Raw genomic sequence first — 64,550 nt, forward strand, 5'->3', positions numbered from 1 at the left:
GTGATCGCGGGCGCCTTACATTGTCTGCTATATATTTGCTTCTTATTTATTAAATACAGGCAATTAGTTGATAAAACATTGATCAAAATTAAGAAACTATTTATACAAAACAAAACTAAATGAAGTGGTCAAAATCATGTCTTACCCACTTCATGTCTCCATACATCTCATGATGTATCATACCTTTCTCACTTTCATAATCAAAATTGATTAAATAAATAAATAACATTAGCCTATAATATTTAAACATAAATATGAAACTAAACATGTTTTCTTTAATGGCTACAACACATATACAGTACAAAGTGAACACATATCGGTACAAATGAGTCTGCACAGTACCGATCTCGGGACCTGAGTCTGCACAGTACCGATCTCAGGACCTGATCTGCGCAGTACCGATCTCAGGACCTGATCTGCGCAGTACCGATCTCGGGACCTGAGTCTGCACAGTACCGATCTCAGGACCTGATCTGCGCAGTACCGATCTCAGGACCTGATCTGCGCAGTACCGATCTCAGGACCTGATCTGCGCAGTGCCGATCTCGGGACCTGAGTCTGCACAGTACCGATCTCAGGACCTGATCTGCGCAGTACCGATCTCAGGACCTGATCTGCGCAGTACCGATCTCGGGACCTGATCTGCGCAGTACCGATCTCAGGACCTGAGTCTGCACAGTACCGATCTCAGGACCTGATCTGCGCAGTACCGATCTCGGGACCTGAGTCTGCACAGTACCGATCTCAGGACCTGATCTGCGCAGTACCGATCTCAGGACCTGATCTGCGCAGTACCGATCTCGGGACCTGAGTCTGCACAGTACCGATCTCGGGACCTGAGTCTGCACAGTACCGATCTCGGGACCTGATCTGCGCAGTACCGATCTCGGGACCTGAGTCTGCACAGTACCGATCTCGGGACCTGAGTCTGCACAGTACCGATCTCGGGACCTGAGTCTGCACAGTACCGATCTCGGGACCTGATCTGCGCAGTACCGATCTCGGGACCTGAGTCTGCACAGTACCGATCTCGGGACTTGAGTCTGCACAGTACCGATCTCGGGACCTGAGTCTGCACAGTACCGATCTCAGGACCTGATCTGCGCAGTACCGATCTCGGGACCTGAGTCTGCACAGTACCGATCTCAGGACCTGATCTGCGCAGTACCGATCTCGGGACCTGAGTCTGCACAGTACCGATCTCAGGACCTGATCTGCGCAGTACCGATCTCAGGACCTGATCTGCGCAGTACCGATCTCGGGACCTGAGTCTGCACAGTACCGATCTCGGGACCTGAGTCTGCACAGTACCGATCTCGGGACCTGAGTCTGCACAGTACCGATCTCGGGACCTGAGTCTGCACAGTACCGATCTCGGGACTTGAGTCTGCACAGTACCGATCTCGGGACCTGAGTCTGCACAGTACCGGTCTCAGGACCTGATCTGCGCAGTACCGATCTCAGGACCTGATCTGCGCAGTACCGATCTCGGGACCTGAGTCTGCACAGTACCGATCTCGGGACCTGAGTCTGCACAGTACCGATCTCGGGACCTGAGTCTGCACAGTACCGTTCTCGGGACCTGAGTCTGCGCAGTACCGATCTCGGGACCTGAGTCTGCGCAGTACCGATCTCGGGACCTGAGTCTGCGCAGTACCGATCTCGGGACCTGAGTCTGCGCAGTACCGATCTCGGGACCTGAGTCTGCGCAGTACCGATCTCAGGACCTGATCTGCACAGTACCGATCTCGGGACCTGAGTCTGCGCAGTACCAATCTCGGGACCTGAGTCTGCGCAGTACCGATCTCGGGACCTGAGTCTGCGCAGTACCGATCTCGGGACCTGATCTGCGCAGTACCGATCTCGGGACCTGATCTGCGCAGTACCGATCTCGGGACCTGATCTGCGCAGTAACGATCTCGGGACCTGATCTGCGCAGTACCGATCTCGGGACCTGATCTGTGCAGTACCGATCTCGGGACCTGATCTGCGCAGTACCGATCTCGGGACCTGATCTGCGCAATACCGATCTCAGGACCTGATCTGCGCAGTACCGATCTCGGGACCTGAATCTGCTCAGTACCGATCTCAGGACCTGATCTGCACAGTACCGATCTCGGGACCTGAGTCTGCGCAGTACCGATCTCGGGACCTGAGTCTGCGCAGTACCGATCTCGGGACCTGAGTCTGCGCAGTACCGATCTCGGGACCTGATCTGCGCAGTACCGATCTCGGGACCTGATCTGCGCAGTACCGATCTCGGGACCTGATCTGCGCAGTAACGATCTCGGGACCTGATCTGCGCAGTAACGATCTCGGGACCTGATCTGCGCAGTACCGATCTCGGGACCTGATCTGTGCAGTACCGATCTCGGGACCTGATCTGCGCAGTACCGATCTCGGGACCTGATCTGCGCAATACCGATCTCAGGACCTGATCTGCGCAGTACCGATCTCGGGACCTGAGTCTGCACAGTACCGATCTCGGGACCTGAGTCTGCACAGTACCGATCTCGGGACCTGAGTCTGCACAGTACCGATCTCGGGACCTGATCTGCGCAGTACCGATCTCAGGACCTGATCTGCGCAGTACCGATCTCAGGACCTGATCTGCGCAGTACCGATCTCGGGACCTGAGTCTGCACAGTACCGATCTCGGGAACTGATCTGCGCAGTACCGATCTCGGGACCTGATCTGCGCAGTACCGATCTCGGGACCTGAGTCTGCACAGTACCGATCTCGGGACCTGATCTGCGCAGTACCGATCTCAGGACCTGATCTGCGCAGTACCGATCTCGGGACCTGATCTGCGCAGTACCGATCTCAGGACCTGAGTCTGCGCAGTACCGATCTCGGACCTGATCTGCGCAGTACCGATCTCGGGACCTGATCTGCGCAGTACCGATCTCGGGACCTGATCTGCGCAGTACCGATCTCGGGACCTGATCTGCGCAGTACCGATCTCAGGACCTGAGTCTGCGCAGTACCGATCTCAGGACCTGAGTCTGCACAGTACCGATCTCGGGAACCTGATCTGCGCAGTACCGATCTCAGGACCTGAGTCTGCGCAGTACCGATCTCAGGATTTCTCCCTAAACCTTACTATCTAGCGTCCTCAAATCGGCACTTAATAAATAAATCTGCCGTCTTCAAATCGACACCCATAACGTCTTCCAATCGACACTTAATAACCTTTATACTCTAGCTCTCTGCGTCTTCCGTCGACAACTGGCCGAGTCTCTTACCCTAACTTCTTTGCTGCGCAGCATAAATAACAAAAGAGACAGACTTCAGTAAATGTCCCTCAGGTGGTTTATTCAAACGGCCGGGAGATCTCGAGCAATACTCGACTCAACAGAAAAATACAACAGGCTTTATAGGATAAAGCACGACACATCAAAATAGAATCATCATGATTAACATGTCACGCTCTATCAATATGATTGGTTAAATTGTTTAAAGCAAGCCTCCCCCTTTCATTACCCTATGTTATTGACATCAGCAAAATGTCAAAAAACATTTTAAGGGGTTAATATTTCAGTCAATCATTTCACAATTCAGTCAAAGACCAGAATATTGAGTTAATTTTCAAAGCTCCACTTGACCAAGGTTACATTGAGTAAAAAGTTTGTTAGAAGGTCATTTCGAAAGTTCGTCTGGTGGCTACATTCCAAATAAAAGGAAGTAAGAATTATCTGGAATGGAAAGTTAGTCACCATCAGACATGAAAATGGGAAGTGTGATAAAAGTTTATCATAAGTTTGAAATTTAAAGTAAGATTTATATGGTTAGTAACATAATTAATCTTATCCATATTAAATCCAACACAAAAGCCGCAAAATCAACACCCCACCCTCACTCGTGCAGAATCAATCGCAAGCACACGCTCCTGCACTCTTTTTAATTATATCTAATTAATTATAGAAATTTAGATATTACATTTAAAGCTCAAATCACATCAGTCCTCTGAAGATCCCGAAAAAAAGTCTGTTGGTGCTTCAGTGTCTACATCTCTCAGAGAACCTGTCAATCACAGCTGTCAATCATGACGTCACACCACCGCATCACACATAACTAACTAAAAACAAACTTATTTTTTAAAACAAACACTTGAACTTACATCAGGGTGGTAAAAACTACAGTAAATGACAGAAATCATCTTTGGAAAAAAGATATTTGAAGTGTAATTTAATTGTTTAGTTGGTCTCACGTGCCGTTAAATAACATGGGGAGGCGGGGTTTATGACCTATACTAGGACCAGTCACTGGGGGGTGATCGAGACGCTTTGGCTTCACTTTTCAGGGCTTGAGTGGCACGCTTGGTCTGCATTCACAGGTGGACATCACACAACCACTTGATGTGGACAGGTGTAAACACACCATGTCCTGATTGGCTTATGATCCAATCTGCTTGATTGGATCACGGTGATCGCCTGTTAATGCCAAGTGTAAACGCAGCAAACCTCTGCAATGATCCAGATGCTGCAGTGTGTCTTTAACCAGTCAAAGAGACACACGCCACACATCTCTCCTCATAAACCTGCACTGGTTGCCAATCGGCATCAAATTCAATGCGCTGATGTTTACAGAACAACCACTGGCTCTGCTCCTCTACACCTGAACTCACTCCTTCAGACCGATGTGTCTCCAGAAGCTTGAGTTCTGCTAGTGATCGGTGTCTTGTGGTGCCATCATCCCAAAGAGGCACACAATCACTTTCACAAACCTTTATCTGGACTGTTCCTGCCGGTGAAATGACCCGCCGAACCCAACCTGAGCTGATGAGTGTTTAGCCATTTTCAAGAAACAGCTGAAGACGCATATTTTCATCAACACTTGATCCATTAATACTTACTACTCTATTATTTATTAAAACAAGCTTGCTACTGTAACGGTTATGTCCTGTTATAGTTTCATTTTTCATTCTGTTTGATCTGTTCCTGTTTGCCTGATTTCCTATTAGTTTCCTCGTTTGTTAATTAGTCCCTATTCTGTTTCATCCTGATTCCTCATGTTTATAAGCCCTGTGTTTCCTCAGTTCTTAGTCTGATGGTTTATATTAAGTGTTGCTATTCGGATTTCTCCTACGCAGGGCTTGGCATTAACACCTGCCAAATGTGTGTGTATTTCAGCAGTGTGTAACGCAGTCACTCCTACTAGCCACTTTGGCGGGTTGAATTTTATATATTATAATATACATATATAATATAAAATAATATAATATAATATACATTTTGCAATTCTGAAATAAATCTGAAATAAATAAAAACGAAAAGTATAGATTTTTTGGTACTGAAATATCTGCGCCTCTCCTCAATCACTCATTTAATTCGCTCTGGATAAATATTGTTGGTGTTTCAGGGCTTGAAATTCGGTGTGGGATTGCACATTTTGTGCATAATTTTACTCATTCCCACAGATTTTGTGTTCACACCCAGGGCCCTATATTAACGCTCTGAAACGCAAGTATCAAACACGAAACGCAAGTAACTTTGTGGGCAGATCCCTATTGTTGCTATTATACCGGCGGGATAAACGACTCTTGCGCCTGACGCAAATCTAAAATGTGTTGGTCTGAAGCTCTTCATTATTCATAGGTGTGGTTTGGGCGTAACGTGAAATAAACCAACCAGAGCGTCCTCTCACATTCCCTTTAAGAGCCGGCGCGCTTGTTCCACGGCGGATCGCTATTATAACGGCGGGTTTGCCGGCGCGCGCCAGGAGCGGTTCACAGCCGAGGAGACGACGTTCTCATCAAGGCCGTAAAACACAGAGAAGTGACATTGTATGAGGATGATGGAGAAACACACACAGATTAGCTTCGGTTAAACAGGCGTATAATAATTTGGGTAAATGTGTAATCTAGATTTATGCCTATTTTTTCACATCTTCGCGGACACAACAATAATTTCCCTCGTGTGTTCATATTTTTCCTTCTAATAATGTATGATTTGCAAAAATGAAAACTGCTGCGTCTGTGTAGATTAGAGAATCAAAGTGTGTGTGTGTTGTTCACACGCTACATTATGGCCAAGCATTCGCGCTTAAATAGCATATGACTAACACGCAACGCGCCACTGACTTTAGACTGGGTTTTTCCTGGTCAGTGGCAGAATTGTTTTTTGAAACTGTAAAATAGCACCAGGGAACGTTTGCGCCGGAACACACTCCTCTTTTCACTGAACCCCCGAGCGAAAGTTCATTCCCTAATTTACCGATGTGCGTCTGTGGAGGGAAAAGTCCTCTGTGCGCGGGTGCAAAATAGAAATGATACATGCGTCGGTGTTCAAAGTCAATTGCGCTGGATGCAAGATAGGGCCCCAATGTGTGGCACACATAAAACCGCCTTGAGTTCTTTTTTACAGCTTATTGCACACAAACTGTTAAATACACACAAAATAATTCAGTTATGAAAAACACAGTCAGTTATGTTTTAAGTGAATGTAAACAGTTGAGACAAAACGCATGTGTAATAGTATAACGGATCCATGCGTCAGGTCTTAAAGTAACAGCAGCCTAATATTCCTGCTGCCAAATTATGAAATATAAAAAAAAAGGAAAATTTGGAAAACCACTCGCCACAGTGATTGGTGAGCAAAAAAGTTAATGTCAAGCCCTCTCACTACGTGTTCACATTATTAAAAGACTCTTTATTTGTCTTTATTTTGTGCGTGTTAGTCTACACGTTACAGCTTGTATTATTTCCCCCATTAGAGAATCACTTTGGATAATAGCATCTGCATTGTGTAAGAATTTCTCCCATCTAGCGGTGAAATTGTATTTTGCAAACGAATAGTGCTCTCTAGTGCAACTATGGTAGCCGTTATGTACCAAGAATCTATGACAACATCTTCCAATAGCACTTCATCGAGTTTAACTATCCATGCTCTACTGTTATTCTGCATATATAATGAATTACACAACCAAGCAATGACAAAATAGTGAATGAAAATAGTCCCCTGCTCGGTAACTTCCAACGTGTCCGGCACTAAGTGTGTAATATCATGGCGCTGCTGGTACGGCGGCACAGTTCCTTGATTATTACGCAGTAATGAGAGGATAGTTCCTAGTCATATTGGCCTAGAAAATCACAACTTTTCATTTTCCGTCGGTCTTAGTACATGATGTAACTACAGAAGAGTCAAGTTTTAAATAAAATATCTAAACTCTTTGGTCATTTTTTTGAGAGATATGCTAACCGTCTAATCAGATTCAATGATCTATGCTAAGCTATGCTAAAAGTGCTACCGCCAGACCCGGAGATCGGCTGACTGGATTCAAAAATGGTCAAACTCCACTGTGGGAGTTGGAAAATGAGCCTATTTCCAAAAAAAGTGTTCTTTTAAGTCAAACTACATGACATTAGAGACTTAGTAATTTTGAAAATGATCAAAAATTTATGTTTGTTGAAAACCTAGGCCAGTCCTGCAGAGAGTCTGTTGAATCAATCACAGTAAAGATATTTCTGCAGTTTAAAATAAGTCTCCAGCTCTAAATATCTTGAGCAAATTTGCACAAAATATTCTAGTCTATGTGTGCAAGTCTTCCTACAGTAAATATAAACTATATTTTAAATGCATTCAATTATATTTTTAAATGATTATTTCAAATAAAAGGGAGATTGGGGCTAGTTATCACGTTGCTGTATGTATTTGGTATTTTTTCACATTAAATAAGAAGGTTTGAAAATCCTGTCATTAATTACTCAGCCTGATGTCGTCCCAAACCCGTAAGACTTTCCTTCATCTTCAGAACACAAATGAAGATGTTTTTGATGAAATCTGAGAGATTTCTGTCCCTCCGCATTGACAGATACGCAACTACCTGTACTACTTTGATGCTTCAAAAAGTTCATAAAGAGATCGTAAAACTAATCCATATGAATTGAGCGGTTTACTCTAAATTTTCTGAAGAGACTCGATCACTTTATAAGATGAACAGATTGAATTTAGGCTTTTATTCAGATCTTGCTCAGCAAACAATACACAGAAGCTCAACCGAACCTGCTTGACGTGCGAGAACATTTGGACTAAACCACTCAATGGATTAGTTTTACGATCTCTTTATGAACTTTTTGATTTAAAACTAGATTTAACTCCAAGCTAGTCCATGCCAGCTTGAGTGCATATACTGCCATTAAAACAAAACATGAGCATCCCAAATAGGAAACTCTCACTTTAATTAAAAAAATATATATAATTTTTTTTTTTTATAAAAATGTTACACATTAATTAAAGATGAACAATACTTCTACATCAATTTATTAATCTTATAATATCAACATACATTAACTTATACACTTTTAAGATCAAACGTTGTAATACTATTTCTTAATGCACTGTGAACCGACATGGACATTTTTATAAACTAACATTAACAAAGGTTATTAGTTTGTGCACAAATATATCACTCATTGTTAGTTTTTTAATAAATAAGAGCTTATTGTAAAGTGTGACCAATAGATACTCATGGGTCTAAAATAAAAAACAGACAGGAAAAGGAGCAAATTCATGTTTTGGTTTCATTTTGTATTAAATACTACAGCATATGAGACGTGTGAGGTTGGATTAGCAAGCTTCTAAATATGAGAATTCACAGAAATACGTTTTTCTATGTTTTTTTGTGAAAATTAGAATTTGCATGACAAATTTCATGAATTGCATTTGTTTCTGTCCACCCTCCGACTGGCCGCTAGAGGCGCTGCGGGCGAGGAGTGAAGAAGGGAAAAAAGGAAACAGCACACAACACATAAAAGTCCTTTCATTCGAGCTTTGCTATTTTTCAAGGTTTTTGCTACAAAAACGTGCAACTGATATAATCCTTATTTTCTGTAAATCAAGACTTTAATATTTCACTCACTTCATGTGTGTGCATCTCTGTAGAGCATTATGACAAAAACATGGCAAAAAATGATCTAGTAAAAATTCAGGCAAAAAAAAAAAAAAAAAAAAAACCTGAAACAAGTAACTTGTGGGTCTAACAGAAGAGTTTTTTTTCATTCAGGCAGAAGAAAAATAAGTTTGGTCATGAATGTAAAAAAACAAAAAAACAAAACAAAACACTTTGCATGTACAAATTTACAACTGCATTGAAACCCACAGGTCAATTATTTTTCTTTTCTAACCCAAATGCCGGGCCAGCTGACGTGATATCAGCTTCATAAAGGCATTGTGTGAAATTAACAGGGGGGCAGTGTTCCGAAAGATATTGAAGCCGACCTGGGCGCCGCCATTGGCTAGCGGACCCCCACCTGCTGTTAGCATCCCATTGACTCCCATTCATTTTGGCGTCACTTTGACAGTGAATAACTTTACATCTGAGGCGTTTAAAGACACCGTTTGTCCATTGTTTATTTCTAAAGAAACACGAAAATGTATAAAAGGCTCCATTACCTTGTATCTTACGTTATGGCCCCGTAGAAGCAGTTTTTGTAAAAACAGGCTAACGATTGCGTCATACCCGCGCGACTCTGTCGCACAAGTCGAAAAATTACCGTATGGACAGGCAGAGAAGCTCGCAAGCAATCGGGAGGACGTGGAGGCATAAAGTCAAGGGAGAAGCCCATAGAGAGTGATAAAGTTGCTCCCGTTGCTAGCTCATGGACAGCAAATACCCACGCTCTCCGTCTCTGCGAGATTCGGAAGGGAATGATTCAGATTTCTCTCGGCACAGCTACTAGAAGACCTACAGGTTGCTCACGTCACATCTACGTCGTCAAGCTCAGTTTGAGTCTGCGCAGTTCGCCTTGCGATCAGGAAGTAAGTGCTTCTAATTGACTTCACTGCTCTCCGTTGAAACCTATGGGGTCGCTGTGTCCAGTTTATATACTGTCTATGGAAATTAAGGCATTTGCAAACTGAGAACCTGCCCTAGCATGATGGCGGATGAGTGTGTCCGTGGGGCAGACCGCAACATTTCTATAGCATCGAGACATCAGGAAGAGAAGCAGCAAAATCACTGAAAACTAAATTCTGGAGCTCTGTTTCTAGAGGAGAGAGAGAGGGGGAGAGAGAGAAAGAGAGAGAGAGGGAAAAAAATGCCCCGGAAAGACCCGCTCGTTTCGTCATTTTGAGACCCGAAGGGGAGGATTTCTTCATTCCCAGAAAATTTCTCCGCATGACCCGCATCATTTTGGGAGGAAACAAAGTGGCGCGCGCGTCTTTCCTCATTCACAAATGATACAATGTAACGGGCGCTTTGATCGCAATCATCCGGAGCTCGTGTTTGTGCGCGCGGTAAGATCGAATCCCGATTCTCTCTCAGATGTGATCTGAATGTGTCGTGCACTGCATGGATCTGGTGATGATTTTTTTTTTTTTTCTCTTTTTGCGGATCTGCTTTCGAAATAAAGTTTTGCAGCGAGTTAGTGTTGCAGTGAATTGTTGCATGTGTCCTGCAGTGTGTGTGCTCGGATCGAGCCGAGGCTTTTGCAGCAGATTTGTGGAGTTGAAATCAGACGGGGTAGGGTAGAATCTGAAAACACAAAAAGCACACGCAGCAGCCATGTTTGCTGAATTTTCCTGTGAATTTTTCGAGCCCCACTCTTCTCGGGCGATGCGAAGGAAAGCGTGTCTCGAGCGGCTCGCTCGCGCACTAAACAACTTCACGCGCTGAACTTTGATGCAAGTGAAAGTGAAGGAAGTGTGATTACTGAAAGACAGCTTTATTTTCGATGAAATCAGAGTGTGTAAATGTCGTTTTCGTTTTTGCAGCGAAATTAGCGCCCTCTGTCGGGAGATATTTCGAGAAATTAAGAAATTGCAATTAATTTTGCTTGCAGGCATATTTATTTGTTTCTACATATTCGACACTTCTCATTATCTTTGTGAGTTTAGACTGATTCGTTTGTTGTTGTTTCAGACAAACTTCTTCATGCTGTTTAATATTCATTATTTTTGTTTTCAATATGCACTATTTATTTTTGTAAAGCATTACATTTTCTGAACGTGTTAAGGAAACAAAACGTATTTAAACGACAAGCCACTCTTTCCAGCTGGCGTTTTTCCTTTCACACACATATTGATTTTTCTGTTTTCTTTTTGCACAGCCCAACTGCAAATATTGTAGTGATCAGTGAGAGCTGACAGAGGGTGCAGAATGGACGGGATTTTGTTCATGTGTCATGAACAGAAAGCAGTGAAATGTAATGTTCACACGTGTTGGTGTCGGAATGATGTTTGCTAGTTACACGAGGGAAGTGAAAATCTGTTTAACTTCCTTTTTAAATGCACTGAAAAACTGTGTTTCAAGCAGCACTGCATGTAACAGTTAAAAGACATTTTTCAAATATATTCAAGTATATTGTGAAAATTGAAGGAGAAAAAAAAAGTCATCATTTTCTTCTTCTTTCTGTTATTAAAATAGTCATTTTTGTTCGCTGTTTGCATTAAATAGCAATTTCCTGTTCTGGGCAGCAGTCTTTTATTTTCTGTAATTTTCTGTCAGCGGCTGAAATTTGATGACAGGTCCTGTTTTTAATCTCTTCTGTCTGGAGGAAGAAAAAAAAAAATCAAAACAAAGATGTCAATGTATATTTTCAATACTTGTGTCTGAAAACAAAATGTATAAATGCGCCACTGATAATAATTTAACAGTCGCTGTAATCATTGACAGTTTGACATACAACCTTTTTATATGTGGAAATATAGTTTTATCAGTTTCCTTTACTTGTGCTGAATACACATGAGAAATGCAGTATGCTTTATGACCTGCTGTTTTCATCATCTCATTTTAGAAAAAGGGGCCCAGCATGTAAGAGGCTTTAAAGGGACAGTTAAAAAATGAAAAATTCTGTCATTTACTCATCCTCATGCATTCCTGTATGGCTGACTGACTTCTGTGCGACACACGAAACATGTTCTGTGCAATGCAGGGGTGCAAAACCGCTTTGGACCCCATTGACATTCATTGTACGGACAAATAAATTACAAAATGAAGTTAGTCATGCAGGTTTGATACGACATGAGGTTGAGTAAATTAATTAATTTGTTATTTTTAGGTGAACTATTCCTTTGATGCAAATTATGCAAAAAAAAATTGTCATTCATTTTTAGTGGGCTCAAAGTCTGAGAGCACTCGTGAAATGTTTCTCTTTTGCATTTTTATAGTTTCATGCAACATTAAATCCAAATTCAGGCAAGTTCATTACAAATGTTATTATCGGCATAACAATTTTAGAGAGTTTCAATTGCAATATGTAGATGAATTTGTGAATTTCTATTTGTTGTTTCACCCTTTTTTAAAATGGCATTATGAACTGCTAGTTTTTGCAAAATGCATGTTGCGTATCATTTGAGAATGATTTTGAGCAACTTCCGTGATTCAGTGGAAACATGCTGACCTTTTGTACAAAGAATCATGATTTTTGTGCATGAATCATCAGGTTTTCATGGCTTGTGTCACAAATGTGACCTGGAATTTTTTCTTATGACATTTTAAGAATCCTAAAACTTTACGACTGAAATAAAATCCCAGGTTTCAACGTGTTCTTAGAACTTTGGAACCACATAAATTCCATTTGTTTTTTTCTCCTCTGCTTTCTTAGGAAAACAACATCGCTACGTCGATGTCAAAGCGTGATTTTTAATGCTGCGGTCTAAGATTAGCTGTAAATGGTGTGGTCGGGAGTATATTCAGATCTATATTGGTGAATCGGGCCGGTTTAGGTCAGGATTTTCTGCTCTAACACCAAACCCACACACTGCCCTCCAACTGGTACTAATCTAAGAATAGAATTTTCATGGAAATTTTCAGAAGCCTGCCTTCCCCCTTTTGTGTAATAAATTTAGGGATTTTCCATGCAAGGCGTCTGGCCTCTGTAATTTTCCACTGCATTTCAATGTCAGTAACTTGGAGCAAGTGGCTAAAATGTAACCCATTGACCCTTTTGTTTTCAGATCTTCCTCTTGTTTGGCTGACTTCGGGAGAGAGGGAAATAAAGAGAGCGGTTGACTCCTCGAGCTCTGCACCACAAGGTAACTCTCCTTTACTCAGGACGTTTTCATCAACGCTTCACACCACGTGAGGTCTTTGTTTTACTTCAGTACTTTATGATGACTTCAGCTTTGAAGCGGCAAGAAGGACCACCGTAGAAGTGTCGTCGAGTAGTGTGTTCCTCTCGTGTGGAGTGTTCTGAAGCCCTGCAATATCTTTGTTTGAAAAACAGACCCAAATTAAAGTCATATTTCCTTTCCTGCTGTTTTCAAATATCATTCCCCGATTGAACTGCTGCAATATTTTTGTTCTCAATCTCAGTGCAAGTGGAAGGTTATCAGTGAGTAATTTTTTTTATCATAACTTTTTTCACAAAGCTATTGTTTGGTTTCAAAGGACTTGAAATATGGGAAACGTTTTTTTTTTTTTTTTGGTTCGGTTCAATTGATTAAAAAACGCATAAAAATGCAATTCATTAACATAATGAATTTAATGCTGCTCTTTGATGTTTTTTTATTTTATTTCTGAATTCAAATTAATTTTAATAGGCCCCTCCACACCCCAGAAAATAAAAGATGTATGTTCTCATATCATAATGAAGAAAAGCCTCATTAAAGGAAAGAAAATCTTTTAGTTTTGCATAATCACCGAAGATGCTGTAGCATTTGTAGTTGTTTTTCTTTTATCCCGAATGGGAGTCTATGGCATCCCCATGATCTGTGAATAGGAAAATGATGCACACTTATAGAGGTGGTCCTAAATAGTAATCTGACCAACAGTCGCTGGGATGAACTCTATAGCTCCACCACCAGTTAAATAAATTCTTATTGATATAACTTTTTAATGCTTTGTCCTAGTAACAATATGTTTAGTTCATCTGATTATGTCTTCCATGCTGAGAACAATTAATACCTTACATCTAGACTCCGCCCCTTTACATTAGTCGCCGTTTAGTAAAATGTTGTCAGATTCTTACCCAAATTGACTCAAAATGTTAATATTCATTTTTGTTCAAAAGTTATGATGATGTGAAGCTAACTGTGTCAACCCAAATTAGATTATATGGTATATCTTGGCAAAACTTTAATCTATTGAAATGAAATTTGGTATGCTTCATCGACAGCTTGATCTGAGGGTATGTTCCAAATTTGGGAACAGTGCCACCTACAGGCCATGAGATTTGGAAATTTTTGCTCATAACTTCTGAAATGTTGACCAGAAAATCTTGTCTATGGGTTAAATCTTGATCTTGGTGTCTACCAGTGATGCGCGGGTTGATCCAAAATGAGCGGGTGCCTGTGGTTACCCGCGGTTACGAGTCATCCAAAAATATTTTAAATGATATTCGGGTCGCGATCGGTCGGGTCGTTTGAAATAAAGATGCCAATTAAACCTTTGTAATTTATAGTAATAGTACTAGACACAATTTTCTATGAAATGCATATAGGCCTACACTTTATTGTCTGAATAACTGCGCGAGGATGACGCACAAGCTCAGTCTGCAGGCAGAGATGAAAGTGGGAAATCCTTATTCACCTTTTGAATGTTGAGCGCGTTATTAACTTTAGAAAATAAAAGCTGACGCGGGACAAAATGCCCGATTTCCCAACACGTTGAACTGAGCAATGCCATTTTACCGTTTTAATAGGCTACTTTTAAACGCATATAGCTCAGTAATGTCAGTTTTATGTATTTGCTGAGAGGGGGCGGAGGGGGATTTTTGTTAGGAAAGTCCGGGGAGAGACGCACACGTCGATTAGACTGGATAAACACATGCAGCATCTTAATTGTTAAGAAAATGGAACGAAATAAATGAATAAATCAAGCCTTTATTACATAACACTAGGCGATATCATACAGCATTCAGAAAAATGCTGCGCCCGCACCCCTAGTTCCTCCGTCTATGTCCCAATGACGCTACGATGAGCATTTATTAGCTACTTTAAAAAAACGCGGGTCAGGAAGCGGGTCGGGTACGATATTTTCTTTCTTTTTTTTTTTGCGGTCCGAGTTGCGGGCGGGTTAGTTGAAAACGTCGGTCGGGTGCGGGTCGTTTATACATTGACCCACGCATCACTGGTGTCTACTGGTTAAATCTTGATCTTGGTGTCTATGGGTTTCTCGGGTCGTGCAGAATCCACCAATACAAATTTAGCTTGGACCATTATGAGATTTGATACATTTTTGCTTACACGTGTGTTACCAAAGTCCCTTTCAAGGAAAGTCTGTTCACTTGGCGGCATATTTCAGAATGTTGTAAATGTATATTGAGGACCACTGTAGATATGAACCACACAATTATAATATGATGATTTGATGACTATTTAAAATTTACTTCAGGTTGTAAAATATGGTGACTTTAATAATTTATGTATAACGGTTAAAAATACATTTTTACCTTGAAAAATATATTTTAAAATGTCTTTGAAAATAATGATTTAGAAGTGTTCAACATGACACTGAGTGAATGACGACAGTATTTATTTTTGGTGAACTATTCCTTGAAATTCTTCATAAAACGAAGCAACTAAGCTGTACATTAACGCAGATGCTGTGTTTTCCTTTAAATCCCTTAGAAACTCTATTAATGTCCTGCTTTTCCCCAAAAGCAATGAATACAAAATGACTCTTTGATATTGCGGCTCTGTAGGATAATGCTAAGCCCAACTGCCTTTATGTAAATTTGGGCCTTAGTTTTTATTCTGGTAATTATTAACGTTACATCACTCTGGGAACGTAGATTTCATGATGTGCTGCATTGACTCCATACTGTTTGTTGCTCATAGCAAACTCTTCCACTCGCGCTGCTAAACCGCCACAGTTCAGAGGACGCTGAGACGAAATAAGTACAAAATTATGGATTTGTGAAGGAATTTTTTTTTTTTTTTTTTTTTTTGGGTCTGTATTGATTTGGAAATTCAATGGCAAACATCAGTTTTATTTCTGTATAAATTAATATAATTTATTTTGCTGAAATATGTAATGTAATGTCTTTTTTATTTTATTATTTGTTTTCCAATATACAGTTTTTATTAACTAAAACCATAAAAAACATTGTAAAAAAATACTTTATTACATAATAAAATGTGTGTGTGTGTAAATATGTATGTATATGTGTGTGTATATATATATATATATATATATATATATATAATTTACTAATTTATTTATTAAGTTCATTAATGTTTTTTATGGTTTTAGTAAAAAAAAAAATATATATATATATATATATATACATACACTTATTATTGTTATTATTATTTTTTTATTAAAACAACATTGCTTTACAGAAACCAAAAAAGATGCTTTTAAAAAAAACAAAAGAATATGTCTGTCATTAATCTGGAATTATGGTATTATGTTTTTTTAATATTCGTTGAGCTGCAGAAGGTAACTTTGCTCCAGTGACTCCTCACACACACTAAGTGTCTGAACACGCGTAAAGCTAAGCTATCTCACACAGTCTGCCACCTCCTGCTTAAAGCCCGAGCCTGAAAGATCACTTTCACGATGTTGATTCTCAGAAACGGTCCAAGCCCTTCTGCAACGTGGGAAATTCCTCAATGCCCAACCTTGCCTCGGGACAGAGTGTCACCTAATATATATTAATGCCTTTAATTATTCTTCATTTATGTTGGTAGAAACCTTTCTTCGGTGAAACATAACACGCATACTATCAAAGTCCTTGGAGTCTAAAACCACCCTTTTATTAGATAGACCAAAAACAAACAATCAAAAAACATGTAGCCGTTTTCCAGTAAAATGATATTTTGTGTTACACAGAAGAAATGCAGACAGGTTTGGAGACACATGTGTCTGAGAATATGACAGGGATTTCAGTTTTGAGTTAACAATCCCTTTAAGCCATGGTGATTATTTGACAGATTTATTTTAATATTTAACATTTTATTTTTAACTGCCATCCCCTGTTTTGAACATCTGAATTTGGTAATTCATGAATGCATTGGATTACGGTCGGTCTCTATTTAAAGACACTCAGCAGATTATTGCTGTAAAGCATAGCATATAAGTGTAAAGCAAATGTACTGAACTAAACATTTATTTTATACAAAATGTATGTTTTACAAAATAATTTGGACTCAAATTTCCAGACAATTAAAGCCACGTTGTGTTAAAAAATTTGAAGTTGATATCACGAAAAAATGAGCTCACTAAAAGGTTTTAAAGAAACGTTGTCATGGTAACACAATGGCCAATTTCAGAAACGGATTAATTTAAGCGTTTAATCTTTCGAATAATACATAATTTAGGATGAGATTCCAAATGACTTGCAATCAGTAATCTATATAAAATTCCAATATTTCTTTGCATTTTTGTTGTTTTTCATTTTGTCTTTATTTATTTATAACTTTAATATTTCTTATTATTAAAAGGTTATTTTATATTTTTTATAGTTTAAAGGCCATTGATGTTCAAGTCATTAAAACTTATCATTAACAAGTTATATTGTGTATAATATGTATATTTTCTCATTATTTGGTGTGTCCTGGTTTTTGCTTTGAATGGCAGCTGTCAATCAAACTGACATGGACTCCATGCGATTGTTCACGACTGATGATCCATGTTATCCCAGCATGATTTGTGAAATTTCCAAAGAGCATCTTATGTGCTTGAGTGGAAGCAAGACGATCTGACCTTTTGCACAAACATGGTCAGTGTCGCAAATGTGCTTGTGTTTGGTTAGGAGACGTACTCTAGAATCTGAAAGGAATAGTTCACCCAAAAACTAAAATTCACTCATTCTTATGTTCTGTGGAATACAAAAGAATATTTTTTTTCAGCTGTTTTTTTCCTCCCATTCAATGAAAATCAATAGGTTGCAGGACTTTCAAGCTCTAAAAATACATAATTTATATAATATTTCACTGAATATTTTGCAGTGTGTTGCATTTTTAGCTTGAAAGTGAACATAAGCATTGGTGATTGGATCGGCGTCGGTCATAGTCTCAAATATATTGGTGATCAGCATTACTTTATACACGTTGTCAGCTACTGTTGTTGAGAGGTGGTTGAATATGATTGAACTTTTCTAACTTTAGTTAGTGTGTAATGTTGCGGTTTGATCATAAACAACATCTGCAAAGTTACAACGCTCAAAGTTCAAAGCAAAGAGAGATATTTTATTGTAAAGAAATAGTTAAGGACTACAACAAACGGCTGGTAGGAACTACACGACATTCCTCCCGGGTTAGTGACATCACCAACCCTAAAATTTGCATAAACCCCGCCCCCTGAACACGATTTATAGATTATCAAGACACAATATGCTAATCAGTGACTAGAAGATAACTACACAAAAGCTTCATAAATTCATCAACTAACCATTCAGAAATGTCCTGTTGCTTCTACATGTTGTCACTTCTTTACATTTTTGGTATCACTTTATTTGACAGTCCATATGTACTTATTCTATTACAATAACTGGGTAATAACTACTAACCCTGAACCTAACCTTGACCCATGTAGTTACCTTATATTAACCAGTACTCTAGGTAAGTACACATACTGTAAAATAAAGTGCGACCACATTTGTCATGTAGTAATTATTCTGTGTACATGTTATGTGATGGTGGACTGTGAGTTGCCGTGGGCTTCTTGATGGCCTCCTTTGGTGTGGGTCTTTTTGCTCGGATACTTTGGAGGGTTGCCAGTTCTGGGCAGATTTATAATAATTGTGCTACATTTCATCACCTTCTTATTAATAGTGGCGCTTGCTAAATCCCATGCACTTACGCTGCAAACACCCTCGAATTTTGGATTAAATTTAGCATGAAGCGCCACTTGCATGTTTTTTTTTTATTTAGTCTTAGTCGTAGTGCAGTCAAATGTACTTTTTATCATATTTAGTCAAGCTTATACTGCTGTGTTTTGTTGCATGAAGCCGGTTTCAGTTGCTATACTGTTATTTCATGTTTATCACCACTTGTGCCACACGGTTCCGGAGCTGGTTTATTCTGGGTTCGAGATCGCTAACCAAAACTGTGCCAATCAGTTGTGAGCAAAGTGACCGATATCTGATGTGCATCTTTTGTAGTGCGACCTTATGTTTTTAAAATGATTTGTTAGTCTTTCTGAGTGGAACTTCTAAAATGCAGTGGCTTGTTAGGGAAAAGGTGGACGGCGAGCATTGTGAGCCGCTGACCCACATCTAAACCAGGTTGGGTTTGCATGGGTTTTGTCAACGGCATTTAAAGGAACACTCCATCGTTTTTTTTTAAATATGGCTTATTCACCGTCTTTCCTACATTTAGATAGGTGGGCAAATGCATTTTTGTCTCAGTGCATGCATTGTTTTAGTTTGGCAGGGTCACCGCTAGCTTAGCTTAGCATAATGAATGGAATCCTTTGTTGCCAGCTAGCATGTTCTGAGTAAAAGTGATCCGAAAAAACAAAAAACTCCTAATTACTTCTCGTGGTCTGCGTATTCACAACGAGTACGAATAGCGATTATTTGAAAACATTCAAATCATTTGGAATTACTATTGGGAATTCCACTGTTTTATAAATTATTTTAATAAAAATGTTACCTGTTTTCATAATGTAGTAGAGTGTTAATATAGGCTTGATGGCCTATATTGGGGCGGCAGTGGTTCAGTGGTTCATGTAGGTTGTCTACAAACCGGAAGGTTGGTGGTTCAATCCCCGGTTCCACCTGACCAAGTGTCGAGGTGTCCATGAGCAAGACACCTAACCCCCGCTGCTCCCGACGAGCTGGATGGTGCCTTGCATGGCTGACACCGCCGTCGGTGTATGAATGAGTGAATGAATGGGTGAATGTGAGGCAATATGTAAAGCGCTTTGGTGGCCATTGGGTCTGTGAAAGAATTCTCCGTTTCTAAACTAAAACGCAGTAGTGTGGATGAGGCCTGAGAAGCTTTGATGGCAGATTTAGCCGCAAACAAACCGTGCAATCGTCTCGTGACAGAACACAGACTGGCTGAAAGACACTTTTATTTAACCAGAATATATCGATGGAGATCGCTGAACTCCAGCATACATGTTTGTCAGTGTTTTCAGATCATCAGTATAGAGAGAGTGTGTGTGCGCAGGGTTGCCAGATTGCAAATACAAAGTAAAACACCGGTCAGAAAATATATCCATTTAGGAGAAAATCTCTGATTGTGGGGTTTAAACTCTTGACATGATGAAAGCCCGTAGAGGCTTGTACAAACAGTAATATTTGGTCTCCTCTAGTGTCTAGTTTTAACTACATTTTATTCTCGTCTTTTTTACGATATTGCATTGATATAGTCAGTTATTCTTTAATGACATTGGTGTCTCGTATTAGTTATGGGGAAAAGCTTGTATAAAATTGTGTCATTGTTTTCGTTAAATAAAGATATTTTGCTGATGGCTCTTATTCTTAGAAGAAATGGTTTCTTTTTTAGGTGCTTCATATATATAAACTTTTATGGGTTTCCTTTGGGATCAGTTTCTTGATTTAGTTTTATTAATTTAGTTTTTGTTTTATGATTTAAACCATTCATAAATGCACTTTATCACTAGAAATTTTTTAAATAAGCATTAAACATGAAAGTATTATGCAACAATATTGTTATTTCCAATCGCGTAAAACGATAACATGTTGATGACGCAAAAGAATAGATCATGTAACCCTTATTTGTAGTGTATGGCAGTGTCTCAGGCTTCATCGGGTAAAATAATAACTGTGCAGGTTATAAAAATAACACCCAACCGCAAACGTGCTCTTGTTCCTCTGATCTCTGAGAAAGAATCGAACGATTAAATCTCTGGGGGAAATAATGAAACATCCAACAAAACGAAAAGGTGGAGAATGTAATTATGAATACAGTAATTTAAAAATGAATTATTTATATATTAGGCTATAAGGATAAACAACCCTAATATGAATTAATACATGTACAAGTAATACAAATGACAATGAATATTATTAAAGTAAATACAGAACACACAAAATTGTAGGAATGTAATGATTTTATATAAATGTGTTTATAAATGTATACACATACACACATGCATACATGCACACACACATGCATGCATACATTTTATATACATATACATATACATATAGGTATATATATATATATATATATATATATATATATGTATATATATATATGTGTGTGCATATTCCTCCATCCCAGACCAGGTTCAGTCTTTTCATCTCCTGCTTGTTTTGCAATTTTGATTTCCATCAAAAATTTAATCAGGGCTCAGCACTGGCCCGTGTGCTGCCCTGAATTTCTAATTTTAGTCTATTCTTTCAGGATTTATTTTTTGTATAATTCAAGAGCGCTTTTCAATATCTCCCAGTTATTAAATTTTAATTCGGAGATCATTAGCATATAAATTGAAAAGGCTTTTTTTTTTTTTTTTATAGGTGCCCACTCTTTCAGATGAAATTTAAGAGGCAATATTTCTTTTTTCACCACTTCCATTTAAATGCAAAACAGTAAAAAGAAAAAAAAAAACAAATAAACAAAAAAGGAAATTATTCCTTTTTTTCACATTATTCATTTTTATGAAAGTGGTGCAGGCATGCCAGGGTTTTTCATGACGGGGACGTGTCAGTGTATTCTGGTTCAAGGAAACTAGGGCTGTCAGCCTAATCTCCTCCAGTCATCTCCTGAAATAGCCTGAGAGTAATAAATTCTCATTAGGTGACAGTGTTGAAATTCTCGTACCACAGTTTGGAGTTGGTTTTCAAAATGAATCGGTTAAAAAGCACACCTGTGCGCACTAATAATGCCCCCTGGCTCTTTCTGTGAAGGACATGTAATTAAGAGGTGCTATCCGCACATTTTTATTTTTTGAAGAAAAGTAAATTTAAAAATTATTACTTTGTGTTTGATTTGTATTTGTTTTACATTTTAGTCATGACAATAATGTTTCAGTCAAGGCATGTTCATTTGGTGTTTTATCTATTTATTTACCTTTTATTGTATATTTTTATTTTTATTTCTATTAATAAAAGGTCTGTAGCACGCTACTGAGAATCCAGCTTTGGCTGGAACTACTTTTCTAAAAGCTAGTGACCAGCTACTGACTGGTTTGTTTTTAGAAACCAACTTGTATGATCCAAAACACAGCTACTAGCATGATTTGTTTTCCAGTGTTGTTATTATCATAAATGTTGTAATTAGTGGTGATATATGTATATACAGTGCTTAGCATAAGTGAACACACCCATGCTAAAGTTGACTAAAAAGAGGAATAAAAAATCATCTTTTGGAAATGGATCTTAATGACTTAATAAAAAAATGAGGAAAACTCCAACCTTTAAGGACATCAATTTTCTTTTGTGAATGAAAAATGTATCGTAAATAAATAAATGTTCTTCCTTAAAATCGACATGAAATCAAAATTGACCCCATTTACTTTGTTAGCGCATATGTGGTTAACAATTAATCCGTGCAAGTTAATACACAGAAAAAAATAGTTTGCCGTTGTAATCTTTAATCAAAATCGGAAAAGTTACTTCCGGTCTGGAATGGCGTTCCTTCTCTGATGACGTGAGTTTGACGGCTTGGGTTGAAAACGCTTCACCGCTCCCTCAGACCGCTAGTCTGCTATGAGCGAGAGATGGAGAGGAGGAGCGCTAAAGTAACCCTGACCTTCTTTTAATATTCCCTTTCACTTGGAAATACGTCACAACACTGGAGAAAAGTCTTTAGCAACTTCCGGTTCATGTGGACTTTAAAAAATAGTGTGCATAAGTCAGGACACCCTATGTTAAATTCGGCAGCAGATTTTTATTTTTTTAAAGGCCAGTTATTTCATGGATCCAGGATACTATGATCCTGATAAAGTTCCCTTGGCCTCTGGAATTAAAATAGCCACACATCCTCACACACCCTTCACCACACCTAGATTGGCATGGTTTATTTCAGTTCGCCTAATAGCTGGTTTGATTTTCAATGAGATGATCTTATGGAAAGTACCCAATGTCAATCTCTCCTTAAAGTTTTCCTCATTGTTTCAACTTTAGCATGGGTGTGTTCACTTACGCTGAGCACTGTATATATAGGGTTTATTTTTTTTAAATTTTTTTGGCATCAGCTAATACCTTTTCTGTTTGGCCAATAAGTGTTGTAAGAGGGACTTTTATTTTGACAGTGGTGAGAACACAGCTCCTAAATGCAGGCATACCGGAACAACCATTTATTTTAATAAATATTATGTAAAATATATATTTAATTGCCGCAATTGTTATGCTTGTGTTATTTATAGTCTTTAAATTAAACTGTGTAATATCATTTATTGAATGTGTTGGCCGTCGGTCATCAGAAACTATATCAACGTTATTATTAGTGGTGATATTAGTATTATATTATGATATTAGTATTATAGTATTAATATATAGTGATTATATATATTATACACTTATTTCCTTCAGCATTGGCCAATAAGTTGTTCTGTTTGGCCGATACGTGTCGGAAGCAGGACTTTAATTTTGACAGCGCAGATAACATGGTGCCTAAATGCAGTGTCATTCATAAATCCTCTCCCGTGGCCTCATGGGATAGTAAAGTGTCGATTGAAAGCTCACTACAGAGTCTCGGTGGAAGTAGGTCATCCGGGGACACTTACTGTTTTATAAATACTATGCATTCAGACATACTGCTTTTTTTAAGGGTTTCTTGCATACTATGTAGTATTGCATACTTGCATACTATTGTTCTCATTTGTAAGTTGCTTTTGACAAAAATGTCTGCTAAATGTAAAATGTAATGTAAATGTAGTAGGGAAGTATTCGATTTTAGACACAGCCAATGGTTGTAGACCTGAAAAAGAAAGCTGGTTGTAAAATAATTAATATTCTAATATCCGTTATATACCCCCCCCCCCCCCCCCCCCCACACACACACACACACAATCACAAGCAATTTTATCTGATGAACCAAAAATATTGATTTATGCATTACTCAATTTCATGTTTTGTGATATTTAGAATTGTATTTTTTGTTTTATTTATTTTTTTGAGAAGGATCTTCCTCTTTCCTCCTCAAAGAAAACATCTCTGGTAGATATAGATGGAGCTGTAGATTCTGTAGATTGCAGACACATGTATCAAGTTGATTTTATTTCTCTGCAGAGAGTTTTGGGTAATAATGCATATACGGTTGTAGTTCTCTCAAACATAAATCTCTGCTATTCTGAACGGTTATGAATGTCTCCCACACAGAAGGAAATATTGTATGCTTCAAAACAGTTCCTCTGCATTACAGAATTCAATGTTAAATTCGATTATGCTACTGTATAGAGTTTCTGAATTTGTTTTGATTGCTTCTCCTAATCTTGTTCTTATTGTATTTTAATACTTTACAAGACATGGATTGCCCCAAATTCACATTTGGGCACTTAAAGAGGACCTATAATGCTTTTTAACATGTTCTTCTTTCTTTAGTGTGTAATGTTGCCGTTTGAGCATGAGAAAGCTCTGCAAAGTTCCAGTTCTTCTCTATATCAGTGTCAGTGTTTCTGAACTCCTGAAACGCCTCCATTGTAGTCTTGAGTTTCTTCCGGGAACACGTCGCAATATTCCTCATTTAAATAATTAATACGCAGAAAAAAGGGGCGGGGCCTGGTTGAGTTAGTTAGTATTGTGTTGAAACTGGGGATTATGGTAAGGGGCGGGACATTTTCCAAACTCACTTGAAGCGCTCGACCAATCACAACACACTGCTCCAGCCGACCAATCAGAGCACAGTGTGCTTTTCAGTAGGAGGGGCTTCATAGAGACCGGGACTAAACAGAGCATTACTGACAGACTGGGAAGAGAGGAGCCGCAACAATTGAGAATGAGTAAAAAAGTAAAAAAAGGTATTAGGTTCCCTTTTAAATGCCGCCTCCTGTGTTTGTTTTTTACAGTTTCCTTTGGTCTTGCTGAGCAGTCGAGGAGTCATGAGTTGTCAGGAGGTTCCTAACCCCAGCCAGGAGCCGAAGGACACCGCTGTGGTCCCGACTGAGGCAGGAGCCACGCAAGCGGTCCCGACAACCTCCCCGAAGCTCCCCTCGGTCACCGTAAAGACCGAGGTGGCGTCCACCGCCGAGTCTGTGGCCAGTAACGGCAAAGCGAGTGACGGGAACATACCGGCTGAGATCTGTGTGGTTTTGGGGAGCTCTCGCAACTCGCAAACACAAGGTATGAAATAGTTTTTAGTCATGAGACATTCTACAAATGGGTGCCATGTGTATCCCTCACATACACACACTACTCAAAAGTCTGGAATTAAGTTGTAATAATATTTTACAATACAAACCTGTATTTTTATTAGTACATGCAGCCTTGGTGAGCAGAAGAGACTTCTTTCAAAAACCTTAAAAACAAATCTTAATTATTTCAAACTTTTGACCAGTAGTGTAGTTGTAAATATGACTTTATCAGTGAAAAGGTTATGCAAACTTGAGGTCTCCATCTTTTTTATTACTTTATATTCTGTTTTATGTTTGTCAGGAAAGATGTCATGATTGATGATTGACAGATTTTTGTGTGTGGTGAAAACCCTGTGCTAAAATCAAGCTTTTAAAGTTTTTTTATATGTCTATGTGTTGTTTTTAATATGCTTTAAGACAAACTGTCCTTCGGATGAGACGTTAAACCGGTTCCTGACTCTCTTTGGTCATTAAAAATCCCATGCCACTTCTCATAAAGAGTAGGGGTGTAACCCTGGTGTCCAAATTCCCTACATTGGCCTTTACATTCCCCAGCCATTAAATTGGCTCTATCTCTCTCTCCTCTCCACCTATATCTGGTGTGTGGTGAGCGCGCTGGCGCCGTTGTGCTGTGGCTGTGGATGCTGCAAACTGGTGGTGTTTGAGGAGAGACCCCGACATGATTGTAAAGTGCTTTGGGTGTACAGTAGTACATGTGAAAGCGCTATATAAATGCCTAATTCATTCATTCAAACCATGTGTAAATTCATAAGGCAACACCATTGCTGAGTATTTTCTCCTTAACTGCAGTCATCAAAATAATGTCAATTTTTTTTCAAGTTATACGAGATTACTCAAATTTAATATAATTTAAGTCGAAATGACTTGTACAACCACATTGATTATACCTGCAAATTAGGTCTGTAAACGATTAATCGCGATTAATCGCATCCAAAATAAAAGCTTGTGTTTACATAATATATGTGTGTGTATTGTGTATAATTATTTTGTATATATAGATATACACACATGCATGTATACATTTAAGAATTTTTTTTAATTTATATATCAAATAGTTCTATTTATACATATAAATTATAAATTTAGTGGATCTCTGAGTGAGTGAGTGAGTGAGTGAGTGCATATTCGCATTTTCGAATGGGCTCATTTGTGAGGGCTCATTTGCATATTCATAGAACCCCGTATACTAAATGACGCAAGGGTGTCGAGTTACGTTCAAGCATAAATACATTTTTTCAAGGAAAAAATCCTTTAAATATGTAATTTTTGTGATCAAAGATGAGTTTTAAGGGATAAAATGATTGACTACAGGGGATCTTTACAAGTGTCATGAAGCACTACATTTTCTGAGATATTAACATGTTTTCAGTGGCGTCAAAATAAGGCACTTATCAGGAACAGGAAGACTTATCGGCTGATGTGATCATTAATAAATGCCAAATATCGACCATGGCAAGAAATATCGGTTGACCACTAGTTACCGTGATTTTATATAGTGAGCAAATCAGAACTGAGAAGTGGATATTTGAATGAATAAATATCTGAATGAAATCTGTTTATTTCTCTCTCCAAGGAACACCTTGTAGTTTGTGTTAAAGTGTAAGCCGTGTGACCGGCCTGAAGGTGTAATTACACCTTGATAACCCTCGAAACACGTGTCTGATATTCTGTTCTCTCTCTTACAGGCTCTTACATCTGTGGAGTATGTGGCAAGAAGTACAAATACTACAACTGCTTTCAGACGCATGTCCGAGCTCACACAGGTGCCGTCCTACTCTTGACCTTCTGAGTTTGATTTAGGATAGTTGGAATCATGAACAGATTCATTCTCAAAACTGCAAATGAAGTTTTCAATAAACAGACAACACGTCTTTCTATCATATTGATGGTTTCTCACAACAGCAAACATCTGACTCACAAACAAATGACTCTTTTGAGCCGGTTAATGCATATATAGAGTATTTTTCTTCCACACACACATATTGTTTTGCTTCGGAAGACATTGATTCATCCACTGGGGTCGTAAGGATCACCGTCACAATCACTTTGTGTGTGTGTTTTTTTTAAAGCGTTAACTTAAAATTCAGTGACATTGCAGGTGAAACTGGAAAAATTATTATACGGTGCAAAATTTTATTTATTTCAGTAATTCAACTTAAAAGCTGAAACTAATATATTAAATAGACTCATTACATGCAAAGTGAGATATTTAAAGCCTTTATTTGTAATCATTTAGATGATTATGGCTTACAGCTTATGAAAGCCTTTTCACAATATTCTAATTTAGAATTTGGGGTTTTCATAAGCTGTAAGCCATAATATCAAAATTATAACAAATAAAGTCTTGAAATATCTCACTTTGCATGTAATGAGTCTATATAATATATTAGTTTCACCTTTTAAGTCGAATTACTGAAATAAATGAACTTTTGCACCAGTTTTTCGAGTTTCACCGGATATGGGCTCAAGATGCATTATTTTCCTAAAAATATCAGTTTTTGTTTATCTGAAGAAAGAAAGTCATATCTTTTACTAACCCTCATGTCATCCCTAATGTATGAGAGATTTTGGGTGAAATATTAACAGAAGCATGAATTTCTTTCAAGAACATCAGAATGTCTTTTCAAAATAAACCTTTGAATGGAAGTGTAGTTAGAATGAAATGCAAATGGATCATTAATGAACTGAAGTCTGAATCTCTACCAGAATCATAAAATTCCTTATTACATAACCAGTTTATATGTCTGTATTTCGTGTGGTTTTATTTAGAGGCCGAGGGTACGGCTTCAGGAGAAGGAGCATCTCTGGGAATCAATAGTGAGTTGCACATTTTCTTATTCGTGGGACAGATTTTCGGGGTAATTGTCCTGGACATTTCTAAATAAAGTGGATAAAGAGAGAGTTCTTGTCACACAATGATATCTAAAGTTTCTATTCATAGAAGTCTTTGTTTTCTTTTCTAATCCAGGTTCTTTCCGTTATACATGTGACGTATGTGGGAAGAAATACAAGTACTATAGTTGTTTCCAGGAGCACCGAGACCTCCATGCTGTGGATGGTGAGCCGTGTATTCCCTCTTTTCATTTCTAATATGTGACCCTGAAACCAGTCTGGAGCCGCACGGGTATATCTGTGGCGATAGCCAACAATACATTGTATGGGTCAAAATTATAGATTTTTATTTTATGCCAAAAATCATTAGGATATTAAGTAAAGATCTTTTGTAAATTTCTTACCTTAAATATGTCAAAATCTTATTTTTATGAGTGAATGCAGCACAATCGTGAACATAAATGCACAACTTTAAAGGAGATTTTCTCAATGTTTTGATTTTTTTTGCACCCTCAGATTCCAGATTTTCAATAGTTGTATCTCGGCCAAATATTGTCTTATCCTAACAAACCATACATCAATGGAAAGCTTATTTATTCTGCTTTCAGAGTATGTATAAATATACATTTAAAATACCCATGTGACTGGTTTTGTGGGCCAAGGTCACATATACACTAGTTCTTGGTTTACTGTACTATGTCAGAAAGCACATGGTTGCTGTCACAGCTGTTTGAAATGTCTCAGTTTCCAGTTGGTACTTTACAAAATAAGTAATTGTAATCATATTTGTGGAATCACAAATCCCATGTTATTTGTTGGTTTAACTATTATATAAGATATACCCCAAAAATATAGACAAAATATTACCTTGTTGCTGCTTTGCCCCCGCCCCTTTAAAAAAAAAAAGTAGTATTATAATATTACCAGGATCAATCCAATGCTTTTCTTTAACTTATGGACAATATACACTTGTAACTAGGAACCAATATTTGGTTAGATATTGAGTGGTACTGTATTTAGACATGACACACAATTTGAGGTTTGCTAAATTCTAAATTTATATTGCATTTTAAAAATGGCAAACCTCATATACAATTCAGAACAAATAAAACGACAGATTAATCTCCTACATACTACTGTACATTTTAGTTGATGGTCAACATTTTCTGAAGGTTGAGTACTGATCATTGCCTATTTTGTACTATATGTGTGGAAAATGTCTCAATTTAAAGGGGAAAATATGAAGAAAGCTAATTAACAGTAACAAACTTTGTTGAACTTGATTCTACAAAACATTTTCCCCCCTAAAAGCTGATGGTAAATATGTATAAACATCTTGACATTAATTGCTGATCATAAATTCTCTGTCTTTTATTATTTTCTTTCACTAATGAAGCGAGGGCTGTAACTCCAGTGGCAATAAAACCGCTGACATTTTCATGAAAGATGAATTGTGACCCATGCTGGCAAAATGAGTGGGAATGCACACGGGATAATGCCGAGCTACAGGCAAAACAAGTGAAATATGTCAATTTTGGTCGGATTTGAGGATTTCACAAAGATGAGTTCATTAAGCCCTCGTCTAGCGATCCCAATGCTCCAAATGGCAATTAAACATCTAAAATGATCTTTATTTGCACGTTTTCTGAGGGGAGTACCTTTCCTTTGTTTTAATAATCCATGAAAAAAATTTTTCTCTGCTCACTTCTCGACAGCTGTGCACAAGTTTGGTATCGGTGTAATTCCAGTTTTGTTCTCAGTGAATTCTCGATGGCATGAGTCTGAACCAGTGAAATTTGACTTTCAAACCCAAGCTGATGTAAACAAAACCAGCCGGTGCTGGTGGTGCATTGTCAAATCGGTGAACCGGATTTCAACAAGTGAAACATTATTCTGGATCAACATCTTTGTTGATCTTGGAACAACATTCCAATCAACCAATCAGATTTGAGGGATAAGTTTGCAGTTTATGTCAAGTGTAGGCTTACAATCAGGGTTTGGTGCTTCTACATCAGTGTTATTCATTCAACTATCATTTCCCTCTGGTTTTAGGGATAACTTATGTGTAGGGTTAGTGATAGGGTTAGGACTAAATTTATGGGCAGGAATGTTGTTCCAGGATCAATAATATATATTGCACTTGGCAAAATCACGTGACCTTGTGATATCTTGAAAGCGTCCATCCTCGTAAATTAATGCGATTAATCGCGCAGCCCTATTTCAATGTAATCTCACTTAAATCGAGATGGCTTATCACGATTGTGAAATCGCAAAGGTTGCGATTTATCTTTTATGCACAGCTTGTCATTGGCTAACGGCTCTGTAAACGTTTGAGTTTGAGTCTCTTATAACGTGCATTTGAAAAAGCAACACGCGTCAAACACCTTTCCAAACATAAGAAGCATTTATGAACCTCTTGTCCAACAAAAGACAACATTTAATAACATGCATTTACTCCAAACTCACTTCATAACGACAGATGAGCATAATTTGTGAGATGATGTGGCTTCTTAATAAGGCAGGCGTGTGTTTATTAGTCATGTTTAATCAATCAAAGCATTTCAATCTTCTGTTTATTCAGCTACAGCGATAGGGATTTCCTGGAACGATGCACGTTATTGTAGTTCTGCAGCGGGGCGTATTTATCGTGTCTGCGTGAGAGCGCCCTCTGGTGTTCAGATGGAGCAGTGTTTACTACCGGGCAGCCGCACTGCACTGAAAAGCTACGCATAAAATAATCGCAGCCTTTGCCAAATCGCGTGCGGTTTCATTTCGATTAATCGTGCAGCCCTACTCTGAAAACACAAAGTTTAAAATTTTCAAGCTTTTAATTCAATATTTCATCGATTTATGTCTGTTTTGTAATGGATATGGTAGTGAGAGCGCTCAGTCGGTCTGCAAATCTTGTCGGAGAAATTGACAACTTATTAATGACTACTTCAGTGAAAATGTGCCTCCACCAAACCAAGATGATTGTGGACATTAATGTTGCATATCTTGAACAATGGTTGTGCATGGACACAATATGAAACTGTCATGAGTGTATTAAAAATTATTATTATTAATCTGGCCACACATCCATGCTGGAAAAATCATGAAAATTATTTCAGATTTTAGTCTTTTATTTTTATATTTTTATAAACTTGTTAAAATGAGATGGGCAATTTGTTATTTATTGATATTTTGTTGCATAATTGTTCTACACGGGTAGCCCTTAACCAGTGACACGCTTCTCAATCTGACTGCTTGGATAACAATGTTAAATATTATTCACATAATTATTTTCATTTTGGTGTTATTACCAGTGATTTTAAGGTATGTTTGCTAGGTGATTTTTGTTTTGGTACCTTCAGAAAACTTTTAACTAGATTTTTCTCAAAATTGACTTTGCCGACTCTATCGATTTCAAACAGCTCATTCATTTTTTTGTCGGATTCCAACAAATATACATAATTTTGAAGTTTTTTTAAATGGAGAATAACTAGAAGTCATTTGTGAAAATTGCTCATTTGCCAGCACGGGTCACAATTTTCTAAGATGGTGTTTGAGATACAGTACTATTGATGCATTAAAGTGTCTCATCTTCCTCTGCTCTTGTTCTCTGTAAACACAGTTTCACTCTTTGTGATGTCCAAATAATAGTTTTTAACATTGGTAACACATATGGTGTGAAATTATTGATAAGAACCTCATTGGGTGAAGCAGTATTTCATGTCATCCTTAGAGATCTTAAAAACACGTGCTTTTTAAGGTGAAAAGGCTTATCTACACTAATTTTTCATCCTCTTTTTGCTGTGTCGTTCAGATCCATATGACCATGTGATACCTGTAGAAGACCTAAAAGAGGAGGCTGAATCATACCAGAAAATGGGACCAAGTAAGAGTGCTGAAAATCTGTGTGACTCATGGTTCCCTTACATGTCGGCCATTTTGATGCCGCGTCAGTAGCTGATATGAACCATATATGATATGATATGATATGATATCAACCCAGGAGTGATGACTTCGGGTGACCAAATACACTGCAAAAATCAGAAAAGTTGAGAAAACATGATGCAGCTTCAAAGTTTGCTCAGCTTATGGAAATATTGCTGTTTCAATTTATACACTGTAACAAATTATTGTTGGTTTAACTTGGTTACCCTGGTTGCCTTAATTTTGAGTTCATTGAAATGATAAACCTTTTAATTGCAGTTTGTTTGATGTTTTTTTTTTACAGTGTAGAATCATGCAAATTATTTTTCATATACCGTTTAAGCCCCAGTGTCCATATAACCAATGGGCCATCTGCATGACAACCACTCCACCGCGGTCAAAACACCTTTTTGGACATATCAATGTTGCTGTTTTTTTTATGTGGGTATTAGTACACGAGTGACATATGAAAGTTAAATTATTAGTTAGTAGCCAAATGTTACATCATGACCATGGAAACATCAGGATTCTGAGAGAAACTGCTTCTGGAACAAGAACAAATGTGGGCGGGGCTTGATTTTTGTCCATCAGGAATTGATTGAATGAATGGTTGTGGTTTGCTATTGGTGGATCTCATGTGAGTGACAGGTTGCCCCGCCCTCTTCATCAGAGAAAATAAGAGATGCTGCAAGATGGAGGGGAAGTTATTCTGATTCAAGATTACGAGGCACATGAACAAAACAATGATGTGCACGGATAAATCATTTATAATAAATTATATAATGCAATATTCCATAAAAATAAGAATTGCCTATTATGATTTCATGGGGACTTTAATGGATATGATGCTGCGTTGAAGTGACTGATATGTCTGGTTTATGAATTTAACCCCAGTTCCCCTGAAAGAAGTAATGATTTGCTGCAGAATTATTCGAGTAGCTCCTTCATCTGAGAATCTGATGAAAATGACACTGATCCCTGTTACAGGTGAAACTTGAAAAATTGAATATCGTGCAAAAGTTCATTTATTTCAGTAATTCAACTTAAAAGATGAAACTAATATATTATTTAGACTCATTACATTAGTGAGATATTTCAAGCCTTGATTTGTTATAATTTTGATGATTATGGCTTACAGTTTATGAAAACCCCCAAACTCAATTAGAATATTGTGAAAAGGTTTTCATAAGCTGTAAGCCAAAATCATCAAAATTATAACAAATAAAGGCTTGAAATATCTCACTAATGTAGAGTCTATATAATATATTAGTTTCACCTTTTAAGGTGAATTACTGAAATAAATGAACTTTTGCACGATATTAAATTTTTTCGAGTTTCACCTGTATATGCACATATGGGCGGAGCTTGATCATATGGGCGGAGCTTAAGTACAATCATTAAATTGCTGTGGTTCTATTCAGGTTGACAGAAGTCATCACTCCTGGGCGGAGTTTCCACCGCATCAGTTCCTATATTCAGAGAACCGGGATATACTTAAAACCCAGACTTTATAATTGTGATTTATGAGATTGATTTGCTTCTGAAGTGATAAAATAAGCTGCAATCAAGAAAATGAATGTAGGATTATGGTTGTGAAATTGCAGCTTAAAGCAGTGGCTCTCAACCTATTTGACTCCAAGGCCCCACATCGTCCACAACAATATCTGAAGGCCCGACACGGCTACTTTCTGTAAATTAAATTAAGTGCTGAATGCTTCTCAAGATTCACACTCTTTTTAATCAATGAATTTACATGACTTTTCTAGTCGGATGCGATTATAAATAAGGATTTTTAAAAAAATATGTTGTACTCACAATTTCTATACTCTATAAAATATTTTAGAGATTGGCGTAAATACAAAACTGTATATTCAATATAAAAATGCCCATGAAGTTTTAAGATTTTATTAATTGCGTGTCTTTTCCATGTCTACTAGAAATCACACTCTTCTAATTAGATGAGTAAAGTTTGATAACAAACTTTGATGTTGGCTTGACAAAGCCAGGTCTGAAAGTTTAAAATAACTTTGAACAGTTTGAGGGTTTTAATCAGAGAAAGTAAAAAAAATAAAAAAAAATAGCACTTTGCTAGCACATTGTTTACATGATTTAGCACATTGCTAGCATATTTTAACTGATTGAAACCATGATTTAGCACATTGCTAGCATGAATTATCGTGTTGTTAGCATTATTTAGCACATTACTAGCATTATTTAGCACATTGTTGGCATGATTTAGCACATTGCTAGCATGTTTTAACATATTGATAGTATGATTTAGCACATTGCTAGCATGTTTTAACATATTTATAGCATGATTTAGCACATTCCTAACATGATATATCATGTTATTAACATGATTTAGCACATTGCTAGCATTATTTAGCACATTGTTGGCATGAATTAGGATGTTTCTAACATGAATTAGCATGTTTCTAACATGAATTAGTATGTTTCTAACATGAATTAACATGTTTTTAACATGAATTAGTATGTTTCTAACATGAATTAACATGTTTTTAACATCAATTAGCATGTTGCGAGCATGTCGTTGATAATAATAAGATGCTGTATAAATTTAGGCTCAGAAGAAGCTTAAATAGTAGATCAGTATGTTGGCTTTGTCAAACCAACATAATCAGGCTACCGTTTTCCAAGACAACTGGTTCTTCAAATAAACTGGTTTTAGCTCATTTTAATGCTTGTTTTTGAGCTTTGTTTTTAAGGATTTGTTGAGGTCCGCCTGGTTGAGAACCACTGGCTTAAAGGACTAGTGCACCAAAAAATAATAATATTTCTGTCATTATATTCTCACCCTCATGTCATTGCAAAGCTGAATACGGTTCTATTTGTTATTTGAATACGATTTTGTTTTTTCTCCAATGGGTTCCAATGTAGATTTGCACCCTATTGACTTTCATAGTATGGACAAACACAGTTGAAACATTCTTCTTCAGAAAGTAAGTCATACATGTATGGATTGACATGAGGGTGAGTAAATGATGACAGATTATCATGGTTTAAGTGGAAAGTTTGTGGTAGAGCGTCTGTGGCTAATCGCTACATGTTGACTAACTACTGTATTTTGTGTCCTGAAGAAACCGGAAGTTACACGTGTGAGTATTGTGGGAAACAGTACAAATACTTCAACCCCTATCAGGAGCACGTGGCTCTTCACGCTCCGATGAGTAAGTCCTCTCTTCACTTCAGTGCTTTGTGGGTTTTATCTGCGAGTGGATGAAATAAAGCTGTGTAGACTTAGACACTCCACACACTAAATTATATATAGCTCTCTAATCATTATATATGGAGATTGTGGAAGCTTGTGCACGAAAATACTAGGAAATGTAATTACCAAGATCATAATTGACCTATGGCTAAGCCACGCCCCCAAACGCGATGAGCCAATCACAGTGCGCATAGCTAACCCAATACAATCGGACATTGGGCCTTTCTCAATCTGTGTTCTTGTCTGTACTTGTGTTCTTGTGAAACGTCATCTTTTGTTGCCCAAGTACTGTCCCTATACACAAGTTTGCATTTTGGCAAGAACGGTTAAAAATTCCGGAAGTGTTCTTGACACGTCCATTTTACCGAGGTTGCATCGGTTGGTAACTTGTGTGAACTTGACGGCAGAAATATCCCAGCATTCATTTCGGATTTCGAAGAAAGAAGAGGCAGGTCAATACATAAAGTCGTTCTTCTACAATTTCGTACGCTATTTCATCACTAAATTCACTTCTGAGAACATTTGATGCGAGAAATCAACTGTGTAGATTTCAAATATTGCCATTGTTACGAAAATTTATGCCGAATCGAAAATGTGCTCAAACGTAGGGCTGGGCGATAAAACGATAACGATAATTTTTCTCACTAAAACGATATTAAGAGTTTGAGAAATGTTCGATAATATTTTTGCGCCAAAAGCGGAACGAAACTCATTTGAACCGCGCGCCACACTGACCGTTTATCCGCTCGGCTCAAAGTCCAAACGGCAGCGCGAGTTCACTAGAGCAGACGCATTTACTCTGATCGGTCTCAGTCACGAGATCCAGTGAGAAGCGCTTGAATTCAGCGAACAACACAAATGTCTCAGTGATTTAAACCAGTTTAAAGGCAGATGAAACGGCGCTGACGAACAGGAGAAACACTGTGCGTAACGATACAGTCAGACGCTTTTCCGTCTACAAATTCCCATAATTTACCACGGATTTCCTGTAACGTTAGCCTTAACTGCACCATGAAATGTGGGATATACATATTGTAATATATTATTAATGTAGACAATGTATTAAAGGACTAATGGAATATAATTACAGTATTTAATAATGTATTATTTAGGCTACTGTTTTCATAAATACCATAGAAACCATAAAGTAACATGTTGCCGTGATAGTGAGGTGCTGTAGGCTATGCCTGGTTTTATCTGTGGACTGTGGTTATCATTATCTAAATGCATGATATACTGGATGACCAATGGTTAATTTTAATAAAACCCAAACAGTCAGAATATTACATTTTACCGAATAAAAATAAGGTGGTTACTTTTTTTTTTTTAACAGATGTTACTGTTTTTGTTAATGAACATAAATGTAACATAGTAAATCTGCATCCTAACTCTAATACTAATACTACTGTCAAATATGCGTTTCGAGACAAAACATGTAATATTAATATTGCAGCCTGCACTGCAAACTGTGCTGAAGATACGTGCCATCAAAGTCAGGCAACACACAAACCTGTTTCAAGACTTTCAACAATATCCCTCATTAGCACATGCAGAAACTAAGAAATTACTTTTCCAATAAATATATTTATTTTGTTAAGGAAAAATGACGACATGTTTGAATGTTCACTCAGATTTTGAATGTTCCCCTGTTTGGTAAGTGTTTGTCATGATATGTTCTGACAATATTGAGTAGTTTAAAAACACAATTAACGCTCTGCTTTCTACAACTTTCACTTGGGAGCAAAAATCTGTCTTTAAACTTGAAAGAAATAAAGATTTGACATTTATTGTGATAATTATCGACTGATATAAAACAAATTATCGTGATGATAATTTTTTTTGCCATATCGCCCAGCCCTACGTGCTACGTCCATTTTACCGAGGTTGCATCGGTTGGTAACTTGTGTGAACTTGACGGCAGAAATATCCAAGCATTCATTTCGGATTTCGAGGAAGCAGAGGCAGGTCAATACATAAAGTCGTTCTTCTACAATTTCGTACGCTATTTCATCACTAAATTCACTTCTGAGAACATTTGATGCGAGAAATCAACTGTGTAGATTTCAAATATTGGCATTTTTACGAAAATTTATGCCGAATCGAAAATGTGCTCAAACGTTTTGGGAAGTGAGGATCTCCATAAGCGCCTGCGGGTGTTAGGTTAGCTAGCGAGCCAACCGGCCAGTCTGACAGTTTACCCCACAGTCAAGTGACTATTGCCTTTTACCAGCGTTTTTTTCCCGCCGTTGGCTAGTGATGTACACAAACAACAGAAGCAGAATGAAAGGAGACAGGCGTTGCTTTATTGTTATGAATATACATTAACGTTAAATTGTAGTGTAACAGTTACAGTTGTAGAGTAATCCCTTGAGCTGAGGATAGGCTTGGGCGATAAAGCCAAGCTGTTATCGTCAATAATTCTCGTTATGTTTGGGCACTGCAGACGGCGTCTGTGCGGGGGGATTATTGCGCAAACAACACATCGTCTCAAACTGTCAGCAGCGTTCTGTGTGCTCGTCACCTTGTGAGTTCATTCTTCCAAGAACAACTAGCAAGAGCGTTCTCCCCAAGAACACAAGTCCGTTCTTTGCATTCTTGGTTTTGAGAAACGCCCATTCTCTGCTTCCACGTCCATTGAAATGCATTGCAGTTAGTCAGTTTTCATTAGTTTTTTCTTGTCATTTTAAGTTTAAAATGGTCAAACGGTGTGCATGGGGTACATGCAACTCTCAACGTCGCTGGGCGACGGCCCTTTCCCAAGCCACATCTCAACAGAGATCAGTGTCTGCTCTGGATTAAGTTATGCGGTAGACCACAACAAAACGTGGATAAACTAAACAAGGATGTCTACATCTGTTCTAAGGAAAGTCAACAACAACGTTATCTTTAACATCTCTAACGTAACGTTAGCCTAACATTAGATAATGTTAATGTTAGCTTCTAGTGTTGTACATCATGTCATTTAGCTTCATTAACGTATCTGTAAATAACCGAGATAACAAATGTTAGCAATGTTGTGCTGAATGACTCCTGTAAATACTGTAGCACCAAACTAGCGGAGAGGTAACGTTAGGCTACTCTCGGTAAAGATGGTAAAAAGTCTTGTCCTGGAAACGTATGCAACTTAGACCTGTACATATTTAATTTGATCATGAACCGTTAATTACTTATTGAAGCACAACATTTTAGACAACTTTCTACCAAAACAACTGGGGAACTTTTTTTTTCTTTTTGCGGTTTATCACGTTTACACTGTGACCTGTACATTTTTGCCTGGAGCTGAAGCTTTTCATCGACCTTCTCAACAATAAAATTAATTATATAACCCTCCAATGCATAGTTAAGGCCCTTTTGGTGACTTCGAGATGTTGTATAATCTTTCAGTCTCCAAAAATCATCAATTGCCTCCTGTGAAATGTCTCCTACTGTGATCTGCCATAGCGCCCGTCACCGAAAGTGGACTGTCTGAGTGAGTGGAGGCGGCGTGGCTTAGCCATAGGTCAATTCCCGTTGTAAAAATACCCAATCTGTCTGCAATGAACCTCAAATAGTTACTGCACTCTCTCCTATTATCCTCGTCCTTCGTCTCTCCTCTCGCTTTTCTCTCAGTCCTGCATTGAGGAGATGCTGCGGAGTTTGACATTGAAAGCTATTTAAAGTATGGTGAAAATATAGAAATGGGTCAGAGAGACTGTAGCCAGAATTAAATTTCAATTTGTTTTCGAAATTTGAAAGAGTCATGGTTTTTGCAGGGAGATGCGAGATGTGGATTGGTAAACATGTTCTTTTTATTATCAATAATTGATGATTTATTCTCAATGAAACATGTTTGGTGATTAATCTTATGCAACATTTCAGACTCTCTATTGTTGGCATAGTCGTTGCCAGGAATGTATAAATATGTGAATTTATCACTTTTCTGTGATGCTTTTTACTTCGCCCATCAGCATTTAATAAGTTTTCCACTGATCACTCGCAAATGTTTTGTTGTAATGAGTTTGTTGTTTGTCACTTTCCATGAATAAGGTACCATTTTTTTGTCTGAAGTAAACAGAATGATTTTAAACCATTTTAGCAGCATTTTGATTTTAATCCAAGTTCAGCAATCATTATACAATTATATAAGCTTAAATATAAATATAGGTACTGGATGTGTGTTTAAATGACACGATTTCTTGACTCATGATTAAGATGCAAAAATCTATGGAAGCTTGTTTCCGACCGCCACAGAATAAAACATAATTGTGATTTTTTTTTCTGTGTGAATTCTGACTTTATAACACACAATTGCGACTTTATATAGTGTAATTCTGACTTCATATCTCCCACTTGCGTGTTATAAAGCCAGAATTGAGAGATGTAACATGCAATTCGGAGAAAAAAAAAACAGAATTTCGAGTTTATTTCTCGCAATTGCAACTTTATAACTTTCTTTACTTTATATATCATGCAATTGCGAGTTATAAAGTCAGAATTGTGAGATAAAAAGTCGCAATTACTTTTTTTTTTTTTTTTTGAAATTGTGTGCTGATGTCAAACAATAGCGTTTTTTTCTAAACTGACAAAATAATTCTCAATTATCATTCCCATTTCCAGTTAAAACATCTGCATATCCTAATATTTACCCCAGACCTACATTTGATTTCTGATACTCCACTTTTGAAGCCAAAATATGTAATTTATGTTATTCGTGCAGAATGAGTTTTGCCGTGGGTGTTTGGGGGAATCGCTCCAAAAAAACAATTAATTTGTAAACAACCCAGCCTAAGAGCTTTATCATTTGATGAGATATTATACATCCATTTATATGTCAGCCTTTTGTGAAATGAGTTTTGCAGATGCTGTGCATTTATCTGCATTTGGAAGCAAATTTCGAGAATCGGGGGTTGTTCTCTGTAGTCGTACAGAGTTAGGCTGATGATTCACTCATGGTTTAAATAATCTACAGAATATAAGGAAAACTATAAGTAAGGGTTAATGCCCGCCGAAGTCCATTAATACCTGACAATGGACACCTCGAAGGGCATTAACCCGCTTATACCATGTTCACTTGCCAAATAACACATTTTTAAAACATTAGTTTATATTTTAATTAGTTTTACAATCAAAATCTAACGGTTTTAGAACTTCTTTAGGTGTCCTACATCCCTTTTTAATGGACACCCTGCAGCCAATCAGAATTAAGAATTCACCCAGACCATGGTGTAATTAAGGGATAATGTATAGCGAAGGGTTGTTATAGCGAATACTTGGCAGCGGTGTGTTATCAAGAAATAACAGACCGCATTCTACATTAGAATTTAACCAAGCCATGTAATATATATATATATAGTGTATAGACGTTAATGTAGTGTATGATAATGGGATTTAAATTGAAAATTGAAATTGGTGTCGGGATGAAACTGGAGTTGTCACGCCAAGACATATGGTAAAAGGATAACAAAAAATGTACTGTCGATTAAAATGCTACATTTGGTGTTACATTGTGGGTGTAAATGAATAGGCTTGGACTTGGTGCTGGAAACCCAAAGCACAGGACAATATAGACACCAGAATAACAATATTCATCATTCTGAAGCTGAAAATACAGAATTATTTTAGACGAAAAAGCTTGTTGTACTGACTACGGTAGATATATTTAAAATAATATAGGCCACTTTTTACTGGTAACATCAGACATTTGGCATTTTCAGGACCCACAAATATTCCCCCATTGCATTATTATTATACATTATATTCAGCGTTATATAAAGTAGTTTTATGACACTAAAACTCTGAAAAGTAGATTTTTTTTTTTCTCGCATAGTAATTACAATTTTGGGTGGACTTTATACAATATATATTGTCGCTCGTTATTTGTGTTGCGATATATTGTGACACGATGTATTGTTACACCCCTAGTAAACGCTAAACATCACTGTTTTGGGCAATGATTTCGGCCCCTCTGAATTTTCTTCATTAAATCTGTGCAAATCTCAATGGCATTTGCATCTTTGTTCATTGGTACTCAGAGAAACAAATAAAGGTCGATGTCCAGAACTGAGGAGCAATTGTCATGTGACTTGATCGCTCTAGAGCTGTAGGAAAATGTATATTAGTATCTGATGGCAGCACGAGAACACGGAGTTGCAAATCCGTCGACTATCATGAAATGTGAAAGGCAACAGAAAGGAAAGAATTTTTTTTTTTCAGTTTTGTAGGAGCCCTCCATAAATCATGCACTAGTAAAACATCTAGTATATTATAATGAGATCTTTTGAGATTTACAATTTGCTTGCCAAAAAAAAAAGTTATTGATCAACTTAAAATTCCCATTAATCAAAGAGAAATTGCTTTAGTTCCCTATTCATGGAAAGTGCCTGTTTTATTTTGAGCGATGCTCTAAGGATGACAAAATGATCATTAGTTATTTCTCAGCTTTGACTCATATGCATTACTAAAGCTGCTTTGATTTGTGCACCGCAGAAGGAACTTATGGCCTTAAACTGGAAGGGAAAATGTCTAACCAGTCGGGCCAGTCCAGTCGTGCCGACATCAACAATTCCCAGAACTCCAGTGGTAAGTGACACTGAAATCTTTGAAATCTTTCACCTTTGATATTTGAATCTCGTAAAGTGTTTGCACTTTGTTCAGAGTGATATTTTACTGTCATAATCTCTACAGACTGGCCTCCACAATCACAATGTTTTCCCTTTAAATGAAGAGTATCTTCTGCGGCTTCATGCGTGTGTAGATGCTTTTACTGGAAAATGTTTGATCCTTGTATTCACTGTAATGTCTCTTAAAGGGCACATAATATTCAACACTTTTTCCTTTTCTCGAGTTTGTCAAGGTTGATTGCTTCAAAACAGTCAAATTACATTTTCCAATAATTTTCAGACACTTAAAATTTAACAGGCTGTTTTCTATGCTACATTTCAATTATTTCTATATCTACAGTATATGACCCCTGTTATAACCTTTTTCACTTGTGAAGTGTGTAATATCATTTGCGTATCGGTTGTGGGTTTGCTGCGCTGTCCAATATAATTTGTGCGGCTCCACTATTCATTCGCCACGGCTGTATTGCATTGCAGAGATTCATAAAATAAACTGCTTTGCCATTAAAATCAGACTAGAAGATCAGAAGACGGCACACCATTTGGCAGACTTGTCTAATATTTTCAACTGGAGCTACATCTCTGCAAACTAGAAAATGAAATCATATAAACATGAGCTACAACTGTGCGAATACGAGTGTCAGAGAAAACGGGTTTGATCAAAGCTGGAAAAGCCTCCAGTTTATCACAGAGCTCATGAGTGAACTACAGTAGAGAATAATGTACACTCCCGCTTAATATCCTGCTCTGTTTTCAAATGAAAGAGTTTATTGAAAATTTAGACAAAAAAAAAGTGCATGTTTAATGCATCAGGCTTTTATGACACGTATTGCATGATATAGTGAGAATATGCAACACCCTGAATTTATTTATTCTCAAACAGAGCAAAAATGTGCCATTTTGTGCAGTTGCTGATATTCAGATGTTTGTAATATAAATCAGTGAGATCTTAATAACAATATACACGTATATAAATATCATTCGTCACTCTATATCAGCCAATAATAATCTTAGATGATATTTAAATGCTGTTTTATGATCAAAGCTCTGTAGTTTCAAAACACATAATGCAACGCAATACAAAGATTGAGGGATGAACAAATAAATCTTTCTCTAAAACCTGATGATCATATTTGAGACTCACGATTGAACGTGATTTTCTAAAAACATATGTAATGTATTGATAATCAAGTAAACCTAAGTTACGAAATATTGAAATATTACTGACAATACGTTTTACTTTATAAAAATGAGTGCAGATTTCACAGCAAAAAGACATGAACCACAAGCTGAATTTGGATGTTTTTAGAATAAGACTTCACTTTAACTTTAACTCGCTAAAAGGTATGATTTATCAATCAAACAACAGAACATGTAGTAGATTACTGGAATAACCATGTTTGATCATGTTGATAATTTAGATTCCTTAGAAATTTCATGTTGATCATTTAGCTTGAGAAATTTGATCAAATAATACAGCAGGCTTAATGTAAATTGTCCTAATAATTTTTGGGCCATGGTATTTATTATTGAAGCCAGTCATAGTGATGCACTTTGCATGGAAGTGTACTCCTCATAAAAAAATGACATGAATTATTTGTCTTCCAGATACTCCAAACAGCCGGACCTATGCTTCCCTCCCCAGCCCTCAGAGTATGTATCGTGGAAATCAGTTTGACCTTTTTCATTTCACTTGATGTCACTCATTTCATGCTCCATATAGTCCATTTTTTGTTTTTGTAAATCATGACTGACCTCACTCATGCCCATTTTTATGCCATTTGCATGGCTTTGCAAACCTTGCAGGTTTCTTAACCTTTAAGTAAAAACCTTTTTTCCTGAATGCCTGATGCTGACCTAAATTTGTTAGCTGTATGTAGTGCTCTGATGTGAGGCTCTGTTATGAGAACATTTCTGTGTTCTGAGAGAAACTGGACGTTTCGTTCCAGAAACCTACACGTGTGGAGCCTGTGGAATTCAGTTCCAGTTCTACAACAACCTCCTGGAGCACATGCAGTCTCATGCTGGTGAGTGAGCCCAGAAAATGAAAACATTTTCAGCCGTGAGCTCATCCAAATATGGACTCGCTTTGTTTTGTTTACGTTATTTCTTTGCATCACCACTTGGGTAACGGTTCAATGCAAAGGGCACATTTATGCAGACTGTATAGTGTGTGCACTGCATATTGAGTTTGTTTCCATCATGTGCTTTTTACATCTGTAAACTATCTCTTTACTCATCACTTATTCAAAGGCATGCATGTATCTGCACAACTCCACATATTTTATTTCTCATCATTCATTTGTTCAAGCTCACACTCCCGACATTGCCATTTTGTTTAACACTGTCATCACAAGATATTTCACCCAAACTAAATTCATCATTTACACACTGTTGTGTCATACCAAACTTCTATGATGTTTTCTTCAGCCGAACACAGAGGATATATTATCATATATTAAGGAATGTTTCAGCTGTTTTTGTTATTGTGAAAGTCAGTGGATCCCTAAAATGTTCAAGCTTTCAAATGCCTTTATTTATAAATCAAAACACTGATCATCACAAACGCACACATACACGACAAATATGGCAAACTCAAATCTCAGCGAACGTCAAACCTCACATCACATGATGGCACACAAGGTTTTCTGTCACCATATTTGATTGTATGCATGCATTGATCAAGGATTTGATTCGGGAGTAAATAAAAGCTTTCATTTTTTGTTTAAAAATCTGTTACAAAAGTGATTGTCACTACAGAAGACTATGTGGATCAATTTCACACTACCTTTATTTTGATTTCGGAGAAATTGACTTATAATATGGACAAAAACAGCTGAAACAATTTTCAAAATATCTTCTTTTGTGTTCAACAGAAGAAAAGAAAAGAATAAGTTTGGAACGACATGAGGGTGAGTAAATGATGACAACATTTTCATTTCTAGGTGAAAACTGTGTTTCCAGGCCAGGAAAAGTCATGGAAATTTCTGCAGTGAAAAGAAAGAAAATGTCTTGAAAAAATCTATTGAAAATCTATATATCTATGAAAAATGTTGGTTAATTTTATAATGCTCAGGTCAATTATGCAGATTTTCTGTCAAAATCAACTCAATTCTCTGTGGACCTTGATCATTAATCATTCTAATTTCTGATTTGTAAGTTGTTTTCACCCCAGTGTATTTCTCTCGTTGGTTTTCATTGAATACCTTTTCCAAGAATGAGTACATAACGTGTTGTCTTTATTCCTTTTATTCCCCTTTTAGCTGATAATGAGAACCATGTTAAAGATGATTCTCCGAAGCCTTCCCAAGCGCCTGTGGCCACACCGGAGCAGATGTGGAAATCTCCTCAGCCGGCACAACAGAGGAACCACGTACCACCGACTTTCCGTGAGTTATTTCTTACCACCACTACCAGAATCCATTCGCACTCATTTCATTTAGGAAAATGTTTCAGTAAAAAGTCTTGATGTTAAAGTTTGTTTGTTCCAAAGTTAATTAAAGGTGATGTAAGCAATTTCTGAGAAACGCTGTGGAAAGTGGATCAAGCACCAAAACACACTTGTAGCCAATCAGCAGTAGGGGGCGTGTCCACGTATGAAGGGGGAGGAGAGAGAGTGAGCCAATCAGCAGACGAGGGTGTGTCCACTCATGGTCAGGGAGGAGAGAGTGAGCCAATCAGCAATAGGGGGCGTGTCCACTCGTGATGGGGGAGGAGAGAGGGTGAGCAAGTGGGAGATTTGAAGACTGTAGAAAGAGAGATGGTTGAGAGACATTACAAAAGAGTAAAGGTCAGATCAATATCACTGGAAAAGAAGGGTTATGAACAGGCAAGAGCTTTATTAACCGCGTTAGTGTATTAGAAAAGCTTTACAGCGTTTGAGCGTCAAGTAGTCACTAGATGAATGTTATTTTGATGTGTATGTGCGTGTGATGACATTTCCCTGGTGCTCTCGATTTGTCTCACCACAATACATTTGGCTACTGATTAACATTTTAATAGACAACAACATAAAGGCAGAATGTAGAATTTGTAACGTAAAACTATCATAATGAGCAGGGACTAACAATCTTATAGGTCTAAATGTGTTTTAATTGTTTTTCGCTTGGAATGTTTTTTATTTAGAATAGTTAAATATAAATATTATGTTCAATACACATGTAATAGTGGTGTATTGACCCCCCCCCCCCCCCCCGGTTTAATATTCGCTACGTCAGAATTTACTCAGCAAATGCATTTCCATCTACCATTATTCACATGAACTCTTTTTCGCACAAGTTAAAAACCACCTCAAGCGAGCATAAAAACTTATTTGTGAATAAAGGGATCCGAAATGTGCTGTTTCCATCACTCGTTTCAGATCCGATACTTCCAAATGCACATAAAAAAGGGGGATGGAAACATTGCTATGACATATACTATATACTTAATTGTTTCCTTTGCTTCAGCTATTATAAAGAGACATCCAATCTTGCATTATTGTGTTTGTGTATTTGGGGGGAGGAGCAATGAAGGGAGGGGTGTGTCTGTTTGGGTTTGTATCAAATATCAACTGTGTTTCTCAGAAATTGCTTACTGCAACTTTAATGTAGGTGTCCTTATTGATTTTCTACATGTTTATTTAAAAATCTGAGGTGACTCAGATTAATCCACAACACACACTTTTCAAGATTTATCTACAGATTTCTAAAATGCAAAAATGCCATAAATATCCTTCCTAGGTATCCTGTTACTCTTGTATGTCCCCCAGGAATATTATTCTGTACTTTTGTGTTCATATGATGGATTGCAACTGTTGCTGTTATGTATGGATGATTTGTAAGGTCACTTAACTTGTCGAGATAACAAACTAATTGAATTGTCTTGTTCTGCTTTTGCAGAGAACAGATTACTCCCAGAAAAGGAGAGACAACAAGTGGCTGAACGTCTACTGAGAGTAATGTGCGTAGACCTTGGCCTTCTTGGCGTACTCAGCAGCAAAGACTTCCTAAAACTTGCGCAGACCCTGGTGGACACGGGTTCACGTAACGGCGCATACTCCATTCGTGAAGCCCTGGGAGATATGAGCTCGCTGGCATTAAAACAGCTCCCCCGTATGTACAATCAGGTCAAAGTGAAAGTCACCTGCGCCCTGGGTTCCAACTCTTCCTTGGGCATTGCCGTGACCTGCCATTCTCAGACTATAGGACCAGACTCCTGCTATTTGCTAACAGCGTATCAAGTAGAGGGTGTGCGACTGCGGCGCTATGTGCTGGGACTCAAGGAAGCATCTTTAAGGGAGAGTCCTGAGCAGATACACCACTGGGTCCAGAATGTTCTGTCGGAGTTTGTCATGTCAGAAATCCGCACGGTCTACGTGACAGAGCCTCGCTTGTCTTCTCTGGCCTTTTGCGGTCGCACCGGAGTTGGCCTTCGCTGCGCAGGTTGCTCTCTAACTGCCACGGTTCAGGCTGTTCTCGGTCGTCGCAGCCTGCAAGCACGAGGGCTCCATGAACTAGGTGAGCTTTTGGCTACATGTCGCGACATCGCTGCTACGACCAGCTTCAGTAATGAAGGGAAAGCTGGGGAAGAGTCTACTGCTCCGCCCTGTTGGGATTCAGCCGCGGAGGCTTTGCTCAAGGTTCACGAGAACTTCGAGGCCACTTGCGAAGCGTACGGCCGTTCGAAGAGCACAGTGCCACTATTGCAAGGCCTGAATAAGCACCTTCTTGGCACGCTTGCATGTTTGCTTGCACCGCTAAGACAGGCAGCGCAGGAGCTGAGTGTGGAACGCTCCCCAACGATCCAGCACGTCCTTCCCGTCTACCTCCGTCTTGAAAAACTTTTCACCTCTAAAGCCGGTGAAGTGGGTGCTGGCAGTAAGCTTTGCCACTACTTCCTAGAAGCCCTGAAGGAGAACTTCAAAGTGGAACGTATCCATCAAGTCGCAATGATCCTGGATCCGCAGCTGAAGCTCCGGCCAGTCCCCGCGTATCAGCACGAGGATATTATCTCAAGGGTGTGTGACATGGCTGCTAACATGAGGGAAGCGGGAAGCAGTGGTTCTGGAGGTACGTCTGTGGATGAGCGGGATAGCGAAGGGCTGTTAGCACCCAAGCGTGGCCGTCTGGACTGTGGATTAGAGAGGCCATCGTGTGATGCTGAAGAGCCACAGGTACGAAAAGAGCTGTTCCAGTACCTCGGCGAGCCACTGTTCAGTGGCACAGGTGACCTGCTGCAGTACTGGAGTTCGGTCATGGACAGATACCCCAGGCTGTCGCGGTTAGCGCTGTGGTTGTTGGCTGTACCGGCTGTAGCTGTGCATGGGGAGTGTGTGAGCATCTGCGAGCAGACCTTAGCCATGAAGAAAAAGCAGCAGGTCTCTGCGGAGGAGATGAACAAGCTGGTCTTCCTCAAGAGTAATTTTGCTTGAGACGGCTCAGGGCTTTCAGCTAATGGCACCATAGACTGTTTGAAATGGAAACTTTTTGAAACGGATGTACCGTCACTTCTCTTTACCCCTTCCGAAAATCCTGATTTACCGTTAGTCTATCAATGTGGCAGATTTACAAAGGAAAGGTACTTTGACAATTAATTCTCAAACACCCCTTCAGTCCATAACTTGGCTTTGGCAAGGACAGCAGAGCAACTCTATGAAAATACAGTCTGCCCGTGGATGCGGATGTGAACTTGTGTTTTCGATGTTTCAGTTGAACTACCACTTAAAATTGTGATGTTTTTAACAGTATGTGGTTCATCTATCCTTTTCTTTCTGTGAACCCATCTGAAAATCAGTTAATGGAATATTGAAATTACTTTCAACTTTCCATCTAGAGAAGGAAAAAACGGGGTACTTAGAAAAAGCCATTTTATTTTTTTTGCAACTACGCCTTTATGAAAACCACAAACACTCTTTGCTGTGACAGCTGAACAATACCTCTCTTTAGCGGTTTATCAGTGGGCAGGTCAAGCTGTAGAGGTGTAAGTCTTGTCTTAGGCAGGCCCTGATTCAATAATCTCAGTTAACCGGTTTGAGTGCGTTAAGCTCTTGTTCAGACTCAGGAGTTTTAGCTCAGCAGAACTCAAATTTATACTTGGGTCACACATAAGTAAACTGTTTTGCAATTATTTATTTAAATTCTTTGTCAGTTCTTGCAATAAATGTTACGTAGCAGAAGTTATACCCTCAAGCTGACTTCGATGCCTTGCACCTTTGTAGCAACCTTTTTCCCCATTACAGCTCACTGGGATCATTTCCTTCTACAATACAATCTGCAATACCTGAAACGGCCACTTAAACCCCAAGATTGGAGTTCCAATAATATTGGGTTATGGAAGTGTATGGGAATGATCTGATGTTGTGTAAAGTTCTGGTCCAGGTGATCTAATTATCTTTTTTTTTTCTTTCTTTCTTTTCCTCGTCTTTTTTTCTGAAAAAAGTGGGAATAGGGCTATGAAATGCAGAAACTGTCTGTCTCTCACTGTCTCAGTACGAACCTCGCTGAACAGAAGCAGCTGATTGCATTATTGTTTGAATGCATTTTAAGAGGATAAAGCTAAACAAATAGTTCATTATTTATGCACTGGATTTCTCTTATTATTTTCCTCATTTATCTTCAGCAGGTAATTAGATTAGAGATAACATTAACTAGAGAAAACTTTGCCTAGATTAGGACCAAAGTATCGTTTAAAAGTAGTTTGTCATTGTGAATAATTGCCGTTTCCAAACAAATTTGTAGAGTTATCTCATAAAACTCATGCTTCCTCATAACTGTTTCGCCCTCATAAATTTCCACTGCCTTTGAACAACTGTTTATTTCAAAATTGTTCTAGTCAATGAACAGAAGTAACAATTTTCACTTCCATGATAAAATAAACAATCTTCAAGAGTATTTTGCAGTAGTTTTTCAAAGGAAAGATGTGATTTAGTATTATATAGTTTGTCTTGTTAATGCCTTGAACATCTTTATGTGATTATACAGATATGCATGCAGACAATATAAGAGTTTTTTATCTTTAATAAAGTGGCAGAGATCTACAGACGTATAGTCTACGTTCACACAACAGCAGAATACAGTTGTCAGTCCTGTTTTGAGTGCTAAATCTGGTTCCGTTCATTCACCGATCAGTTATAAAAGAGTGAGAACCGCATTCTGTTACAAAAGGGATTAACTCCAATTTACAGGAGTCACAACCAAATTGAGAGACAAAACATTAGTCAAGTAGTTGTCAATCACACTGAAATGGGTTTAGCATGAGGTGTGCGCTTGGGCCCGTTGACCTCAGGTTATGTATAATGGTATCGTGTGGTGGGAAAGAGAGGGACTAAAGTCTACAAGGGGGAAAAACAGAACTGAAGAGTTTTTGACCACATATATGAATCGTTTCAAGTAAATACAAAATCTTGTGCATGCCTAAATGGGGACTGACTTCGGTTACCTGTCGTTATGCTCTGCTGTTGTAGGTACAAAACTATTTGAAAAAGTCACACCAAATACGGTTGTTAATCCCAGACACTTGATGATAGCCACCCCAACATTTTGGAATTGACTGAGATAACCATAGCAAACACTCTTTTCGGTTTCATGATTGTGAACAAGAAACGTGTATAACAAGAGTTTAAGCGATTTGGTGTCCGTTATGGTTGACCAAAGATTAGCGACCAAAGACACATAATATTGTGCAATTTTAACTAAACCACCATTGACAAAGGCGCTGTTTTCTTAATACCCGTGAAGCTGCTGGCTTTAAATGGCATGCTCTTTTTTTTTTTAGGTTTCTTTTGTCAGAGAGAGAGAGAGGGAGAGAGACTTGAGTTCAAACATGTACCTCTTTACCTGTTATTTTCTTGTAGAGACTGTTACGCTTTTAATTGGGTAATTGACAATATTGTTTCTTTTTTTGTGCATACCATTTGTATTTAATGGTAATGCTGTTGTCATTACCTGAGCTTTTTCAGAAGTCAAGTCAGTTTTAGATTGGATTATTACTGCGTTTCAGATGTGACAACTGAAATTTCTTGCTTCTGACCTCAATGTGAATCACAGGACACATTACACCACAAGATGGTGCCATGACCCAACATGAATATTTCATGTCAACATGCCAAAAAAGTAATGAACACTAAATCAGAGTTCTTCAACCCTGTTCTGGGGATCCACTGTCCTGCAGTTTTGCTCCAACCCTAATCAAACACACCTGGACCAGCTAATCAAGCTCTTCAGGATCATTGAACATCACAAGCGGAAGCAGGTTGGATATAGGCTGTTTAAGTTCACTTTTTTATGCCATTGCCTCACTCACTTCCGCCCATCTTGTTCACTCTGATGCAAGTCGTTTTACCTTGCAATCGTGATGCATTGTGGTGATCCGCCTGAAGAGAACATATGGGTAGACTCACTCCCTCTTTGAAAATCAAGGGGTCAAGGGTCTGTCCAAATAAACTTCCCTCGTCCACGTGACAAAGTTGAATGCACTTCAAAATGGCGGAATTGGAAGTGCATAGGGAAGTTCATGAGTGTATGTCCAAAAGTGGAGTTAAGCGTTGCAGAGCAGTGGGTCTCCAGGAGGTTGAAGACCTCAGCACTAAATGCAAGGGTTAACTTTAAAATGACAAGTGGAAACTAAAAATCAAGGAATCTTTGTATATTGAATTAGGCTATAAACTTAATGTTTTGCTATGCTCGTCTGTCTCCGCCATCTTTGAAATATCTTTTTAATAAGACTGAGATAATTGATCTATAGGTTGACTGATGTCAGACTTTGAGCATCGTTCCAGTCATTATTTTCAAAATAGGAGTCTGGCAGTCTGGCTCCAACACAAAGCACTTAACAAAGGAATAACAACCGTATTTAGCTCCAATGTGTTTGTAGCCATTGTGTGAACGCAGCCGTAGGGCCTGAATTGCTTAAAGTTAGCATGAAAAAGAATTTGCAATAGTCGTTTCTTCCCTACTGTGACTATCCGAGTGAAATGGGTTTTGGAACGGGGTTAAAAAAGGCCAGGGCTTGATTTTGTCACTGGGGAATTTATTGGATGGTTAGTGGTTTGCTATTGGTGGATCTCATGTGATTGTAGGTTGCTCCGCCCTCACGCCAGTAAAAAAGAAATGTCGTTGCAAGAGGGAGGGGAAGTTGCGATGGTTACGATGCACATGAATGAAAAAAAATGACATGCGTGGATAAGTTCTATAAAACACTGCAATATACCATAAAAAATAAATGATTTCATGGTGACTTTAATAATTTAGTTCATACAAAACCGAGCAGGGACGCATGTTGATCAGACTTGGTATCTCACATAACCCAAAATACAGATGATGATACTGGCTAGCATGTGCAGAAATGTTCATATGTAAAAACTATTTTGATAAACCTGGCCCAGAAATATAAACAGCTGCTTTTGAATATTGTCGTCTTTCTCTGTCACCACAAGAGGGCAGACGTGTCTCAGAAATCTGTCTTTGCAAAGAGTCTCCAAACATCTTACCTCTGTTTTCTAATCAAACATTTCAACTATTTTGATAAACTCAGTCTATGAATATGTTGGACTTCATGAAGGTTTTACTTTTTTTTTTTCTGTCTTATTTTTTTCCTTTCCTGGACGAATGTGTGCATTTCTGGGGAAACATGAAAACTGTTAAAATGCTCTGAGCAGCAGTCAAGTTTGTGTTGACAAATACTAATCTCTGAAAGTATAAAACACTGTTTAAATCACAACTATTTATCGATGTACAACAATTATTAGAATCACTCATTGTTTGTCTGAGAAGGTTTTTTTTTCTTTTCTTTTCTTCCCATTGTAGTCCAGCCTACATTTGTCTTTGACAGGCATTTTTCTGATTTGGTGTATTGAGTTGTTTCAGCTGTAGGTCTAATTTATACTTTTTTAACAACACTATTTTTCTAAACATGACTGATAGAGTTTTCTCTCCTTATCAACTGTCAGTAGTACACTGCGCTGTTCTCAGAATCTATCTACTCCTGTAGTATGTGCTGTGTGAATAAAATATTCTCAAACAAGCCAAAAAAAAAGAAAAAAGTTTAGTCTTTGTTTTAATTGGTCACTCTTTATATTTCATTAGTTCACCCAACAATTCTAACTATCCCATAATTTACTCACCCTCAAGCCATGTATTTGACACTTCTTATTTCAGCCAAACACAATCAGAGATATATCAAAAACATAGCCTGGCTCTTCCAAGCGATATAATGGGAGTGTTTTTGTAAGAACATGATTCATATTTATATTTTTATAAACTATAATCACTGGCTCCCAGTAACTGCTATACATGAGTCGAGTTCTGGCGGAAGAGTGACTTCTGACCTGACATATTGACGAATGCGGAAGTGCGTAAAATCGACCTACCGGTATTATAAATTTTAAACCAAAAACTTGATGTTGATTAATGAAAGTTCATGTCCATGTTATGTACCAACTACCCAAGAATCTACCAAGTAATTGCTCCAGTTCAGCCCATTGCAGTTTCTGCCAGAAGTGGGCACTCGTGCAACGTAAGCAATGACGTACATCCGAGTGAACGAGACGGAGGGAAGTTAGTCATCCTCGGATTCCCTGAAATGATGGGAACAAGCATTGCGTCAGAGATTATCTCTACGTTATGGGGGAATTCTGTTTTCTTAGAATACTGAAGCCTGATTAGTTCACGTCTGTGAATTTCAGAGACAAATGGCCTTTCTGTCTGCCAGAATGGGCGGAGCCGGCTGCGTATTTAACTCACACAGAAATGACCATCTAGTCAGTCTGAACCACGAAAGTGTAAAGGCCCCAGGCGGGCTACTAGAATCAAGGACTTAGAATGTCCAGAAATGGTGACTGTCTGAAGGTATGGCTATTTCAGAAAACCCCCTAAGGATGGAGCCCGGTCTAGGCCTACAGAACCCGTGCCTGAAGGGCCTGGACGTCCAGGTTGTAGAACCTGATAAAGGTGGAGGGTGAGGACCAGCCGGCTGCCGCACAGATGTCAGCCATTGATATTCCGCTAGGCCACGCCCAGGAGGAGGCCATTCCTCTGGTGGAGTTGGCCCTCACTCCAATGAGGCACTGTAAGTCCAGGGACTTCTATGGCATCTGCTGTACAATGGGTCTCTGTCTCGTAACTGGCAGCCATTTAGAGCGCCCTAGGAAGCACACAAATAGCTGCTCTGATTAGCTGGATTGGGATTGGTTTGAGTGTGGATGGAGTGTGTCCTCCATACTACAGCTCCTGAAGAAAAGAGAGAATGGACTCGATCTCACAGGATATGGGGTCTATAAGCACCAGCCAGAAAATATGGCCCACTTTTGTCTATAGAGGCGCCTAGTAGAAGGTGCCCTAGCCTCAGCGATCTTGTTCATGACTTGGAGGCTACCGTCAAGAGGCCATAGGTGGAGTCAACTCAGGTTGGGGATGCCAGATTGACCCTTTCACTTGGAAAAGAAGGTCCCTTCGCAGAGGGATCGGCCATGGTGCTGCAGACAGCAGCTGGACCATTCCCGGGAACCACGGCTGGTTCTGCCAGAGTGGTGCCAAGAGTAAGACTGAGCATCTGTCCTCCCTGATTCGGCTGATAACCTGAGGGGAGCAGTGCTACCGGAGGGAAGGAATAGACATTTACATTACATTCACATTTAATCATTTAGCAGACATTTTTATCCAAAACGACTTACAAATGAGGAGAGAAGCAGTTCAACTAACAATAGGACAACAATATGCATGTGCTGTGTTTAGTCTAAAGCACTATACATATTAAAAAGATATAGAATAGAAGAGAAATAAAATAAAATAAAGTGTTGGTATTAATGGATCAAGTGTTGCCGGAAAAGATTAATGGATCAAGTCTTCAGCCGTTTCTTGAAAATGGCAACGTCTAAGCAGCTCGGGTTGAGTTAGCCCCACCAACTGGGAACAGTCAAGGTGAAGGTCCGTGAAAGTGATTTTGTGCCTCTTTGAGATGGCACCACGAGGAGATGTTCACTTGCAGAATGCAACCTTCTAGATGGCACGTAAGTCTGGAGTAATGATTTCAGGTAAAAGGGAGCAGAGCCAGTGGTTGTTCTGTAGGCAATCATCAGTGACTTGAATTTGATGTGAGCGGCAATTGGCAACCAGTGGAATTTTGTGAGGAGAGTTGTGACGTGTGTCTCTTCAGCACATTAAAGACCACTCTAACTGCAGCATCTGGATCAGTTGCAGAGGTTTGACAGTGATGCTGGAAGGCCTGCCAAGAGAGCATAACAATAGTCCAGTCTGGATGAAACAATCGCTTGGACCAGGAGTTGTGTAGCTCTGATAGGAAGGGCCTGATCCTCCTAATGGCAAATCTGCAGAACTGGGCATTTCTAGCAATGTGGTCTGTGAAGTTCAATTTATCATCAATCACAACTCAAGGGTTCCTGGCTGTCCTTGATTGAGTTATGGATGATGAACCTACAGCTGAATGGAGAAGTTGTGGTGTAGTGTTGGGTTGGCCAAGACCACAAGCATCTCTGTCTTTGCAAGCTTGAGTTGAAGGTCTGTCAGGCAGGCTGAGATGCGAGCCGTCGGATCCTCTGGTTGGAATGAGAGGTAGAGTTGTGTCGTCAGCATAACAGTGATAGGAAAAAACATATTTATGAATGACAGATCCTAGTGATGACATGTAGATGGAGAAGAGAATTGGTCCAATCACTGAGCCCTGCGGCACCCCGGTAGCTAGATGTTGCAACTTAGACGCCTCACCTCTCCACAACACCCTAAATTACCTACCTGAGAGGTAAGACTTGAAGCATTGGAGTGTGGTTCTTAAGATGCGCTTCATCTTTAGGATTGACAGAAGGATCTGATGGTTAACTGTGTCAAACACAGCAGACAGATCCAGCAGGATGAGAACTGAGGATTTGGATGCTGCTCTTGCCAGTCTCAGAGCTTCAATAACCGAGAGCAAGGCAGTCTCAATTGAGTGTCCGCTTTTGAAACCAGACTGGTTGTTGTCCAGGAGGAGCTGGTTGTTGTTTGTGAGAAAGTCAGAGATTTGGTTGAAAACAACTCGCTCAAGTGTCTTAGCAATGAATGGAAGCAGGGATATTGGTCTCTAATCTTCCAGATGTGATGGATTTAGAGTGGGCGCAAAGGGGGCCACCTGTCGACCAATGCGTCCTTTTTCTTTGAAAAGATTATTGGGCAGTGGGTATTCTCTTTTGACGCGAAGAGATATACTTCCGCTTGGCTGAAAATGTTCCAAATCATGCAGACCGTCAGAGGGTGGTCCATTCCGGGGCCAAATATCTGCTCCTGTGGTCATGTAGCCCAGCATATGCAAAGCTCGTATTGAGCAGAGATTGTCCTGTGCTCACAGGAGGTGGCGGCGTGCCAATCTGTTCAAAAGACGGGTTTGTATTGCGGTAAGAGTTTCTTCTACATGTTCAGTCATACTAAGTTCCTTTGTCTTGTAGGGCTCCACATCTACAGCTAGATGGCTGGAATGCAGTGACACCTCCATTAGAAAATCCAGCTGGACGAATGCATCACAAAACGCCAGGAAGAACGGCTACATGCTCTTCTACATCAAGAGGTAGATACTAGTGCTCAAATAATGTTCCCTGTTCAGTTTTGAGTGCTGTTTTGTAGTTGAGCAGCAGCTGGTTTTGAAGTGGAAAGGAAACATCTAAAGCTTAGCGAAGATCATTATTTGGCTTCTCTGGCTGCCAACCTCCAAACACCGGCACTTCCTCAATTACTCATGGTCATCCTGGGAATCGCATCTCTCCATCTCTCAAGGTCAGTTTCTGAGGACTTTTCAGTCAACTTAGCGTCTGGCTGAACTTCTCCTGGCTCTTAACGGCTGTACAATCCTACATTGTTTTCCTCATGGCCTTCTTCACTGGAAAGACGCATTCATCTACATCTGTGGTTCATCACGTCAACCCAGGAAAAGCAGGATGTGCCTATACCACCGTCACTTAATTAGAAATATAAGAAATGAAAAGATCAAATGAAATGGCTTTCTCTCCATTATGAGAGCTTCACATCTTTTCAGAACTGGTTAAGTCAGGTGAGAACTTTGCACTGTCCTTTGCATTGGTTTTAATTGGGGTGAGTGTCAATAGTGCTTCATCTGCTATAGACGTTCTCTTCAGGAGAGCCGTCCGTCGATTGCATAAGCTTTGGTAAAATCAGTAGAAATGAGCAGTGTATGGTGTATGGAAGAGTTTGCTTCACAAAGTGCTGTCTTGGTCAAAGAGAGGAGCATGTGCGACAAGAAAAAATATTGAATGTTAATTGAGTAAATGTGGTGATTGGTGAATAATGACATCAAACATTTAATTGCATACTTTAAGATGGTAACTTTGACAGGCCTGATAAAACTGATAATAAATCATTAAATGCACACAAAAAATTAAGTAAGAGTGTAAAAATGTGAAATCCATTACATTTTTGAGAGGTTAAAATAGCTTAAAATGTCACTTCAAGTAAATAAATTCCTTTATCCGGGTTCAGATTGCATTAAAAATGACAACCGCTGACTTTAGACTTATTCATTAAAAGAACAGATCAGACAGTGAGTCAGTTGCTTTTACTCATTTTATGTTTAGGTAGTTTATGGTACCATCACATTATTAGATATATTTAACTCTGTTTAGTGTGTCATGCAACTTACTCTATATGTTCCCATTCACAAAATTACATCGTAATAGATTAAATTAATTTGAAATGTTTTACTTTTCTGCTTTTAAAGTCTATGTAGACTTTTTTCTAAAATATTTGATGCATTTTCTAAGAAGAATAATGTATTTAGCCTGTATTTGAACAACAGTTCTTGGTACAAAGAGATGTTTTGCTCTTGAATTTAACATAAGGCTGTCAATGCATATTTACAATTAGGGTAACCGTTTTCAAATGAGATGATTTTAACCTTATTTATTGAAAGAGTTCTGAGGGCACTGAGGTAGAATAGACACTAGGTGGCAGTACACTATTTGCTTTGCAGTTAAAGCTGCTGTATTTCACAGTAAAGCACTCTGATGACCTATCAAACATGTGTTTCAGTTTTACGCTGTCTCGCTGTTTGTTGAAAACAGGAAACGACTAGCTGTCTTTATTGGTTCTCTCTCTCAGGCAGTCAGTTCTTACAGAAGTGATTCAGAAGAACGTGAAAATTATGTCAACAGGTAGAACTTTTTTTTCATCAGTTTCATCAACAGACCTGTATAATACAGAAAGTATCTGTTTGGTGGTGTTGTTTAGATTTTCTCTGCTTTATCAATATAAAAGGAAGTTTTCCAGAAAGGAGACCGACAGGTTTGGCTTCCACTGATGTAACATCCCTGATTTATAACACTATATATCCTCACGTGTGTGGAATAGATCAGCCGCTTCTTCAGATGCTGGATTCTCGGTCTCTACTTTATATTGAATCAACAGAACTAAATCAAATGTGAAAGTTGGTTTCTGGCCAAGAGCCAACCACGATTAGATTTTTAACACACCAATTATAGGGGCAAATAAATCTACAATAATACAAAGATGCAAAAAGAATGTAGTGAAGTGAGTGGGTCTACAGAAAACTGAAGCAATCTGAAGTTATAATTACTTGCTGATTATTATTAAAGCTTGATATAGTTTTGCACATGGGTGTCAAGTTTACTTTACTTTGAAAACATTTGAAGCCACAAACCAAGTCTGTGCATCTTGAATCCCAGAAATTGCATTGTTGTCAGGCAAACTGATTGGAGCTTGTATGTGCAACATGTTTTTTGTCATGATACCTAATCAATCACATTACACGAGTTCAGCTCTCCTGTTGTGATGTCTTTAACATACTGTCTATGGCACGCTCAGCCACTATAAAGCGCTGTTTAGATCATACATCTGACCGCACAGACAACAGCAACACTGCTAATGTTATTCCAATCAGTTCCTTCATTCAAGGTCAGTTTGGAGAAAATGTTATTTTCAAAGATTGAACAGTTTGTCTGTGGTTGACCAGATGGAGTTTATGTCGCATTTAGATTTTAAAGGGGTCATGAACTGCATTTTTTAACAGTGTAAATCATGACATATGAAATAATAGTCCGATTTTTTTTTTTTTAATGGAACAGTTCATCGAACCTTTAGATTAAATATATCTTAAAAACGTTTGCAAATGTGCTTTTTTGTTGACTATCATCTTTGATATATAAGGCGCATGTAGTGTGATATAGAAGCACAGGAGAGCAATTAGTAGATTGTGTGCAACAGGATTTTCAGCTTTGATCCGGTTTATAATTGAGGCTTTAGAAAAATACAAATAACGTTAGTAGATTTTTTTACATCAAAAATGTCATAATGTTGTCATGTAAACAGCAATGAACAATGTCTTGTGCTGATTTAAGTTGATTTTGCAAAAGTTTTATTGCAATAATTTTTTTTCAGTAATTCAATTTAAAAGGTGAAACTAATATATTATATAGACTCATTACATGCAAAGTGAGATATTTCAAGCCTTTATTTGTTATAATTGTGATGATTATGGCTTACAGCTTATGAAAACCTTTTCACAATATTCTAATTTAGAATTTGGGGTTTTCATAAACTGTCAGCCATAATCATCATAATTATAACAAATAAAGGCTTGAAATATCTCACTTTGCATGTAATGAGTCTATATAATATATTAGTTTCACCTTTTAAGTTGAATTACTGAAATAAATGAACTTTTGCACCATATTCTAATTTTTTGAGTTTCACCTGTATATTACGTAATAAAAACCAGGAAGTAAATGATTAGTTTTTGCAGCTTGGTTTCAATAAAAGCTGTTTTTTTTGGACTAAAAATTAAGTTTTGAGTTCTTACAGTATATAACTTATAGTATGTTATTACATTGTTATTACAATGACATCTTATATGTTAAAAGAAATTTCTCAATTCATGACCCCTTTAAAAGACCAAAAATATTCCCACACGATTTCCTCTACTCTGTCCACTTTCAAGATATACATTTATTGTGTGTGTGTGTGTGTGTGTGTGTGTGTGTGTGTGTGTGTGTGTGTGTGTGTGTGACCGACAGACAAATAGAGATATTTCTGCATCTCATAAATTCAGACTTTATGGTAGTTGTATCATTTCAATACTCGATTCTGATATTAAGAGATATACAGTCACTCAATCATGCAATGAAATATAATAAACTACTTGTAATATATGTTGCATATGTTGCTTGCTTGCTTGCTTTGTCAATAAATAGATAATCGGCCATTAATGAAAAAATGGGGGGAGGTTGGGATATGGTGTTCGTCTTTTTATTTAATGGAATTAAATAATTGAAGGATTGAAAGGGATTTAAGCAAAAATGGAAAAGGAAATGAGAGCGGTAAGAGTTCCAGGTTTGTTGGAGTTGTGAATAGCCCTGATCAATTTCAACTATTTGCAAATATTATTTAATTCTAAAATATGCACACATTCACTCTTATTTGTGTCTAATATGTCAAAATAACATGAATCATGTAAATGATAGCATATTTTCAAAATGGTGAAATCTCATTAAAAACAAACAGTTGGGTAGTTTGCGTTCATGGATATTACTGTCATTCACTGAACATTTCTATCGTAAAACATCGTACCCAACTAAGCCTCTGATCTGATTGGTCATCTCGATCATTTTAACAATTTGTCCATTTTGACATCTTGTTCTCCTCAATGTCTCTGGTGGTTACCATGACTGATAGTACTTTAAATTAAATTACATTAGCAACAGCACATTGTTTGAAACATTTAAGGCCAAATGTGACCAAATTGTACTTTTCACGGCACTTCAGATTGGAGGATATCTCTCTAAACTCTCTCTCCTGATATGGGTTTATATTGAATGGCAGAATTGCTTTAATTGGATGCAACTAGGAACTTTATTGCATTAAACTCATGGTGTCTGGGAATTTGTATACATTTTATAGTAATTTCAGTGTAAACCGTGAACATTGAAACCGCGTCATCAGACAGATTTCCTAATGTGGTTCAGATATTTAATTTAATAATATAATTTTTCATATTTGACTCGTAGTGAGATATTGTTGTAGTTGACTAAAAGCGTTAGTTTGCGGTTGTTTGTGTAGTTAGGTCTGTACTGTACTGAGACTGTTTCGCCAGAGGCTGATGCTGTAAACGTCCCAGCCTTGATAATTCATCAGTGCAGGGTTTTTATAGTAGCACATCACTGTAACTGCTTAACACAAACCATCTAATGAGGCCTAACCACCTCCATATGGACCAGAAAAGAGACTGTTTTACATCATGCGCTCACTGCGACAAGAATTACAGCTTTTAGTAATGCTTCATAACAGGATCTAAATGATCACGCAGTGCGGTGAACTGGACGAGGACCATTTAGGTCTCAATTTTAATTGAAAGGTATTGTAATTCAAAGTTTAAAACTGAAGAATGAAAAAACAAATGTTTGAATATGAATTGTCCATGTTAACATTCAAACATGTTTTGTGTCTGAGATAAATATAGAAATTGTACTTTACCCCCCCCTCCCCCCCATTTATATTTAATTCGATTTTTTATACTAGTTTAATATTTTCTGAATTTATTTTTTATGCTATAATATTAGTAATACTAAACGTGTGGTTATAGCCATGTATTGTCTTTATATACAGGTTTCTTTTTTCTACAGCACCTTTTTTGATACGCTTTTCTGTGATGTGTGTGTGTGTGTGTGTGTGTGTGTGTGTGTGTGTGTGTGTGTGTGTTTATGTGAAAGATGAATGTGCAAATGTTCCGTGACACGTAGAGGCCAGTCTGTGGACATCGGAAGCAAATGCTTTTGACTTATAGTATAATAAATAGCAGTGTTATTATAACGCAAAAAAAATTATTCAGTTGTGTAACTGTTGAATTTTCTTTAGAATTTACTTGCATTTCCATCTTTTCCTATAATTCCACTGCAATGTTCCCATCCGGTGGGTGCATGGCACATTCTATTTCAATTCTCATTTAAACTCAGGACCTGAAAGGGAGCTATTCAATTTACGGTAAAATACCGGCAGCTGTGGTTGCCAGAAATTTACTGTATAATATACAGTAGCAACATTTTAGGTTTTACAGACTTAACTTAAAATTTATAGTAATAAACCATATATTATTATCTGATATTATGTTAATTTAGGTATTATTATCTGTTTAGTACCATTGTAATACACTGATAACCACCAATCACAGCAGATATAAGTCACATGATTAATCAAAGCTCATCACAAGCAGCTCTTTCACAAGAAAGTTAATACTAATAAATAGAAGCTGCACACTGTCATTCACACAAACGTTAAACACCATCATGGTAACACACATGACATTTTAAAAATGCTATAAACATTAACTTAACAACATTAAATGTAACATAAAACCATAACTGATTAGAAAAAAACTAAGAAACTATGAAGAAACATGGTTATTTCAACTAAAATACATCAAATGTGAAGTGTCACGCAGGGAATTGTGGGAATGTCAATTTGCGTTTTTTCACTGTAAATTATACAATGAGTTGTTCTTTTTCACTTTCAAAAATGGTAAATTTAACGGTATTTTACTGTAAAATTACATTAAATGTACCATTAGATCGACCGATCACAGTTATTTACCGTATATAGTAAGGAAACTTTCTGTTAACCAATTAAGTTTTTCACTGTAGCATTTTCTTACCGTTAAAATCACGATCATTACAAAGCTCTAGTCTAGACTAATCAGCCGCTCTTAATGTGAGGATCCTGGCTGGATTTGTGGATGACTTCATTCTCAGATGACACCATGAGAGCAGCAGAATTGGTTTCGCATCACCTCTGTCTTGCTTTAGAGATTAGAGTGAATGTTGGGACAGCAACTGCTCATCGAGTTAACAGCAGTTGTTCAGTCCAGGATGTCAGGGTGACCAGTGCAGTCTCAATACTTCCTCCCTGAGAATTTATATGTGCACAATCAGCTCAAGTTATACGTTTAGCAAGCTTAAAGTCCCCCTGTGGCGAAAGTGAAGGTTTTAATATTGTTTATGTGTGTATGTGGTGTTTTTATGATGCTTTAAAGTCCCCCTGTAGTCAGTCTTTTTATCCCCTTAAACTCATCTTTGATCACCAAAATTACATATTTAAACACTTTTTCCCCCCTCAAAAAGTTCTTCTTGCTTTAAACTAGCTTGAATGTAACTTGACATCCTTGCCTAATTTAGTTTACGCGGTTCTATGAATATGCAAATGAGCCCCGCCATTTAAAACCATGTAAATATGAGGGAAATAAGGTATTCATGTGACCAAAATTATTTGGCAAAAAAGGCAAGCTGCAGGTTTTATTTTAATATGTAAAAAAAATAAAAACATCACTTTTGGCCTCTACTGTATATAATTAATCATAATGGCAATTTTTCTAATCAGGCACAATACTGAGTGCCAATTAATTGGCCTTATAGACAGGCTCATTTGTCTGGTGAACCCGATTTTTCATGACAAATATAATATATAAATACCTCTATATAACTCTAGAACACCTATTTACATTTCGTGTCAAGACGGGCACATTAAAGGGTGTCTCTAATACAACATCTGAGGAAGTGATGGTTATGTTGACATCTTTCTTTTTCCTTTTTTTTGGAACGTTGTGAAAAAGCTTACATTTTTCTTTTGCTATTGAAGCAAATGGGAAAAATCATATTTGATGACTATGACGAATTCTGCTTCTAAGAACCCCAGAAGAATGAAAAGCCATGATACTTGACAAGATATAAAAGTGGAAGATGAACAAGGGCTTTCAAAATTGTCCCACACTATAAAATATAATCCTGTAAAAAAACGGTAAACTACTGGCAGCTGTCGTTGCCAGCATCATACCGTAAAAATACTGTTTTTTTTTAAATTAACAAGTTTTGTCAGCTACAGCTATATGCCGTTAAATTACAGTTTTATACTGTAGCTGAAAAAATGGTATTTAGCTGTTAATTTCAAAAACAGTAACACACCGTATTTTTACTGTATGAGGCTGTCAACCACAGATGCCAGTAGTTTACCGTTTTTTTTTTTTTTTTTTTACAGGATTATGTTTTACAGTGCAGGGATGCACCGAAATTGCAACCGAAACCGAAAATTCTTGGCCACGGTTGCTTAAAAATAGACACACATCCTGAATATTTATCTTTATTTTCCTCATAATGAATGGGTGTTATTGAACGGTTCCCAGTATTTGCCACAACAGGACCTCACTGCAGCCTGTAGGCCAGTGATGTCTAGGATTACATCCACGCTTTGGGGATTTTGGTGGATTTTGTGTGCCGGGTGTAGCTTTGTTTGGAACTATTTTTGATGTGCATCAAACAATGTTTTCAATAAATCAAGCTAGATTTTTATGCATGCAAGGAAATGTAAAGTAATGCTTAGTGCACATGTTATGGCCTGGTTGACGGGAATTAAGGGCAAAATAGGAACAACGGCATAATTAATAATCCTAAATTTGGCTTTACTGTAAGAAACATGCAGCTTTTTGAAGAAAATGAACAGAATGAGCACTACTTTGTGAAATGTCTCTTGAGTATCATGTAAAGCAAGACAACAGAGTTTTTTTTTTTCATATTTCGGGAACGATCCTTATAGACAAAATTAAATCATCGTGGCCATAAAGAAAACCTCTGAGTACCAGTAACATAAACTGGATAGTAAGTTTGAAGGAACAAATGCAAATAATGGGAAACGAGAATCATAAGCATCGTTGCATTAATCGCAAGATTGCTCTTAAAACCGAATGCAAATAGACTTTATATGGTGAGGTGTCCATTACAATTGTTTACAATTATTTCAATAGTTCTGTCTTGTTTTTTTTATTTTTTTATTTTTTATTTTTTTGTGGATCATGCTCAGAAATAGGGCTGTGCATTAGCTTGTTT

The 64,550-nt window shown here is 38.1% G+C and overlaps 1 protein-coding gene across 6 annotated transcripts; it reads left to right on the forward strand.

Annotated features, from left to right (window-relative positions):
- The first annotated feature begins 9,709 nt into the window (after positions 1–9,709).
- On the forward strand, positions 9,710–50,778 carry znf618 (zinc finger protein 618). 6 transcript variants are annotated; one of them, XM_079606424.1, is made up of 14 exons: positions 9,733–9,759; positions 12,898–12,975; positions 24,812–25,085; positions 26,803–26,880; positions 27,887–27,934; positions 28,086–28,175; positions 31,755–31,826; positions 34,963–35,052; positions 41,559–41,651; positions 43,301–43,345; positions 43,642–43,719; positions 44,569–44,604; positions 44,956–45,081; positions 46,573–49,556. In XM_079606424.1, the coding sequence occupies exons 3-14, from the start codon at positions 24,845–24,847 to the stop codon at positions 48,102–48,104; spliced, it is 2,529 nt and encodes an 842-aa protein (XP_079462550.1). In that variant the 5' UTR covers positions 9,733–9,759; positions 12,898–12,975; positions 24,812–24,844; the 3' UTR covers positions 48,105–49,556. The 6 variants fall into 6 exon arrangements, with proteins under 6 accessions (XP_079462554.1, XP_079462550.1, XP_079462553.1 ...); XM_079606423.1 differs by lacking the exon at positions 9,733–9,759 and adding an exon at positions 9,806–10,236; XM_079606425.1 differs by lacking the exon at positions 9,733–9,759 and adding an exon at positions 10,099–10,236 and having other exon boundaries at positions 24,835–25,085.
- The last annotated feature ends 13,772 nt before the right edge of the window (positions 50,779–64,550 follow it).

The sequence above is a fragment of the Phoxinus phoxinus genome (genome assembly GCF_949152265.1).
Source record: "Phoxinus phoxinus genome assembly, chromosome: 3".
Taxonomy (NCBI): Eukaryota; Metazoa; Chordata; class Actinopteri; order Cypriniformes; family Leuciscidae; genus Phoxinus; species Phoxinus phoxinus.

Coding starts and splice junctions, on each gene's coding strand:
- znf618 (XM_079606424.1), top strand. CDS start 24,845: ATGAGTTGTCAGGAGGTTCCTAACCCCAGCCAGGAGCCGAAGGACACC. Junction 25,086..26,802: donor TCGCAACTCGCAAACACAAG/GTATGAAATAGT, acceptor TCTCTCTTACAG/GCTCTTACATCTGTGGAGTA. Junction 43,720..44,568: donor GCACATGCAGTCTCATGCTG/GTGAGTGAGCCC, acceptor TGTGTTCAACAG/AAGAAAAGAAAAGAATAAGT.